Here is a 72,089-nt window from a genome sequence, read left to right as displayed (position 1 = left end):
TAGATTGGCCTTTGAAGACACATTGGATCAATTTGTTGAGTTCCAACATAAGAAATACCAGATGAGAATCTGGATGAAGAAATAGGAACTAACCATGTCGTTGAAACAGTCCCTGATTGGACTCCAGCTTGTTGTTGATAACTTGCCGGGACAGATGGTATACTGGTGAACATCATTGGAGTAGTAGCAGGAGGCTCTGCCACTGCTGTGCCGGATGGCACCGTCCAAGATGTCGACGGTTGTTCAGACATATCTAGTCTATCGAAAAGATTTCTTAGCGATTCTACAAGAACTTGCGATGAGGGGAGAGAAACTTCTAAGACCAACGAGGGAATAGTGACGTTATTCTGATTAAAATAAATTTTATGACGCCTTGACACAACTTGTTTTTTCAATTTTTAAGATTCGAGTAAAAACAAAAGATGACTCTAGTCTCCTTCGATTTTTAATGAGCCTGAAGTGGCAAGTGCTCAGATGGACCTTTTCTGTTAAAGAGTCTGAAAAGGAATGAAAGGGACTGCTCTAGAGATCTAGGTAGAGGGTGTACCAAACCAATCGCAAAACTGCAGAATACGTTTTACGGTATGGCAGTCAATCTTCCCGAATGTTGTGTTCGGTGCATTGGGATCAATAAGCCGTATGACACGGCTTCCTATGGATAAAGGATAAAGCCTATAATGGTCTCCCAAAATATACTCGATGGTACGTGGGAGCACAAGTCCGTATTGGCACTTGTCGTCTCAAAGTGGAGGACTAACCCAACCAACAGTGAAAATGATAGTTACCACGTTTTACGACGCTGGAACACGTCTTTATCCTAGACCTCTAGATGTTGCGTTAAGTTCCAAAGAGTTGTTAGATTCATTCAATTTATTTTAGAGTTGATCTTGTTTATGAAATTTTCCTTTTGGGGTTCACCGCGTGATGTATAGACGTAATTCCTAAAATTCAGTCTAAAGATGATAAACAAACTTTTATCTTCTTTTATGTCATGAAAATCCTAGCTACTAGGGAAAGAGAATCAAATTTCTTTCATCAAAGAGCAAATAGCACACATTTAATGCACTTTTTCATAAATCAAGCCAATCAGATTGTCTAAATGCAAATGCACATGCATGTATTTGTTTTTCGAATTTTTTAGTATATGGATGATAAAAAGAAAGCTTAATGTGCAAATTCGAATTACTTTTTAAAGCGATAGCAATTTAACAACTTCCTTTTCAAAGACAAGTGAGGGTAGAAAGACACTCAACGATTTTCGAAAGGAAAAATAGCTTTTCAACACTTTAAAAATTACACCAATTCGAATCAAAGGCAAAAGTAAATCATATAATCGACTACCTAACAAGGGCTTTGCTGTCTATGGCTGAAAACGACAGTTACGACACTTTTCAAACAAAAGACGACAGCTCGATTATGTTACTTTTTGCAAAAGAGAGACTGAAAATGATAAAAATACACTTAAAACATTAACAGTTCTTCGCACATTATAGGTTGGAATATCAGCAAGGAAAAGGGTTTCAAAACAGAGGGTTACTGATCTCAGGCTACAAAATCCAAGAATAGAACTGAAAGAAGTGAATCTAGAGACCAAAATTCAGTGGCAAAGGTTCAATCTGATCAACGCACCTGTAACACAGGGAATCTGCATTCCAGCGCAGGTTCACCTCTCGGGAAGTGCGCTTAAGAGAAGATTCATAGTTCAGAGGGTGCGCTGGTTCAGAGACAAGACTTTGAAAAGATGATCAGTAACTTGGCAATCAGGGGTAGATCTAAATGAGGCTACTAAGGCTACCACAAAGAACAAGTAGAGAGTTTGTAGATTGAATGTTCAAATCATAAACAACCTGGAGATTGACTGAAACAGCTTTGATCTACTTTGCATTCGTAAAACGAATGCAGTTCGAAGGCTAGCTGGCTGATCTTCAGGCTCCGTCTATGTGTTTATAAAGTAAACAATTACAAATGAACAAAAAAACTATTCGCTCCCCAGCAGAGTCGCCATTTTTTTATCGGGATTAGTGTCTATTTAGAACTGCTCTATCCCACTAAGGTATGGTAGCTGCCTTAGAAACAACAGAAGAAAGTCTACTTTGATTCCTTTTATAATAGATAGATAGAAGAAGAATAAGGAGGCCAACCTTTGTCTTTCGCTTGACTCCTTAATTGATTCATCCTCCTTCTCACAGCCTTTCGATGCTTGTCCTTTGTATGCTCAGTGTCAAGGGATACCTGCGGGATCACAACAACAAAAGACTATGCAAGAACACAGATCTACTAATATAAATAATCCAGGGTTAGTATAGATTAACCATACAAATGCATAAACATGAATTACACAAAGATATGGAAGGAAACAAGAATAGCTTTATTGATAATCAAAGTGAAGTCAAGAGAGTTACAACCAGCTGTTCCGACCCAGCATCATCCTCTTGACAAGAAAAGTTCTCTTTTCACCTCATACAAAAGCTTAGATCACCCAACATGCACTGATATCACCTCAAGAAACTAACAACGATTCCTTACAATATGCCCAATTCCAACCTCTGGATCTCTTGGATGAGGGATCCATATATAGACATTTTGACAGGGGTATGAGTTAGCTCTGTGTTTTTTATTAGTGTCCTCCCACTGATAGTCCTTGCTTCCACTTGGAGATTGAGCATCTCTTACTCATCATTGGTCGAATTTAGAGAGGCAAGTGTCATAGGAGAGAGTTATGGAAGATTCCATGCCTTTCCACCTCGCAAGATGACACTGCCATTTGTCTCTTTCCCAATAAGCGCACCCTACAGAAGGGCTTTCTAAACTTAAGCGCACCTCTCATGTGTACAAGGTGCGCTTAAGCGCACCCTGGCCATGGAGCAAGTGCACTGATCTTAAATTGACCCATTCTGAGCAGTTTTTCATGGAGAACTTCTGGGAGAAGCTGTAATCATTTTACCTTGTTCCTTTAGGGGTTGAAACAACACTTTTAGGGACTTAGGATCTCTTAGTTTATGGATATTTTCCGCTTGGGGTTGTAGGGCCCAAAAATATCTATAACAGACGTGGGGATGTTTGTTTTATTGGAGAAGAACAAATCAACAAGTATTGCTTCTACCTTTATAGCATCATAAACAACCTAGTATGTGAAGACTTCAACTTATTTGAATTTCAAAGGAGGATGGCTAACTCCTATTTCTTACAACATAACAAGAAAACGTGGAAACAAAGAGTTATGCTACTAGATCAGTAATCTTGAAAAACTAAGAGAGAAAAGAGCATCTTATTGAGGTAGAGGGTCAATATTTTTCTCCTAGAGCTTTGGCCAAGGATGTAGTTGAAATGACAGAATAAAGGAACGCAAGGAACTAGTTGGATTATGAAACTTTGCAATTCTTTATTTGCATGAGGACATGCAAAATATTTGGTGTTGGGGAATGTTGAGATTCCAAATTGTCATAATTCCATTAAGTGAACTATCCATTTTACATCATTCCATTCATCCATTGTTATCGTTTTTAACCATATTCCTCCATAAAGTGCACCAAATTTCCTCATACATGTTTACATGGTTTATTATTATTATTTCCATTATTTTTAATGAATTAAGAATAATTTTGCATGGTTTTACTAATGACAGTTTAGCAAGTTCAAGTTGTTGCAGTTTTGTCAAGTTTCTATAGCTACCTCCATGGTTGAGGTAGTAACACCACCCTAGAATGAAATTCGACACATGAACATTGTTTCTAGAAGCTCCAATATGGATTGGGATTGGACTTCTAGGAAAAGATCAAGGGAAAATCGCAGCAATTTCGACCAGTCAACTTCAAGCACTTTTTCTTAGCTAATGAAAGTGAATCTCAAAAAAAAAAAAAACATGATTTTTGTTCTGAACAGGCTGAATATGTTTATAATAATCAATTTTCCCAAATTTGTTACCATTTGGGAGATATTTTAGGTTCTTTGGATCCCTATTTTGTAGGTTGTGTGAGAAAACGATGCACACATGTGTCAATAAATTCCCAGTCAAGCAAACAGGGGTTGGAATGGAATATGCTTCATCAAATTTGTGTCAATTAGGTGTCCATTCAGTTCTAATCTTTAGACATATGAAACTCCATGAAGTTACATTATAACCCTTATATAAACGCTCCATTGAAACACAGAGGAGGAGGTTAGTTTTGATACGCAATAGTATTGATTTGAAATATCTGTTTATTTTACTCTATTAATGTAGATGACATCTTGAAATTCCAATGCGTGGTTGACTAATTTTTTAAAGCTTTGATACCGCCTGTTTGTGGAAGGCCCCTACAAAAAGTGAAGGTTTTTCATTTACATGTTTTTATTATTATTATCAATTGTTGTAGTTTTTATCATGTTTTCATTATCATTTGATGTAGTTTCAGTTCTCTTTTATTACAGTCATTTACATGATTTCTTTGATCATTAGATTTAGTCATTTACATGCTTCCTTAGATACTATCATTTATATCCCTTCCTTTCATCAATTGATACAGTCATCTAATTGCCTTCACATTATTTTCCGTTATCATTCTTAAGTAGACTGAATTCATAGTTGCATAGTAATGATTTTTATCATAGGATGCTTCGTAGCTTCATTTCAAATTAAGTGTGATTTTCCTTTCAGCACATGATTGATTTTGCTTTCAGTATATGGGTATGTTTCTTTATGAATTTTCATTCATAGAATGTTTCATTTTCAAGCATGAGTTTTTAGAATTCAATTTTATCTTTGGATTTATGTAAGAATGATAGATCAATAGATAGGTAATTTTGCTTTTAGAAATTTATATTTGTGCTACAGTAGATCAATTTAGTTCCTTTAATAAGATAGTGTGAATTTTCTTAATTTCATTTTGCAAGTGTGAGTTAATTTGGTTTTCATTAAGTGAGTGAGAGTTAATTTAGTTTTTATTTTTGCAAGTGTGAGTTTATTTTAGTTTCATTTGGCAAGAGTGATTTTATTTTTCAAGTGTGAATTCTTTATAGTTTCATTCTGCTAGTGTGATTTTCCTATGGTTCCATTTTTCAAGTAAGAAGTTTTCTTTAGTTTCATTTCACTATATAGGAATGATTTCATTTTGAAATAGTAAATATAAAACAAATCTTAGAAATAAATTTTCAATAACTCAATCATTCATATTAATATTCCAATTTAATTGGAAGGGGTTCTAGCATATACTATGCATTTGCACTTCACAAATTTACCAACTCTAGTCGATAACTTATGTAATCAATTTGAGACAATTAAATTTTCAAACAGGTGGATGGTAGGGATGACATGGATATGGGTATGAAGGATATTGATGAAAATATTGAGGATATTGTGGATGTATCCCATAAGGTCCTTTCTAACCTTGTTGCCAATATTGGTTTGGGAGTTGAGATGGAGAAGGTTGAGAAGGAAAGGGTGTGTTGCAATTACTTTGAGACAGATGTGCATAATCTTGAAATTTTGAATTAGGTTCTTACATCATAATAGGTTGACTAGGATGCCAACATCATCTTGGAGCTACATAACATATCTTCTTTGGTGATCAAATTGCTCCATCTTCCTCTTGGTAAACTTCATTCAACCTTGGTAATGATTGGAAATATATAACAACATGTGATTCTGCATGGAGAACACAAATATCAACAACTTTTTTTCCTCATATTTCATTCCTAACATTTTTACTTGTTCATTTAGATTGCTAGGAATTTCTGTTTTAAAGTCACCAAACAAATTTCCAAGTTTAAATTGACTTACAGATCTTGATGCGGATTTACTTACTCTTTCCCTTCCTCTTGATATGTGTTTGCATGTTTCACAAATGTCTTCAAATGATAATTGGTATACATTTCCCCTCATGATGAGATCAAATCATATTAATCCACTCATCCTTAATTGTTCTAAGTAGTAGGGTTTTTAGTGTGTCAGATTCTAGATGATGTAATTTTCCCCTCTTAACATTATACGTGAACCTATCTATTAGATCCTCAAGGCTCCCATCTTATTTTTGATTGATTCTAAATATTTCTTCTTTAATATCATGATCTTTATATTTTTCTAGAAATATATTTTGCATATCATTCCATGATCTTATTGAATTAGTCCCTAAACTCATGAACCATTTAAGAGACCTATCCATCAATGTTTCCAGAAACAATCTCAGCTTTTGACTATTTAGTAAGTAACCATAAGATCTACAAAGGATTTAAAATTTAGAGAGAAAGGTTTTCGAATCCTCTAACCTTAGACCATGAACATTTGGAAGAAAATATGGAGGGATGTTCTTCATTTGCACACTAATATCATTATCTTGAATGAGAAATCTAAGAGGATCTTCCTTGTTGTCATCATCTCCATCCATTTATCCTACCTTCTCTGTCACATCTTCTTCTTCTACTTGCAAACATTAATGGCGATGTGGCTCTTACTACAACACATGGTCAAATGGGGGTGGGGGGATTGGCGTTGGAGAATTTTTCTTTGAATAAGAAAGCTAATGAAATGCAATTTTATGTTATTGAAATGAAAGATTCCTAATGCAATTTTTTGTTCTTGCAGAAAGTAAAAAGAAATGAATTAACTAGGGAAGAAAAAAATGCATATTTTTACAAATCCCTGACAGTGGTGCCAAAACGTGATGAGCCTCAGTATTGCAGCAAGAATGTTGCAACTTCCAAGGGTACCAATTTTAATTATCAACCTGGGGTTCATACACAAATAAGAGGTATTGACACTTAATGTGAAACATACAATGTGTCCTTCTTTCCCTGTCATGAGGTAATGGAGTGAATGTAATGAAATAAAATCCTAAACTAATTGCATAAATAGAATTGTTACCTTGAAAATAAACTAATCCAAGGAAGAACAATAATTTGTAATTGAAATCCTAAGAGAATGAATTCAAATAAATAGGGCTAATATACTTTCTAAAAAATAATGTCCTAATTGGTGTTTTATTCTTCCTCAATCATGGATTTAGAGCCTAGGGGTTATGATTCAACCCTAAGAGACAAAAACCAAGCTTTTTGAGCAAATCTAGTCAAGTTTACATGTGCTAGAGGAGTGCTACAGGAAGTTACAATGTTTGCTACAGGAAGTTACAGGTTTGCTATAGGAAGATATAATTCACTGAATGACCAAGTAAATCAAATCCAAATGGGATGGGACAATTTTTTTTATTGAATATGATGTCTTAGGTCTCCATTCCGAGTGGAATGTTTCAAAAACGCCGTTGTTAACACGTGCTAAAAAATAATAGAAAATTACTAGTCTGAAATCTAGAAATTCGAGAACTAGCAAGCTAGTTAATATATCAAATGCCTAAGCTAATCAAGTGAAAATGCAACAATATAATTTTTTTTATTAAATTGAATTTTTTTATGACCTAATCCAAGTCGAATAAGATCAAACGAAGCTTATTATCATGTTCAAAAAAATAGTAGAAAATTACTACTATTTGCTACAAGGGACTTCGAGAAATTTAGAATTGTGAATAAGAAAACTAATCCAAGTATCTCAATTATGACTATGACCTTAAAAATATGTTCCAAGGATGAAATCATGCTTGTGATCCTACATAAAAACTCACTTCAACCATTTAACCCAATCCTACAACAAAAAATCATCAATACTAAATGAAGATAGGAAAAACAAGAAAAAGAGATGCATGTGAATAAGAAGTGAAAAGAAGAAAAGTAAATTATACAAAAATTATCTGAGGCTCATGGGATGGCCAAGCCCAATGAAACTCAAATTCCTATGAAGAAGACCAATATTTAGAAGCTGAACATGACACCAAATTTCATTATTTCCATCAATGCAATTACATCCCTATAAGAAATGAAACTGAAGCTGCAAAAATACAAGTTTTCTCCACAAGAAGACTAAGAAAAACCAACCCCTAGAGGAAAATCCGAATTGGTACTTATACAAAATGATGAGGAAGCATTCTCCTTGAAAGGAGGAATATTTCCGCTTCAAAATCCCTCAAATAGTGGATCTAGTTCCTAACACTAGCAATTTGCATTAAATGTGAGGGAACACATTCCTAGATTTTCTCAATCATTGGAGCTCCAGAATTTGTGCAATAATTTCATAATATATTGTGGATTTATTATCAAATATTGATCATCTTGTAGTAGGTAGAAAGTCCCTAAATTATCTCCTATAAATCTTCGCAATTTTCCCAATATTATCACAATATTCCACAAAAATAAATAGTATTAGGCACAAATATGAAATTATCTCTACACCTTCCTAATGAACATATTAAAGCTAAAAAATTATTATTAATTGTAGAAGGAGAGTTTTAATATAGCCTTCATGTGCCTAAGAAATGTTAGATGGGCCTTATTTTGTGTCTAAATTTGGAGGCCAATCACCCACAAGGGGGACAACAGTTTCAAATTCTTATTCTTATTAGATTCTCATGAAATGTTTAGTAGAGAGTGGACGATTATCCAATTCACCAATCAAGATTCAAATGTCAACAACTTTGAGTTTCTAGCAAACCAATGTAAAAAAATCCAAGAGATGATCCCAAAAGTCGAATATGGTCAAATTGTTAATTTGGTCAAAGTCAATATAAATGAACAGTAGTCAAGGATTCCCTAACTAGTCACAAGTCATTTGACAATCAATTGAGTCAAATTTAAAAATACTCGGCCTCCTTCTCTGGTAGAAAAGAATTCAAAACAGTCTCAAATAACTTGATGAAACCTGGTCATCAGAGAGAGAAAAAGTATGTGGTCAAACTTCAAATTACATAGGTCAATGTCAATGGTCAACAATAATCAAAATTGCCCTGAAACATCTGGCTCCTCCACAAAAAATGTATCCTCAAGAAATTGAAATTTTCCATGTCAAAAGAGGTAAAAAATCCAAGTCAAACTTCATCAAAATCTAAACAAACTCTCCCAGGAAAATGTCAATTTAAGAAATCAAAATTTTCTCTAAACCCTTCTCACCTATGAGGAGAATACCCTGCAATTTTAGATGTACAAACACCCAAAAATAAGAAGAAGATGTGTGATATAATGCTCCAAATGAGTTTGACTTGACTTGTATTTATATGTGATTTTGAAGACCCAATTTGTCCTTTAGTCCAACTTCTACTTTTGTGCACTTTTGTGTTTCTTCATTAAAAATGTATTTTCCTTGGCCAAATTAAATTCTTCCAAGGGAAAAGAGGGTCTTCTTTGGATAAGGAAGGTTTTCCAAAGGAGGGAATTTTCCCTTGAACTTCCAAATTGACACTCCCTACTAGCTAGGGAGAAATTTGCATCTACAACATAAGTCCCATCTCAAATGTATCATGATCATCAAGTCAAATTTCATTTGTACTCATTTATGATAATCTCTTCTCACCTCTACTCATCTCTATTAAACAATCTCGAATCTAAATAAAAAAGAATTTGACATCATAGGGTATCTAAAGATACCATCCTCTACCCAAGGAAAATATCTATATTTACTTACTGTAAGGGCAAGGACCATGCTCTATCCTACTGACCTATGACAATAATCGAGATCAAATTAAGGATCACATGTTATCCTATTGTCTATTGACCGTCCATCTAGACTCTCAAGAGTCATGTAGTAGATCATATGCATCCCAAGACATGAGTGAGATCAGATTACTAGGCTAGGTAAGTATCACACCGTATCTCAAGTCACCTCAAACCATTCATGATATGGTGAGGGATAATCCGAACAAGCCATGATTCTAGGTAGGATTCCAACTGGGGTGTACTCTTTCAAAGTGACAATAGGCGAGATCAACTTATGGGGGTAAATATCACACCATATCCTATTGTCTAGAGTTACCTCAACCCTAGGAGCCCTTACTGCTTCCTTCCTCACCCTGGGAGCTCAACACGGGGGAAGAGCTATGCTTAGTGTTCTCAATCAATCTAGACCCTTAACTAGGAGGGTCACATCCATCAGTCCAAGATGCTCCCTGAAGAGCAAGAACTTCCCTTTTGGAAAATCCTTTGTGAGTATATATGTTATCTGCTCATTAGTCGAAATGTGATGGAGCCTCACTGCTCCTCTCTAAACCAATTCTTGAATGTAATGATACCTGATCCTAATGTGCTTAGACTTATCATGAAAAGTGATATTCTCTACTAATTGGACCCCACTCTTGTTGTCGCAATATATCATAGTCGTATCTAGAACTTGGTCAAACAACTCTCTAAAGAGCTTCCCCATCCATACTGCCTCACAACTAGCCATGCTAGTAGCTATATATTATGCCTCAACCATGCTCAAGGCTACGAGATTTTGTTTCCTACTCATCCAAGGTATCATGACGGAACACAAACTAAGGAAACATCCTAATGTGCTCTTCCTATCAAGAACATTTCCAACCCAGTTAGCATCAATGTATCTATGAATTCATACATCTCTGACAATATATCTCAGACCAAGGTTAATCATCCCATGGAAATATCTTAGTACATTTTTGGTAGGAACCCAGTGTGTGTGAAGGGGCTCAGTCGTAAATTGACTTAGATTTTGCAGTGCATAACATATGCCTGAGTAGGTGTTCACAAGGAATATTAATGCCCAATCAAATGTCAGTACTCAAAAGGATTAGCCAAACTGGGTCCAACAAAATATCCACATAGATTCTTGAATTTCATTTCCATTAGGGTTGCTAAGGACTTGTATTTTACCATTTCAAATCTTTCCAATAGAGTGATGACATGTTTTACAGGGGAAAGGAAAATCTCACTAGGTCTTTGCGACACCTCTATTCTTAGGAAATAATTCTTCAAGCCAATATCCTTCATCTTACACTGAGATGCAAAATCCCATTAGAGGAAATTTCAGCATAAAACTGGCCTCCTAAGGAGAAATAATAAAATAATAGTTAAAATATTAAAATAAGAGTTATGATTTTTGGAGGGAAAAGAAGAAAACTACTTTTAAATTGTATTTTTTTATTATCTCCCTATATTTTTCCTCAAATTTTAAGTGTAGACACATGTTGGATGTGGAATTAAATTCTGCATCCAACGAGTGCCCATTATGCGTACTTTTGAGAAGACCCACATTGATAAAAAAATGTAGATACATTAAAAAATCATTTGGAACACAATTTTTAATGTATCTGCATTTTGTTTTATAAGTGTGGGTCTTCTCAAAAGTATGGATAGTGGGTACTCGTTGGATGCAAAACTTAATTTCACATCCAACGAGTATCTACACTTTAAATTTGAGTAAACCCATAAGGAGATAAGGCAAAAATACAATTAAAAAACGTGTTTTTTTATCTTTTCCCTCCAAAATGTTTACATGTACCTCTTTTTAAAAATAAAGGATTTTGATTGGTTTACATATTATGACATGGAAATTATGTGAAAAATTCATGGGAACTTTTAGGCTGAAATTTCCTCTAGTGCTCTTGAATTCAAGCATCAAAGGCTTACTACCTGTCAACAATATATCATTGGCATATAAAACCAAAATGAAAGGCATACAATGAACCACTTTCATGTAGGGGTTTGGGTCAACATTTCTTCTTGTGAATCCAAGCTTCACCACGTAATTTCCAATGCGGGTATACTAGGCTCTCGACGATTTATTCAAATCATAAAGTGTTATTTTTCAACTTGCAAACATGATTCTTCCTGTCATTCACTTCAAATCCTTGAGGTTGTTGAACATATGATTCTTCTTGTAGTCTGCCATGAAGAAACACAATATTCACATCCATCTGGTGAAGATTCCATCCGTGATTAGCAACAAGGGTAAAAATTGATCTAAAGGTGGTTAAGCGAGAAACAATTGCAAATATGTCATCATAATCTTCTCCCTCTTTTTGGGAGAAACCTCTAGCCATGAACCTCACTTTATACTTCTCAATTCTTCCATCAGCTCCATGCTTGATCTTGTATAACCACTTCGAAGTTACGATAGAATTTCATTTAGGTCTTGGAACAACATACCATACATCATTCTTCATAATTGATTCATACTCTTTGGCCATGGCATCCTTCTAAACCTACTCTTTAACTTCTTCTTCAAAAGTGGGATGATGGAGCACATAGCTACAATGTATCCTTGGTACCAACATGGATTCTTTCTTTCTTTAAAGGTTCAGTTCTTCGTAACATGTTTTTCAACATCATGTGACATATCACAAAGCCAAAATGGTCTCTTCTAGGTAGGGGGATCCCATGGAGGAGGATCTAATGTGTCCATAGGCTCCATGTGATCATCATCAACAACTTTGTCTAGCACGGGCATAGAAGGACCTTCTAGCAAGTCCATATCGTCATATTTCTTCTTAGGAGGAGGTAGAGGAAGGTACATTGTTTTCCCAATGGAAACTTCTTCATTGAAAGTTACATCCCTACTAAAATCAACCTTCCTTTGATCATATATATATATATATATATATATCTATATCTATCTATCTATCTATATATATATATATATATATATATATATATATATATATATATATATATATATATATATATATCTATATATATATATCTATATATATATATCTATATATATATATATATCTATATATATATATCTATATATATATATATATATATATATATATACATATATATATATATATATATATATATATATACATATATATATATATATATACATATATATATATATATATATATATATATATATATATATATATATATATACATATATATATATATATATATATATATATATATATATATATATATATATATATATTCCAAAGGCTTTAGAATTTTCACAATATCTAACAAATGTAACTTCCTTTCTGGTGGCTTCCAACTTGTTGCTATTATCATTTGGAAAATGAAAATATACAAGGAAACCAAATATCCTGAGATGTCCAATATCAAGCTTCACACCTGTGAACACTTCTTTTGGAGTCTTGTTATCCAAAGCTTGATTAGGAATCCTATTGTGAACATAGAATGTTGTATTTGTAGCTTCTCCCCAGAGGAACTTAGACAAATTTTGATCATGCAACATAGCTTGGGAAACATCCACGATGGACCTATTCTTTATTTTATCCACTCCATTCTTCTTAGGATTATAAGGTACAATATTTTCCTTCTTGATTCCAGCCTTCTTGCTAAATTCAACAAACTCATTTGACATATATTCTCCACCATTATGAGTTGAAGACCATCATATCCTTCCTTATTTGTTTTTTTATCAGTGACTTGATGTCCTTGAAAACATCAAAAGCCTCATCCTTATGATTAAAGTAAAATATCCATCTCTTCCTAGAGAAGTCATTAATAAATATTATCTTGTAGTGATGACCACCAGGAGAGTGCACTGGCATGGGTCCACATATGTTAGAATGAATCAGTGGAAGAATATCATTGGTATTGTTCTTGTTGAAGGGGAATGCCCCCTTGTATTCTTTCCACTGGTACATCCGAGACATATTCTATCATGGCTAGGTTAAACATCAAGCTTTCAAGAAACCAACTTTTTAAATTTTGGGAGGTATTCATAATATAGATGTTATTGGCATTATGATACATGTGTTATCCTTGATGGCAACTCACTCAGATGAAATATCACAGTACAACAGGTTAATATCAAAGAATTACAGATTAGACTACAAGAATGAATAAAGAGAGGTGTACAAAGTTTCGCCTTGATCAAGGTGCGTATACACATAGGTTCACTGAACACAAGTAGCGTATACGTACACATGCACTTTCACATAAGGAAAAGCACGTATATCTTGGAAAACTAAGTATTTGGTCCACGTTATTTTGATCCATGGTATTGGTCCAAGGTATCTGGTCCGAGGTATTGACCCTGGGTATTTGGTCCAAGGTATTGGTCCTAAGTGGTTTTGGTCCATGGTATTGAGAAAGGCCTAAAACTATAAAAGGAGGAGAAGATCATTAGGCCAGGTGTGCAAGTATCGAATATCTGATGAAGTGTGAGATCTAGTATGCAGGTTATTGGCTTATGGTGCTATGCTTGATCTGAACTAGGGATGAACCTTAGCAGTTGATGGAGGATAAGATCTAATGATGGATCAGGATCTTAAGGCTTGAAATGAATTATCTTTATATGGTTTGATCATGTTTATTCTAGATCTGAATACTGACACATGTGTTGTTCTGTAAATATTATGATCTGGGTATAACTCAAGTCTGGAATAACTGCAAAATTATGAATTAATATTTGTAGATGTATACGCTGGTTGGCTTTGAGAAAAGTGCATACAGGGACAGGTTCGACAAATGGAAGTAACGTATACCTTATAAAGTATGTTTTAGTTGTTTCTGTTTATTGTTACAGAGTTCTCGGTTCTGGTTACTGTATTCTGGTGATAATATTCTGAATGATCAGATTTATGGGTTGTCAAAATGTTGATTGATTCGATTGTGGTTGGTTTAGAAAGTGATTAATTGATGCAGATGTATTTGATGATTGAATTACAGTTATGATGTTGTTGATGGATACAGTCTGAAAATTTATGAAACGTGGTCCTTGGAGGAAGAAATAAGGTCGTAGCCTTCTGTAGGTCACAGCCTACATACTAGTAAACATACTGGCTAGTACAAGAGTTAGGGGGTTGTAGCTCCCTTCCAGTAGAAGCTAGAGAATGAGAGAAGGTTGTAACCTTCTGCAGGTAGAAGCCTGCGTACTGGTATAAGTCTGCACTAGTACAAAATTGTAAACATATTTTCTTATTAAGGAATTTAGACTTCTGTGATCCATAACATTGTTTAGAAAATCTTCGGCAAAATCACATAATCAATCTTTTGTCGACGCGTTTCGAACCAACTAGTGTGGTTCATCGTCAGGACAACTTGTCCTGACGATGAACCACACTAGTTGGTTCGAAACGCGTCGACAAAAGATTGATTATGTGATTTTGCCGAAGATTTTCTAAACAATATTTTCTTATTATTAAAAGAAGACAGAGACTAGAGCAGCAGGTGGTTTTCACCCACATTGGATTTCCACCTTATATCTTGGTGTTCATGTGCGTTGCTTATGTGTGATGCTTTATTCTGCTTTTACTCCATTGTTTAATAAATCTTTGATATACTGGTTAAAGTTCAATGCATGATAAATTGGGTAAATCAAAAGTTCTATACATATATGCTGGTTTCTTTAAGTACAGTCGCGTATACATGCTAGTTCACTTAGCTAAAGTAGCGTATACAAATATTTTTGGAAAATTAAATTATTGATCTGATAATATTGATTCACCCCCCCTCTTAGTATGATTTCCAACAATTGGTATCAGAGCAGTTCCTTCAGAAGAAGCTTGATCGCTTGAAGGGAGATCCATCATCATGAGTAATCAAGAAAGTGTGAGATCCATCAGACCACCAATCTTTGATGGGAGCAATTTTGTTTATTGGAAGATACGAACCGCAAACTATCTACAGTCACTTGGATCAAATGTTTGGGAAATCGTGGAAGGAGGATATACATTTCCAACAGCATTTCCTACACATACGGTAGGTAAAAAGCAATATGAAACCGATGCCAAGGCTATTAATACATTATTGGGAAGTCTGTCACAATCAGAGTTTGTCAAAGTTATGCAGCTCAAATCAGTGAAAGGAATATGGGACAAAATCGTTCTAAGCTACAAAGGAGACTCTGAAGTAAAACATGCTAAACTACAAACTCTCAGAATTCAATATGAAACTCTTAAGATGCACAATGATGAAAGTATAGCTAGTTACTTCTTACGTATAGATGAGATTGTTAATTGCACGAAGAACAAGGAAGTTACCTTAGTTGAGAAAGTTTTAAGATCCTTGTCTGCTAAATTTGAATCAAAAGTATCTGCGATAGAAGAAAAACAGGATCTACAGACTATTACTATGACACAACTTCACAGAACCTTAACTGCCTTTGAGATGAGAAAAGGAGGCCCATCAGATATGAGAGAAGCTGCATTTAAAGCTTTAGCAAAAGTAAAGGAAGAGCTCAATGAATCAGGACATATTTTAGAAGAAGAATATGAAGTAAACTTTGTCAAGAAGCTTCAATGGGGTTCCAAAAGATTTAGAGGTAAACTACCTTTAAAATGTTTTGCCTGTGGTAGAGTCGGTCATTATGCTACCAAATGTCCTTATAAAGATAAATATGATAAAGGGAAGGAATCTGCAAAATGGAATAGAAAACAAAGTGTAAGTAAAAAGAGTTACTATACTCATGAAGATAGCGATGGTTTATCAAATAGTGATGAAGATGAAAATAGTAATGACTATGGACTTCTAATGGTTTATGAAGATGATAATTTTTGGGATGATTTAGAATAAGATGACCTTCATGAAGAAATATCTAAACTCAAAATCTATTTAGAAGAAAATAATATGATTATAGATACCTTGACATACCAACTTGCTAAAAGAGAGAAACACAATGAAAAACTAGAATGTGAAATTGTGGGTCTAAGAAAGGATCTTGAGAAAACAAAATCTCTCAATCTTAGATTTGCTAAAGGATCAAAAACCTTAAATGAAATTATCAAAGTGCAAAGTTATCCTCTGATAAATACAGGTCTTGGATATACTGAAGAAGCATCCCAATCACAGAAGCCGTCAACCTCCACTAAAATCTATCTTGATGCAGCAAAGAATAGTGAACAGTATGACAATTGTCAGCAAAGGCATAAAGTAGATCACCAGGTAAATTAGGCTTAATTTGCTTCAAGGATGAATAGAGGCCACAACCAACCTCAAGTAAATCATACTCAATTTGCTTCAAAGATGAATATCAATAGAAACTACAATCACCAGGTCAATAGATTCAATAATCGCAGGAACTTCTTTAATGGTCAATATTTCTCATGTCATAATTTTGGACACAAAGCTACTCAATGTGTTGCTTACAAAACCACCATGTCTGGAGAAGCACGAAGTTAAATGAACGTGACAGGGATCAAGAAAAGTTCCTATAATAACTTTTCTCTTCTTGAAAATGAAATAGAATGCTCAATCTGTAACAATTTTGGCCATGAAGAATCTGAATGCAGGAGTAAATTTCGGCAAATATCTCAAAAGGAGCAAACTCCATTAAATCCCAAAATATGGAGAAGGAAAGAAGCTCAAATAGAAAGATGTGGTATAGCCTTGTATGCAAAAGGAAAAGAAAATTAGTGGTACATCAACAGTGGATGCTCAAAACACATGATAGGTGACAAAGAAAAAATTCACTCATATAATGCCTTAGAAAAAGTAAAAAATGTCTCATTTGGAAATGACACTCCTGCTGTCATAAAAGGTAAAGGCTCTGTTTTGTTGAAAGAAAAGGTTAAAGCTGGGAATGTTATGTATGTAGATGGTCTAAAGCATAACCTGTTGAGTGTTAGTCAAATGTGTGATTAAGGAAATGAAGTGGTGTTTCGATCAAATGGATGTGTTGTTAGTGAGCTTGATATAGGAGAAACTGTGATCAAAGGTACAAGAATTCCAAACAACTTGTACATACTCAAGGGAGGACAACAACAGTGCTATCTAAGAAAAAATGATGAAAACTGGCTATGGCACAAAAGATTGGGACAAATAAGAAAAGCATGCAGATTCCAAGTTGTTCGTGATCTTCCAGATATCAACATTCCTGAATATACAATATGCAAACCATGTCAATTCGGTAAACAAACCAGATCTCACTTCATTGAAAAAGAAGGCTCAACTAGTAAGCCTCTTGAAATTGTTCATACTGATTTATGTGGACCATTAAGGAAAAAGTCACCTTGTGGAGAAGAATACTTTATATTGTTCATTGATGATTTTTCCAAAATGTATTGGATAGGTCTTCTAAAGCATAAAGATGAAGCATTTGAAAAGTTCAAAGCCTTCAAAGCTTTGGTTGAAAATGAATCAAATCGAAAAATCAAATGCCTCAGATCCGATTGAGGAGGGGAATTTACCTCAAATGAATTCTTTGACTTTTGTGAACAACATGGAATAAAAAGGCAGTTCTTCACCGCAAGGACTCTTCAGCAAAATGGAGTGGTAGAAAGAATAAACAAAACTGTCCAACAAATGGCTCGAGCTATGCTAGATGAATCTGGAACTCCTACAACCTTCTGGGGTGAAGCTGCATTCACCACCTTAATTATTCTCAACCAAGCAAATGTTCGGGTAAACAACACTCAAACTCCACATGAAATTTGGTATGGTAAGACTCCTACGGTAAAATACTTTAAATTTTTTGGAAGCAAATTCTACATCAAAAGGACTAATGAAAAACTTGGTAAGTTTGAGCCCAGAGCAGATGAAGGTATTCTTCTTGGTTACTCTTCCCAAAGTAAAGGATATAAATGTTATAATAAAAGACTTGGGAAAATTGTTGAAAGTATTGATGTTATAGTAGATGAAGCATGCAAAAATCCAAAACAGATAAAAACCAAAGATTATGAAATGAAGAAGATGGGGATTATTTTATTCTTTTCCCATTTCAAATCACAATGATTCTGAAGAAGAAACCAATGAAGCACCAAAAGAAGAGATAACGGTAGAAGAAAAGACTCCGTCCAGGTATGTTCAGAAAAATCATCCAGAAACTCAAATTTTAGGGGGAAAAGAGGCAGGTGTATAGACAAGAAGAACTATTACAAAAACCTCAAGGGATCTAGCATTACTAGCCTCTACTGAACCTCAAAATTTAAATGAAGCATGCAAAGATGAATGTTGGGTCAAGGCCATGAATGAAGAACTTGAGAAAATTGAAAAGAATAATACATGGGAATTAGTTCCTATACCTCATGATAAGAATATCATAGGATCTAAATGGATATTCAAAAACAAGCTAAATGAAAATGGAGAAGTTATTAGAAACAAGGCCAAACTTGTTTGTAAAGGATATGATCAGCAAGAAGGTATAGATTTTGAAGAAACTTTTTCACCTGTTGCTAGACTTGAAGCCATAAGGATGTTTCTTGCTCTTTCTAGTTTTCAGAAATTCAAAGTATACCAAATGGATGTAAACTCTACCTTCCTTAATGGAGACTTAGAAGAAGAAGTCTATATTGAAAACCCAGAAGGATTCATTCTTGGAAATGATGCAAAACTTGTATGCAGACTCGGAAAGGCTTTCTATGGTCTACAACAGGCTCCAAGGGCCTCGTATTACAGTCTTGACAAATATCACCACAAACAAGGTTTTTCAAAGGGGTCAGTAGATAGCAATCTATATACAAATATTGACACTGATAAATTGCTAATAATTGTTGTTTATGTTGATGATATCATTTTTGGTAGCAATGAAGAATCCATAAGTCAGAATTTTGCTTCAGTAATGTAGCAAGAATTTGAAATGTCCTTACTTGGTGAGCTTACCTATTTTCTTGGTCTACAAGTTCAACAAAATAAAGATGGTATTTTTCTTTCACAAACCAAATATCTCAAACAAATCTTGAAAAAGTACAACATGGAAGATTCTAAACTAGTATGTACCCCAATGCTAACAAGATGCAGTCTCAGCTCAAATGATGAATCAACAACAGTACATCAACCAACTTATAGATCCATGATTGGCAATCTGCTTTATCTAACAGGTACCCGACCTGGCATCATGCATGCAGTAGGAATAGTTGGAAGATTCCAAGAAAATCCAAAGGAATCACACCTTCAAGCAGTCAAAAGGATTTTTAAATATATTCAAGTAACACAAAACTTTGGTTTATGGTATCCTAGAGATACAGATCTTACTCTTCATGCATATATAAATGAAAATTGGGTAGGAAGTGTTGATGACAGAAAAAGCACTAGTGGTGGTGCATTCTATATGGGTTCCAGGTTAGTGTCTTGGTTCAACAAGAAACAAAGTTCAATTGCATTATCTACAGCTGAAGCAAAATATGTGGCTGCTGCATCTTGTTGCACACAACTACTTTGGATGATGCAAACCTTGCAAGACATTCAGATCACATGTATTCCACCCATCTCCATTCTATGTGATAATACAAGTGCCATCAGTATTTCAAAGAATCCAGTCATGCACTCCAAGACCAAGCACATAGCCATCAAATATCATTTTCTACGTGAACAAGTTCTTGAACAAAAGGCCAAATTGGAATATGTTCCCTGCGAAGAATAGGTTACTGATATATTCACTAAACCACTGCCCAGAGAGACATTTGAATATCTCAGACAAAAGTTGGGAGTAGTTGTTGCATCATCCTGCTGTTAAGTCCTATTTTTCAGAGAAAGGTTGTTATACACAAGTTTCATGAAACATAGTCGCATACATACATGGGTTTGAGGAAAAGCAGTGGGCCAGAATCAGGAAAAAGGGGTCTGGTATTGTTCTGTCAATTATATGCTTTGTTTGATGATGATTACAATCTACTGATAAAACGTGGAAATATGTTGGTCCTCTTAAACTTAATGTATATCTGATTGATGATGATGCCTTGATATTTCTTACTGATATATGCAATAATCATATCTGACAGTGAACATCTGGCACAATTTTAGGGGGAGAATATGCTTTAATAGTGCATTATTGGCATTATATTAGAATATCTTGGTACAGATCTGCATAATTGTTTTGATTCAGGTGACTCTTTTGATGATGATATACATGTTGTTGATCCTGATGTTGCTGATGGTACAGATCATATAGTTACTGATGACTATCATGGTCTTGTTTAGATCGGTTGTCCTTATTATAAATGTCATGTATATCATTTAATGTAAAGGTCATGAAAAGACCTAATTTGTAACCCCACTATGCATGGGATGGATGATGTAATATTTCTTATTTTTGTCATGTATAAACAATTGGTATATCCCCACTTGGTTGGGTGGATGAGTCAAATTTGGTATATCCCCACTTGGTTGGGAGATGGATGTATGAGTCATTGGTGATAGGAAGGTCATCCTCACATAGTTGATTTATAGAGTCATGTTATTCTTTTAGAAAATCTTCTTGCAGACTTTGCTAGTGCTCAGGGGGAGCATGGACTCAATCATGGGAGCTCAATCAATACATTTTAGCATATCAGAGAATTCAACATGTACTCAGGGGGAGCATGACCCTTTGCCCTTGATGTCAAAGGGGGAGAGTGACTTGGTGTTGTTGTTGCCATCAAGTCCAAAGGGGGAGATTGTTGGCATTATGATACAGGTGTTGTCCTTGATGGCAACTCACTCAGATGAAAGATCATAGTACAACAGGTTAACAACAAATAATTTTAGATCATACTACAAGAATGAAGAAAGAGAGGTATACGCAGGTTCACCTTGACCAAGGCACATATACATGCAGGTTCACTAAACACAGGTAGTGTATACATACACATGCACTTTCACAGAAGAAAAAACACGTATATCTTGGAAAACTAAGTATTTGGTCCATGGTATTTTGATCCATGGTATTGGTCCAAGGTATCTGATCCGACGTATTGACCCTAGGTATTTGGTCCAAGGTATTGGTCCTAAGTGGTTTTGGTCCATGGTATTGAGAAGGGCCTAAAACTATAAAAGGAGGAGAAGATCATTAGGCTAGATGTGCAAGTATCGAATATTTGATGAAGTGTGAGATCTAGTATGCAGGTTACTGGCTTATGGTATTGTGCTTGATCTGAACTAGGGATGAACCTTAGCGGTTGATGGAGGATAATATCTAATGATGGATTAGGATCTTAAGGCTTGAAATGAATTATATTTATATGGTTTGATCATGTTTATTCTAGATCTGAATACTGATGAATGTGTTGTTGTAGTGACAAACCTAGGGTGCTAGATTAGGCTATATTTATTATCGACCAGGGTAAGTAAACTTTGAGGCATGCATCTAAAATCTATAGACATAAAGGATTCCTAACTAAGCATTCATTGTGGTAGGTTACAGTAATTCTTTACGGAAGGTTAAGACATGTTCCCTATCACCTTGACACTCAGGTTACTCAACTCATCTAACTGTCCTAAAGACACTGTGTATTGCTAGATCAAGATTTTAATCCCCTTACAAGGATGCTTGTGCATAAAAGCTCTGGCTAGTGAACACTCAGCATTTAACACTCAACATTCATGAAAGATCAAAAGCATACTGAAATCAAAAGCACACTAAAATTCAAATGCATGGAAAACAGGGTCTATGAGGATGCTTTAAAAATATAACGAAGGATCAGATCTCTTACGAGATACAGTTCAATGACCTTAATGATAAATCATTTAAGCTATCACCATAAACATCATTCATAATGATTGCTAATTAAATCAACCAAAATGATAAGCATAACTATAATGACTTTGCATGCTATTCAATATTCAAAAGCTGCTAATGAAATGAAAATGATAGTATACCCGTCCATGCAGGGCCCGTCCGCATTTCAATGGTACACTGGAATACGCTCAAGAAACTAAGGTATTAACGCATGAACAATGTTATAACAAAGTTGTGACTATAATCGAGTTCTGGTATTAAGTTCTAAAGATTATACAAAAGCGCTGTTCTCCCAGCGCTATACAGAGATCACAAAAAGTATGTAACTGTATCTACATCCGTGTTTTTAAAAACAACTAATACACAGTTTACATTTGGATTGAATGTACATTCACTATGCAGTTGTTGCCGCTTTTACTATGGAATGATTTTTGGGTCATTTCCATTCTAAACCGATTTCCAAAAAGAAACAAAACGAAACTGGTTTGGGGAAACTTATGGCTGTTGCTGCGTTTGTCACCAAAAGGCTGGGGCTTTGACCAGCGTTGACCGCATAACAAGGAGTGTTGGATTCGCTGTAGGATCGATGTTTCTCCATGCTTGTACATTCTAGTTTTCGTTCCTATCCCTTGCTTTAGCTTACCTGTCATGCCACGTGTCAGATGATGAACCATTTACAGGATGTTGTAACTTCCTGTAACCTTTTTATTAAAAACTCCTAATTTCTAACATAAAACTCATAAATTAACTTTAATGCAAACTAACAACTATAATACTGTTAACTAATCAATTTCAAGGAATATAAGGGATCTATGGAGGAAAAATGGTAGACAAATGATGTGTTTCAAGAGGAAAAAGAAGGTCATGGAATGGTACCAACATCTCCCCCAAGCTTAATGAATTAGCATGTCCTCATGCTAATCCTGACGTGCTGCCTTTAAACTCTATCTCTGCCTACACCTCTGCTGCTTTCAACAATGCATCCATGTTCTTTTTAGCTTGGGCATCTTTCTGATTGTGGAGCTCATGCTTTAGACTTTTGTACTTCTCCTTGAGGGCTTTCTTTTGGTTATACCATTTGGTTGCCCACTTGCAAATATCAGTTTGTTTAGCCTCAAGTTCCTTGATTTTCTCCCTCAGCTTTTCATTTTTCTATTGAGTCTCTTTACTCTGTGCTCTTAGCATTTAATTCTCTTTCTTGATGACGTTTTCCAGCATGTTGACCTCCATCATTTCTTCCTTTAACTTTTCAATTTGCTTTTCTAGCTTCCTTTGTTTCTTAATGGCGGGTGGTGACTCTTTTTCTTGCCTATTGTTGCTCTCAACCTCCATCTCAGCTTTTGGTCCAAGTTGTGAGTGAGCACTACTCTCAATATCCATCGGTGCAGGTGCATTCAATTCTGGTTGGTCTTCTTGTGGCTGGGTCATTTGTGCTCTCCTAGATCTTCTTGTATAGGTAGTAAAAATTTTATCTTGCTCTGCTTTCTGGGCATCTTCTTTTCTCATTTTCCTTGTCCTCACACTACTAATGGGTGGAGGTACATTGCTTGCTTTGTGCACAGGAATCTCTTCATCAATATCATGCATAAATCCTGAGTGCTCTTGCTGTTCTTGCTCGTCCTCTTCATCTTTGATTTGGTTGGCATCCAAGAATTCCTTCCACGTTCTTCCTCTTCTCTGTAATTCATTCTTAATAAGAATTTTAATTAGCCCGAAATGATATAAGCTCTTGTCCTTGTTACCTTTTTTCTTTTGGATGGTTTTCAACATTTTGGTTAGGCTCTGCAAGAGAAAATATGGTAAGCTAATAGTGCACTGCCCTTTCAAATGTTAAAATAGTTTGATGTGGTACAAATAAACGATGTTGTAGCGGCCCTCACAAGTGAAAAATTTTTGGATGACATACACCATTTCATCCCATGGATGCATCATCCAGCTCCTAGGGACACCTTTCTTCCAGTTAACAGATGAAACCCTCGATCTTGACATGAATTGGGTCCATGACTTTTCTTTGAATTGTTTTTTCTTGAAGTATTTCTCCCCTTCTGGGCTGATCCCTAAGGACTGTGCTATGGTGTCTTCTGAGACCTTGAATGAAAAAATAACTATCAAGGCTTTCTCCCCATTGAATGTAAAGGCAAATTGTTTAGTGACTTCCTCATTGCTTCCATTAAACTTCTCCAAGAAGGGTAGCCATTGTTTTTCTGTTAGAATTGCAATGCAGTCATCGTGGTACTAGGAACTGTCAAATGTGCTTGGCTTTACCCTATTAGTCATTTTAACAGAGAAATTTTGCTCTAACCCTCTTCATTTATGCTTATGAATTCAACAAAGGTATGTCGGTTTGTTACCTTTGTCTTCCGCTCCACACTACTGAACTGGTGGTGCCCTCTGTTCTTTGAAACTAACGCCTTTAGTGACTTAAGTGATGCCCAGATGATTGTCTTGTAATTATGGCGGAGGTCGAAACTTGTAAACCCAAATGACTTGTTACACTAAAAAATGTCACCATGACTATTTGCAGTTAGTATGGCTCCATATACTGTCATAATATCCTCCTTGGCAAGTCTCATGCCTCTGCTCTGCATGTCAAACTCAAAAAATGAGAGAAAAGTCATTTCAAAGTCATTTATCTCTGGTATGCAGTTTCTCTTAGCCTTACCTGCAGATACGCAGCCTAAGTTCACAATACCTGCGTACTTGTACGCTCTGTATGTAAAGGGGTCGGTGCGTACCCCTGTAAAAGGCAAAAGGCGCGAGTTTCATCTTAAAAAAGTTACTTGTGGTCATTTCTAGAGCATTCTAGAAGCTTGTTTGACGTGTATGAAGCGCCTCCAGATGGTTCATGTATCCCTATAGAAGAGGAACTTATCCCATCAAGAGGGGAGCTAACCCACCCAAAGAGGGGCTTATCCCATTGATGGTGGACCTGATTAACTTCTTCTACAGCACTATAAATACATGCATTGGGCCAGAGGGAGATGAGGTTGAAAGTTGAACATTCCTAAGGGTAGATGCTACTGGAATTAGGACTTCCTTGTGAGAGCTTGTGAGGAGAGATTACCATCTTTGCTTGTTTCCATTGGGAAGTGGGTGTGCTGCTCAGAGTAAAGGAGGACTCTTGTGGACCCTGGGAGGAGCTTGCACAACACCAAGGCTCAGGTTGTAATGGTTCCTTTTGTTCATGTAACGGTTCATGTATCCCTATAGAAGAGGAACTTATCCCATCAAGAGGGGAGATAACCCACCCAAAGAGGGGCTTATCCCATTGATGGTGGACCTGATTAACTTCTTCTACAGCACTATAAATACATGCATTGGGCTAGAGGGAGGGGAGGTTCAAAGCTGAACATTCCTAAGGGTAGATGCTGCTGGAATTAGGACTTCCTTGTGAGAGCTTGTGAGGAGAGATTACCATTTGGAGGCGCTTCATACACATCAAACAAGATTCTAGAATGCTCTAGAAATGACCACAAGTAACTTTTTTAAGATGAAACTCGCGCCTTTTGCCTTTTACAGGGGTACGCACCCACCCCTTTACATACAGAGAGTACAAGTATGCAGGTATTGTGAACTTGGGCTGCGTATCCGCAGGTAAGGCTAAGAGAAACTGCGTACCAGAGATAAATGACTTTTAAATGAATTTTCTCTCATTTTTTGAGTTTGACATGCAGAGCAGAGGCATGAGACTTGCCAAGGAGGATAGTATGACAGTAGATGGAGCCATACTAACTGCAAATAGTCATGGTGACATTTTTTAGTGTAACAGATTGCCCCCTAAAGTGCAAAGCCTGTAGTAGATTAGGGTTTCATATGATCTAGGAAGGGTGAAGTACTTTATCATTTCAAGGAGCATCTTGCGGAGAGCCTGGTCAGAACCTGCAAATATTCAACACAAAATACATATGTAAGATGATATCATTGCTGAGGTAGGCATTCCCATACTCAGATTGAAAACTTTAACTAACAATCTAACTACTGCTCTGATACAAGAATGATTTTGCAGTACATCACAATCATAGACTTTTGTAGACACAGTATGGATGCAGCCATCTGTTTAAGATAAGTCTACTATATAATGAATACAAAACTCCTCGCAGCCTGGATGGTGGAAACTAGATCCAGGGTCTTCATGTCTTCCTCTCGAATTGGTACGATTCTATCCATGCGAATAAATGAGTTGATGTCGAGCATGGTAGAAACCACTTGATTACCAGTCGATGATGTAAACTGTTAACAAGTGTGAGAGAAACCACCAGTGATGTCAATGGTTCAAAGTACCCAGTACAATCCATGAAATGTGAATGAATGAGTTGATGTCGAACATGTCACGAAATCCCTTGATCGAAAGTCAATGATGTAAACTGTCGTCAAAGACGAGAAACCTGCCATTGATGCATGCAGACTTCAAGCTACTGACGATTTCTAAGTCATCTTTCTAGATAATGTGCTGATGTCGATAGAAAGCGACCCGTTGCAGGTAAGCCCACAACACGAAATCATTGTTCAAGTTGAAGAAATGTTGCTGTAAGGACTGACTCAGGGATGGTCAAAATGGATGACAAGTATTTTTCATATGAATGGTTTATTTGCAGAGACCTCTTGAACACATAACGACACGACAGATGGCTTGGTGACGATTGACCCAAAGTTAATACCCAGAAACGGTTGAAAACTTTCAAAGTGGTTTGATCAACTTTAAGGCAAAGGATTTCCCAACCCAGGTGAATGAAAAGTGTCGTGTTCAAGAGCGGTGGTAAGGTTCTTCTATAATAGAGGATAACAAATAGGTTCATTCTTCTCTCTTTCCCCCACCATTTCTGGCAAGTACCTCTTTATTTTTTACAAGCTTGAGGAGGATAACATATGCTTGATTATAAGCTCATCCTTCGGATGAGTCCAACTTAGTTTAGATTCGGACCCTAAGAAGGAGTGGTCCGTTCCTGTTTGTAATCGAATAGGTCCTTTACTGTGAAATTTTAACGAGTCCAGTATAGGAGAAACTCGGCGTTTTTCAATTTTAGAGAGTCTGAAAAAACTAAAGAAGACTCCAAGGTGAACTTTTTCGTAAGTTTGTGTCTCTCAAGCCCGAAAAAGTATAAAATCATACCTGAGAGAACCGCTTGATCTTGCGACCAAGGAGTACTTTCATGTTTAGTGTCGTTGACCTGAAAAGTAAAAAGCGATCAAAGACACGTCGTTTTATTTCCAATATCTAGTTTGAAACGACAAAAACCCGGCAATCTTTTCACGTTTTTACGGTCGGAAAAGGGCTATAAGAAGATCGTCTTTTAATTCCATTTTAACGAGTGTAAAAGAAATGCTCGGCAATCTCTTCATGTTTTAGGAGTCAGAAAAGGGCTTAAAAGATGACTCTGACGCGAAAAATGATAAATTACCCTAAAGTCCCTTTGTCCTTCACAAAAACAACACATTACTCATACCTGTTTAAGATGGGCAAAAATACATTGAAAAATATCCTTTCATGGTGAAAAATAAACAAACTTAGCATTAATTTATCCAAAAAACCTATAAAAAGACTTCTTACCATGTCATTTTTACCATTTTACTGTTGAGGCTGAGGAAAGGGCTTTTGGCAAGAAACTTCCCGTGGACATTGCGGAGAATCCGACCGTCAGAATCGAACGCCGTTTCACCAGGTATTCTACAACATCCCTCTCTTAATTTTCATCCATTTAGAATTCATTTTTAAGCTTTTATTTGATTTTTTGGAGGACTTGGGGTTTCAAGATGCGTTCTTCGGGGTACGCAGGTCATGCACTGCCGACCTGCGTACCCCGATATTTTCTCAATGGGGAAAATACCAGGTGTACGCACCCGGCCTTAAGGGCAGCTGCGTACAGACGCTCTGTTCCTAAAGTCCGGGATGCGTACCCCGCAAAACGTGTTTTAAAACCCTCATACCTCTAAAATAGACCAAAATTTTTATATTTCATGGACTCTAACAGATGTTTTATGATGTGCAGGGAGCACACCATGCTTGATTGGCGTGAAAGAGAGCACGAGGACGTTGATTTAGCCGCAATAAATCATCAACCCTCCATTGATGCTTTGAAGGCATGCGGACTATACAAATACTGGGCCATAGCTGGCATGAGGGCACAGGTGCCATTCTTAGAGTGGCTGGTTGAAAGGTGGAACGTCCAGGAACAACGCTTTTACATCGGAGAGCACGAGCTTGAGATAGAGCCCTCCGACATATACTTTCTCACTGGTTTGCCCAACAGGGGCGAGCAACTGACTCTCTCCGGGACTAGGCCGGGTGGCCAATCCCTTGCTAGCCTCCAGCTAGAGTGGTGCAACAATCAAAACCATGAGAAAGGGATAGAAATCAAGTATATATCCCTACCTGAACTTATGGTAATTGCCTTTACAGTTACCAGACTCTGCAGCGTAGCCGCCTTGCACATTGCCACCGGGTCCCAAATGCGGATAGCGATAGATTGCTACCGAGGCACCATTTTCAACTGGTGCGAAGCTGTGTTGGCCAACATGAAGGCCCAACTGACTAGGGTAAAGAACGGGCAACTAAAGACCTTTGGGTATGGGCCTTTGGTTGTGAGCTTTGCCTTAGAGAGATTTCCTATGTTGATCCCTCAGCAGCTTACTGTTCCAGTTGGGGCTCCTCGGGAGCCTAAGTTGACGAGATGGGTTGCAGTAATGGCCCGGCATCCTGATGAGGGCGCGACAGTTGTTCGATTTCCTGATGGTTACTTTCACTGGTTGGAAAACCAGGTCTTTGCTATTCAGGATTTTCCTTATGCCGGAATGGATTTTCGGAATGATCCGGACATGGTTCTTCCACAGGGAGAACAATGGGATGACAGAGGTACTTCATTTTTCACAAGTTTTTAAATTATCTATTTTTTTTGTTTTTTATATATATCGTCTCAAACTAACAGTAAAAATGTTCAAAATGCAGATGTAGGCCCACGGCATCCAGCCAATCTCCGGGCTTTTGAGAGGAGACATCCAGCTGTACCGGCACCGGCCCCTCAGGACGCGGCCGCAGAGACACTAGCTGAGTTGGAGCAGGATCTAGAGCGTCTGACGGCGGGTATACCGGAGACGACCATAGATGATATTCCTATCAGACTGCAGTGCTATGTAGTCGCGGTCCCAAGACCTTTTAGGAGATTTTTGTGTAGAGTGGCCCATGCAGTGGTGTCTTACAGGGAGCATCACCAGTGATTTGGATGGTCACTTTTGTAGACACATGTGACATTTTGACTTTTTGTACTTATCACTTTTACCAATCATAAGGTGTTTTAAACCTATGATCGAAGACGATGTATATTTTTTGACACACTTCTATCTATATATATCATTATTACCGGCTTATTTTGTTAAACATGTGTGATGAAATGTTTATAAATTTATAATTATTGCAAATATCTATTTAATACTCGAGACGCAATTGCATCTGCTAATGTGTTTAAAGACCTTGGAATATGCTGATATTCAATGTAATCAAATTCACGTTCCAAGAGATGCACCCTCAAAAACAATCTTAATAACACTGGATTTCTAATGGCATAGACTCTATTAAGCTGTAATACAACGAGTTCAGAATCTAACCTCAATATCAAACTCCGAATCCCAAATGAAATAGATTCAGATAATAATTCAATCACTGCACTGTATTCTGCAATGTTGTTTGTTGTTTGATCGAGGCTCACCCCATGCATAGAAACTAACTCGTCAGAGGGCGAATAGATAACCCAAGCTGCGGAAGAGACATTCCGTGTACTACAACAAGCACCATCAGCAAATCCAATGTACGTTTGGAGAAGCGTCGACATCTGCAATATCAAGAGTAAAACCAAGATAAGCTAGAATAACGACGAAAAACACACTCTCTAAACTAAGCACACTGTCTAAACTAAGCACACAGAATAAACTAAGCACACAGTCTAAACTAAGCACACATACTAGCTAGAAAGCGAAACCTATCCTAACTAAAATCTCCATACCCATCATTTAAGCATAATACCTCTTTAGGTAAAGTCCATTTTTGGGTTTACCCAAAGAGTCCCCGTTAAAGTCTACCAGCTCATAGGCCCCTTTTGCTAGCTTTCGCTTAACAATGTAGGGCCCATGCCACATAGGAACGAATTTTCCAGCGCCTAGCTTATCATTAGCTTGATCATATAACAACACTAGGTCTCCTTCCGAAAAATTTCGAGGGGTCACATTTCGGTCATACTGAGCTTTCATTCGTTTTGCGTGAGTCTCGATTGCTAAAGCAACTTCACGTCGAGTCTCATCTAATTTGGCTAAGTATAACAGACGCTTCTCCTCTTCGGAAGTAGCTGGGAGAAACTCGATGGCCATTTGCAGTGACGGGATTTCGCATTCAATGGGCAGCATAGCTTCCAAACCATAAACTAGTTGGAAAGGAGTGAACCCTGTTGATGTTTTCACTGAGGTTCGGTATGCCCAAAGCGCTGAAAATAACATGTTGTGCCAATTCGACCGATGAATACCGATGATTCGTCGGATCATGATAATTAGAACTTTGTTGATAGACTCAACCAGACCGTTTACTTGGGGATAATAAGGAGTAGAGCTATCATGACGTAAACCAAGATGGCCTATAAGTTCTGTCATCATAATGTTTCGAAAATGGCGCCCATGGTCAGTGATTATCGCTTGTGGGACACCAAACCTAGCTATAATGTGATTGAATACGAAAATTGCTGCTGTTTTGCCGTCTACGTCGAATGTAGGCATCGCCTCGGCCCATTTAGTAAAATAATCAACCACAAGGATGATATACGCATGCCCCCCGGCCGAGTGAGGGTTACAAGTAATAAAGTCAATACCCCATTTGGCGAAAGGACCAACTACAATTATAAGGTGGAGAGGAGCTGGTGGTGCGCGCATCTTGGGATCAAACACTTGACAGTTGTGGCATTTTCGGACCGCAATGATACAATCTTTAAACATGGACGACCAGAAATAGCCAGCACGCAACACCTTCTGAGCTGTGGCATACCCAGACATATGACCGCCACACGCCCCAGAGTGACAGTCATTCAAAACCCTTTCTGCCTCTTCGTGAGTTAAGCAACGTCGGAAAACCAAGTCCGCCCCACGGCGATAAAGAGTATCTCCAATTATTTTGTATTGTTGGGACTGGAATCGAATTTTCCGACGTTCCGACTTTGAAGCTTCGGGCTGAAAGGATTGGGTTTGGAGATAGACAATTATATCCCCATACCACGGATCTAAAGTGCTGATAAGAAATAAAGATTTGTCCGCAATGGGCTCCTCTGCCACAGTCTCTGTATCAGCACGCGGGAAATCACACATTAACTCGGCAAAAACTAAGGATTTCTTAGACTTGGACTTCTCGAACACCAAATCGAACTCCTGCAGAATAACGATCCATTTGGAGTACTTGCCCCCTAGCAATTGTTTAGTCAAAATATAGATCATAGGGTTGCAATCCGAAATCACAGTAGTTTTGCGGAGAAGAATGTAGTGACGAAAACGCTAGACAGCTTGAACGACTGCCAGTGCCAACTTTTCCACATGTGAGTACTTTAACTCAGTTGGATTTAAGGTCCGACTAAGATAATATATCACATGTTCCGTTCCGAATTCATCTTCCTGAACTAAAACCATTCCAATGGTGGAGTGGGAGGCGGCGAGGTACAAAAAGTAATCCTGGTTGTAGTTGGGAGGATGCAGCAACGGTGCATGGGTCAACGCGTGCTTAAGTGCATCAAAAGATTTCTGAGCTATCTCATCCCAAGAGAATTGAGCATTTTGTTTCAACAACCGGGTGAAACCCTTTGTAACCTCGGCGTAGTTAGGAATGAATCGACGTAAAAAGTTTGCTTTCCCCTGCAAACTTTGGAGTTGGCGCAAACTCGAAGGAGGAGGCAGTTTGATGATAGCCTCTACCTTCGAGGGATCGACGCGGATACCGGCTTTTGAAACGACAAATCCTAGCAATCGTCCCACTTCTATGCAGAAGACACACTTGTGTGGGTTCAACCGAATTCGATAATGCCGACACCTCATAAAAATAGCTCGTAGATGGGCAAGGTGATCAGCTCGACGTAAAGAATGAGCAGACAAATCATCGAGATAAGGTTGCACAATGTGTTTGATGTCGTGAAACGCGTAAGACATTGCCCGTTGGAAAGTGGCTCCAACATTCTTTAGTCCAAAAGGTAATTTGCAGTAAGCAAATGTCCCCCAAGGACAAATGAAAGCCGTTTTTGGTTGATCGGTAGGTAGAATATTGATTTGGTTCTAACCAGAAAAACCGTCCATAAAGGAAAATATTTCACTGTCGGCACAATCATCAATTATTTGATCGATATAGGGCGTGAGATAGTTGTCTTTTGGACAAGCACGATTTATGTCCCTATAGTCGATACATATTCTTATTGTTCCTTGTTTCTTGTTAACCAGAACAATATTCGATACCCAATCCGTTAACGGGATCGGATAAATGAAACCTGCTTTCAACAGCTTCTCAACTTCTGCTTTAATCGCAGCTGCTTTCCTAGGGTGTATCTGACGCAGACGTTGCCGAACGGGTTTGGCGTCTGGGTAAGTCTTGATTTCATGAACAACAATGGAGGGATCAATTCCTGGCATTTCCTCATAGGACCAGGCAAACACGTCGCGAAACTCTTGAAATAGGGCCTTGTATGTTTGAATTTCGTCATCTGTACACGAGGCACCTATATGAATGTTCTCAATAGTTCCGGATTTGACTGAAATGTCAATGACAATAGTTTGAGAAATGTTTCCCAAATTCAACTCTAAATTAGGATGTTTCATTGGATTCTGAGCGTCCTTGACATATTCAGCACTAAAAATAGATGAAAAATCCTTTTCGAAGTCATCATCCTCAGGTAAAAATGAAGATCTGTGATGGAGATCTTCCCATGGTAGATCGTCTACACTTAGGATTTCGCGAAGCTGTTCGTCAGATGACACAACTTCAGGAAACGCTATCTGTTCTAAGGTTGATGTGAAAAGTGACTCTTCACCGACCACATTCATTTGGTCAATTTGGGTTGAACGCGGGTCGGAAAAAGACTGCACAGCTTCATAAGCGATTTCATATGGACTCAAAGGCATAGCATCTCTGAATGAGTCTATCTCAGATTCAGATGGGACAATCCAAGGATCATCGTAAATAATAGTGTCTGAAGTAATCATATGAATGGAAGCGAATGAAGGGTCTGCGTTGATTGGAGGAAAAGGAAAAGTTCCCAGTAAACCGGAATCTTTATCTAAACCTACACCAACATCCCTATATGGGATAGTTGTTTTACCGACATGCTGGATACTCTCTGAAGAGGCTGGGTCGGACGAAAAGTAAGCCAGCTGGTCTATGGTCACGATCTTGCCATTATGTGGAAACTTTATAACTCTGAAGACCGATGACACGACTGCTGTCATAACATAAGTCCAACTGCGACCCAAAAGAAGGTTGTAGTCTAGAGGGGCATCAACCACTTCCACATCTAGACTAACGGTTTTTCCTTCAACCCCTATAGGCAAATCCTGTAGAATGCCAAACGGATGGAACCCACGGCCATCAAAGGCCTTAAGAATCATCGGGGAGTGGTTCAATGCAGGAGAACCAAGCGATCTCCAACATTGAATCGACATAATACACGTAGAAGCTCCTTCATCAATTACAGTCCGATGAATAGGCATGTTTTTGACTATCACTGGAATCTGGAAAGCCATTTGATGAGGGAGATGTGGTGTACTATTTTCTAGATCAAAGATTATTTGGTTCGGATCCTGAACATCAACAGCTCCTATAGTCGACAAAAGTAACTTGCGCTGTGCTGGACATGATTGTAGCACTTCCAAAGCCGACATTGCTAAGGGTGAAACAGCTAAGTCCTCAACAATGTTATAATTCTGAGCTGCTCTCGCATGTGGATTGAAAGCAGACTTTCGAAGTATACCCTTGGCAGGCGGTTTGATTACTAAGTCCAGGTTAGGTTTCTCGATCTGTAGTGGATCGGAACCGGGAGTTGAGGTTGATGGATTTGATTGAGAAGATTCCGCTTCTTTGCCATCAACAGGACTCTTACTACCATAATCTTGCGATCGAGTCGCAATCTGTACATGAGACATCATCAATATGGGTTCTTCACTGGCACCCGAGGAAGAACCTATCATCTTACTCTTCATCTTAAAAAAGTTACTTGTGGTCATTTCTAGAGCATTCTAGAAGCTTGTTTGACGTGTATGAAGCGCCTCCAGATGGTTCATGTATCCCTATAGAAGAGGAACTTATCCCATCAAGAGGGTAGCTAACCCACCCAAAGAGGGGCTTATCCCATTGATGGTGGACCTGATTAACTTCTTCTACAGCACTATAAATACATGCATTGGGCCAGAGGGAGGGGAGGTTAAAAAGCTGAACGTTCCTAAGGGTAGATGCTGCTGGAGTTAGGACTTCCTTGTGAGAACTTGTGAGGAGAGATTACCATCTTTGCTTGTTTCCATTGGGAGGTGGGTGTGCTGATCAGAGTAAAGGAGGACTCTTGTGGACCCTGGGAGGAGCTTGCACAACACCAAGGCTCAGGTTGTAATGGTTCCTTTTGTTACCTTTAATACAAATTAGTCCATTCTTCTCAACAATTTGTTATCTATGAGTTGTTTCATATACTCCTTGGTCTATATGTTAAATATGTTTTATTTTATGTGATATTCAGGTGCTATTTAATTGTGTGACTGTTGGTGAATGCAGGTTTCGAAGAGAAGGAGGAGCTCATCCGGATCAACGAAGCTGGACTACTACAACAGCGTTGGGTTAAAGGTAAGAGCTAAACACTTGATTTCTCATATTGTAATGCATATTTAGAGAAGGATTGCTCTCGTTTGTCTTGTTTGTCACTAGAAAGTCTTAGGCTTCTAGGGAGGTTGGTTGTGTCTGCACCGTCGACTCTTTCCGTGTGACAAAATGGCGACTCCGCTGGGGAAACCATGAATGTGTTTGAGTTCTTTTTGATTTCATATTTTGATCTGAGAAAAACTGCTTGTTTTCTGGTTTTTGGCCGTTGAACTGTGTGTTTGGGTAGGTTAGCTTAGGGTTGATTTAGTTTTTCTTTTTCTTAACTTTACTAGAAGTACGCAGGCTCTGAGTTCAGCACAGTGCGTACTTGTACGCACTGTTACAATGTGCACAGAGCGTCCCCGCACCTGTCTTAACAGGTTGCCTGCGTACCCTGTGTAAAATTGAGAAAATTTCCATTTTTTTCTTTTTTGCTCTTTAGATTTTGTTTTAAATTGATTTTTCCTGCCCAGATCCATTAGTTTACTGTCAGAGATCTTCACCTGAACTTGTTTCGTTAGTGTCGAGGGTTTTTGGTGGAATTCATAGAGTTTTTGCCTTAGGGTTTGAGTTTTAACTGGTCCTGTAGTGACTTTGGCGTTAGAGGTTGTCAAACTTTAGATCTCTCTGGTTTTGTTCAATCCTCTTAGGAGTCGGGCCTGTCATAGAATTCACCTTCGTGAGAGACCTACCTTTGTGTCTTCTCTTTGCAAATCTCGGAAACGTTTGTTGATTAAAGCTTTGAATTTCATTTTTGTGAAAAAGAACAAAAAGATTTCGATTTTGTTTTTTGATTAGTTTATGATTCTGCATGGACTGATCCTTAGTTTCATTTTGACTAAGTAAAACATCCAGGAATTATCCTTGTAGGCTTTTGTCCTCATTAGTTTTACTTTTAGGTAAATTTCCCTTTAATTTGCTTTTGAGTGAATTTGATTTGATTGTTTTAGATTTGTTAATTTTGATTTTTGATAAATAGTTTTTACATGCTTGATTAATATAGGAAAAATACAAAAATTCTTTTGGAAAAAGTTTGCTTTGGTAGCATTTGTAGTCTTTTGAAGAGAAAGGAAATTTCGTGAGGTAACTAGTGGTCATGAGTTGTGTGTTTTGAAAGATAAAGAGAATTGTTTCTTTGATTGTCTTTGTTAAGAAAGTTGTTTTCTATAAAATTTGCATTCTCTCAACTCTCTTAGCTAGGAGATTCATTGAAAAAGGAAAGTAGTGTAAATCATCTTAGGTGCATCTTTGTAGTGGTTGCGAGTCGAGTCTACACACCACCAGTTTCATCTCCACTACCTTTTGTCTTAAGGAAGCCATAAAATTAACACTTAAAGTAAAATCAACGTAGTAACTTTTATTTACTAGGGCTCTGAAACACCAATTTAGATCAGGCTAGTGTCTTGGAGTAGGAGAGTAATAAACTCTCCAAGACAACAAAACCAAACAAGTAGCTTATCTTGTGATAGATTAAATCCAGCTGTTTCATTTATACTCTGGGAAAGCTCCTCTTAAAGGAGAAGCACGAGCTCGTGTCCGAACCAGTGAGGGGATCAAACCTCCCTCGTTGGGAACGACACCAGACACGCACGTATTACAAACGGTAAACCTCAGATTAACCATTGTCGAGGAGCCAGGGGTCACTTGTCGGTAAACCTTGGATTATTGTAAAGGAGCCGGCGAGGGGATTGAGCTTGATACTCTGCCCTTGCATGCTGTTGGAGTTTAAACTGTTCCCCCAGGTGTATTTGTTGCTGTTGGTAACCTTAGTGACCATAATCTTTAGGATTCTACCGAGGTGACGGTGGAGGGAAGATCCCACTGTACCTGGAGCAGACGTCGGCTAGACTCACTTGGATATTCCGGGGGGTTCACTTCACTCGAGACGGTTAAAGTGGAGGAACTTGTGCCGGTCTATTCATTAAGCAGGTTGCCGGGGTAACTGTTCCACCCGCCACTTCTGTACTGAATCTGGCGATGTTGGGTTTCATCTCCAACTAGTGTTTTTGGTCCGGAAGGCTACTGTTTGTGCTTGGTTTGACGCCCTAGATTCTTTAGGCGTGTGCTTCAAATTTGTTTGGTTCTTTAGAGACTTTAGGTAGTTTGTTTTTAGATTTTACTTTGTTTGCGTGTGTGGTAATTAAAAGTTTTTAATTGTGGCGGAATTACCGAGACAGTCCCGTAGACTTCGGGGCCAGTCTCCTGAGATTGTTTCTGTGGCCGAATTGTTGAGGCGATCCCGTAGACTTCGTGGTGAACCTCCTCGAGACGACCCGAGTGTCTTAGAAGGTTTGAAAGTCCTTGTAACTCCTCCTAGTGGTAGTAGAGTAGGTTCACCTGAAGAAGGAGAGTCTTCGTTGGTAGTCCATCAAGATTACCAAAGTCTAGAAACAGGCTATAATCCTGAAGCTATTGAAGTTTCTGAGCTTGCTGGTAGTTTTTCATCTGCTAGTGATATAGGCGATGAACCTGAAATATCTGAACCTGTTACTCCAACTTCTAGTGTTCCTGATTCACCTAGGGTAGAAAGAGTCATAACCGAAAATCTTCCTTCTGGTTTGATTGCTATTGAAGAACTTGCTCCAGAAGAAGAAGTAGGCCCTTTTCTTGAAGATCAACCTACACTTGATCTAAGAGAGCGTGAATCTATCTTTTACAGTCCTCCTAGGAGTACTACTTGGTATCTTTCGTTAACCAATTATTTAGACAACTCAGGTATAGGTTTTTCTCCACCTCGTACTCCTTTTCCACCTGGAGGTATTTATACTCTTGTAAATATGTCTGGTCAGTCGTCCATGTTCACTCAATCACCTGAATCATTTTTGTATGGCGGTACTTCTGTTCCTACTGGGTATCAGTCACTTGCTGGTACTTTTGCAGGAGCATCTCCTCAACCCATTGAACATGGTTTATTCGCTGGAAACAATGGTAATAAGCCGTTGGGTGTAGGAGACATCTATATGATGTCAGGTTCAACTCCTAGTTCTCAACCTCAAGGTGGGCAGTTACCGCCTGGGGGGCAACCTCAAGTAACGCCTGGGGGGAAACCTCAAGGTACACAAATTGCATCTGGGGGGCAACCTCAAGGACAGTATATGCCTGTGGTACAATACTTTCCTCAAGGTCAACCCCAGCCTCAATATGTACCCCAAGGTCAACCCCGGTATCAGTACTTACCTCAAGGGTATCAACCCCAAGGTCAGTACCCGAGTCAAGGTCAACCCCAGTACGGTCAAGGTCAACCTCAGTATCAGTACGCGCCTCAAGGGTATCAACCCCAAGTTCAGTACTCTACTCAAGGTTATCTTCCACCTCAAGGTCAAACTTATGTTCAAAATATGGGAAATGTACCTGTCAATTATCAATCCTACCCTCAACCTGGTTACGGATCTCAGTATCCTCAACCTGTTACGGGTCAATACCCTGAAATGATAGTGTGGGATCCATCACAAGGTCAATAGGTGATGCAGCCAAGTATACAGTTGTTACCTCAAACTGGACAACCTGTAGTTTCTGGTCCACCCCAGCAACCACAACCTGTCCAGTCCACTATTCAAACATCTGTAACTTCGGTAGTTACTCAGTCACCAATTGCACCTAGTACTCCATCTCAAACGACTGCTGTAACTACTGCACCATCTGTTCAGTCTACCGCACTTACTTCTGGAGTATCGACAACTCCTGTTTCTACTGTCTTTGCAACCACCCCTCAGACATCTTTACCGTTGTCTGGATCTACGGTTCAAACTACGGTCCAGATGCCTGTAGGGCAAACTGGTTTAAGTATTGTTGTAACAAGTCAACCTCAATTTACGTATCAACAGTACCAGGGACAGTACCAATATGGTCCTGCTGTCCAACAACCGGTTTACCAGTATCAACCGTATCTTGGGTACACCTATCAACAACCTCAACAACCCCAGTACGGTCCGGTTAATCCTGGTTTTCCAGGAGGATATAATATCCCGAATGCGATTCCTATTCCAAGTTATCCAGGATATCCTCCTCCTGGAAATGGTATTGTGACCCAGAGTTTCAGAGATCCTAACCGGCAATTGCCGTTTATCGCAACTTTGGATTTACCTGACTTGACGCGCCTAACGAACGATCCAATCAATTATCTTCCGTTCTGGCCGCCAATGCCAAATAAGTTGCCCAGTGATATACCTAAGTTCGAAGGTAAGTCTGGAGAGGATCCGTCAAATCATGTGATGACTTACCACCTCTGGTGTGCTTCAAATTCTATCTCGGATGATTCAATCCGTTTACGTCTTTTCCAGCGTACGCTCATTGGTCTCGCAGCCAAGTGGTACATTGAGTTGCCACGGTCCTCTTTTTACAATTTCAGCCAGTTAGCTACTTCGTTCCTTACTCATTTTCAGTTGCCGGTCAGATACGATAACGGTACTGAGTTATTAACTTCGCTAAAACAATCGACGTCTACCTATATTTCTGATCATATCCATGAATGGAGACGTCAAAGACGTTTAGTGAAAGTTTTTATCCCGGACCAAATCTTAGCTGAATGGTTTGTCAAATCATTATTACCGGAGATTACTAAAGACGTAGCTAAGGCCGGAGTAGTTACTGAGGAGCAAGTCATTGCTCAAGCCCAGTACCTTGACTTAGTTTACACTCAGTCAGGTACGTTGCACGAGAAGATCCCAGATCTTCCAAAGTCAAATCAAATCGCTGCTGCTCCTTCGGGGTCTCATGCTACTGATGGCATGATTGGTACGGTGAATACTAAGAGTAAGAAGAAATCCTCAAAGAATTCTTCTCCAATAATAACCTTACCAGACTCCCCGACAGGAGAGTCTTCTCCTGAAATTACCGCCGACATTCACGCTGTAGAGTCCTCTACGGCTAAATAAAAAAACGGTGGTAAGAAGAAAGGTAAGAAGAAAGAAAAAGCAGACAAGGCTCCAAAGGAGAAAAAAGAGAAGTCGGAATCTAATGACGAGAAGCGCAAACCTCGTTATCCTTGTTTAATTTGTGAAGAAGATCATTTCACAAGAGATTGCCCTCATCGGGCCGAGGTTCTGAAAATCGTTAAAGGTTCCCCAACTACTGCTGTTTTGAAAGATCCATTCCCAAAGCAGGAGAGTAAGATGATAGGTTCTTCCTCGGGTGCCAGTGAAGAACCCATATTGATGATGTCTCATGTACGGATTGCGACTCGATCGCAAGATTATGGTAGTAAGAGTCCTGTTGATGGCAAAGAAGCAGAATCTTCTCATTCTAATCCATCAACCTCAGCTCCCGGTTCTGATCCACTACAGATCAAGAAACCTAACCCGGACTTAGTAATCAAACCGCAGGCCAAGGGTATACTTCGAAAGTCTGCTTTCAATTCACATGCGAGAGCAGCTCAGAATTATAACATTGTTGAGGACTTAGCTGTTTCACCCTCAGCAACGTCGGCTTTGGAAGTGCTGCAATCATGTCCAGCACAGTGCAAGTTACTTTTATCGGCTATAGGAGCTGTTGATGTTCAGGATCCGAACCTGATAATCTTTGATCTAGAAAATAGTACACCACGTCTCCCTCATCAAATGGCTTTCCAGATTCCAGTGATAGTAAAAAACAGGCCTATTCATCGGACTGTAATTGATGAAGGAGCTTCTACGTGTATTATGTCGATTCAATGTTGGAGATCGCTTGGTTCTCCTACATTGAACCAATCCCCGACGATTCTTAAGGCCTTTGATGGCCGTGGGTTCCATCCGTTTGGCATTCTACAGGATTTGCCTATAGGGGTTGAAGGAAAAACTGTTAGTCTAGATGTGGAAGTGGTTGATGCCCCTCTAGACTACAACCTTCTTTTGGGTCGCAGTTGGACTTACGCTATGACAGCAGTCGTGTCATCGATCTTCAGAGTTATAAAGTTTCCACATAATGGCAAGATCGTGACCATAGACCAGCTGGCTTACTTTTCGTCCGACCCAGCCTCTTCAGAGAGTATCCAGCATGTCGGTAAAACGACTATCCCTTATAGGGATGTTGGTGTAGGATTAGTTAAAGATTCTAGTTTACTGGGAACTTTTCCTTTTCCTCCAATCAACGCAGACCCTTCATTCGCTTCCATTCATATGATTACTTCAGACACTATTATTTACGATGATCCTTAGATTGTCCCATCTGAATCTGAGATAGACTCATTCGGAGATGCTATGCCTTTGAGTCCATATGAAATCTCTTATGAAGATGTGCAGTCTTTTTCCGACCCGCATTCAACCCAAATTGACCAAATGAATGTGGTCGGTGAAGAGTCTCTTTTCACATCAACCTTAGAACGGATAGCGTTTCCTGAAGTTGTGTCATCTGACGAACAGCTTCGCGAAATCCTAAGTGTAGACGATCTACCATGGGAAGATCTCCATCACAGATCTTCCTTTTTACCTGAGGATGATGACTTCGAAAAGGATTTTTCATCTATTTTTAGTGCTGAATATGTCAAGGATGCTCAAAATCCAATGAAACATCCTGATTCAGAGTTGAATTTGGGAAACATTTCTCAAACTATTGCCATTGACATTTCAGTCAAATCCGGAACTATTGAGAACATTCATATAGGTGCCTCGTGTATAGATGACGAAATGCAAACATACAAGGCCCTATTTCAAGAGTTCCGCGACGTGTTTGCCTGGTCCTATGAGGAAATGCCAGGAATCGATCCCTCCATTGTTGTTCATGAAATCAAGACTTACCCAGACGCTAAACCCGTTTGGAAACATCTGCATCAGATACACCCTAGGAAAGCGGCTGTGATTAAAGCAGAAGTTGAGAAGCTGTTGAAAGCAGGTTTCATTTATCCGATCCTGTTAACGGATTGGGTATCGAATATTGTTCCGGTTAACAAGAAACAAGGAACAATAAGAATATGTATCGACTATAGGGACATAAATCGTGCTTGTCCAAAAGACAACTATCCCACGCCCTATATCGATCAAATAATTGATGATTGTGCCGGCAGTGAAATATTTTCCTTTATGGACGGTTTTTCCGGTTACAACCAAATCAATATTCTACCTGTCGATCAACCAAAAATGGATTTCATTTGTCCTTGGGGGACATTTGCTTACTGCAAATTACCTTTTGGACTAAAGAATGTCGGAGCCACTTTCCAATAGGCAATGTCTTACGCGTTTCACAACATCAAACACATTGTGCAACCGTATCTCGATGATTCGCCTGCTCATTCTTTACGTCGAGCTGATCACCTTGTCCACCTACGAGCTATCTTTATGAGGTATCGGCATTATCGAATTTGGTTGAACCCACACAAGTGTGTCTTCTGCATAGAAGTGGGACGATTGCTAGGATTTGTCGTTTCAAAAGCCGGTATCCGCGTCGATCCCTCGAAGGTAGAGGCTATCATCAAATTGCCTCCTCCTTCGAGTTTGCGCGAACTCCAAAGTTTGCTGGGGAAAGCAAACTTTTTACGTCGATTCATTCCTAACTACGCCGAGGTTACAAAGGGTTTCACCCGGTTGTTGAAACAAAATGCTCAATTCTCTTGGGATGAGATAGCTCAGAAATCTTTTGATGCACTTAAGCACGCGTTGACCCATGCACCATTGCTGCATCCTCCCAACTACAACCAGGATTACTTTTTGTACCTTGCCGCCTCCCACTCCACCATTGGAATGGTTTTAGTTCAGGAAGATGAATTCGAAACGGAACATGTGATATATTATCTTAGTCGGACCTTAAATCCAACCGAGTTAAAGTACTCACATGTGGAAAAGTTGGCACTGGCAGCCATTCAAGCTGTCTAGCGTTTTCGTCACTACATTCTTCTCCGCAAAACTACTGTGATTTCGGATTGCAACCCTATGATCTATATTTTGACTAAACAATTGCTAGGGGGCAAGTACTCCAAATGGATCGTTATTCTGCAGGAGTTCGATTTGGAGTTCGAGAAGTCCAAGTCTAATAAATCCTTAGTCTTTGCCGAATTAATGTGTGATTTCCCGCATGCTGATACAGAGACTGTGGCAGAGGAGCCCATTGCGGACGAATCTTTATTTCTTATCAGCACTTTAGACCCGTGGTATGGGGATATAATTGTCTATCTCCAAACCCAATCCTTTCGGCCCGAAGCTTCAAAGTCGGAACGTCGGAAAATTCGATTCCAGTCCCAACAATACAAAATAATTGGAGATACTCTTTATCGCCATGGGGTGGACTTGGTTTTCCGAAGTTGCTTAACTCACGAAGAGGCAGAAAGGGTTTTGAATGACTGTCACTCTAGGGCGTGTGGCGGTCATATGTCTGGGTATGCCACAGCTCAGAAGGTGTTGCGTGCTGGCTATTTCTGGCCGTCCATGTTTAAAGATTGTATCATTGCGGTCCGAAAATGCCACAACTGTCAAGTGTTTGATCGCAAGATGCGTGCACCACCAGCTCCTCTCCACCCTATAATTGTCGTTGGTCCTTTCGCCAAATGGGGTATCGACTTTATTACTTGTAACCCTCACTCGGCCAGGGGGCATGCGTATATCATCCTCGCGGTTGATTATTTTACTAAATGGGCCAAGGCGATGCCTACATTCGACGCAGACGGCAAAACAGCAGCAATTTTCATATTCAATCACATTATAGCTAGGTTTGGTGTCCCACAAGCGATAATCACTGACCATGAGCGCCATTTTTGAAACATTATGATGACAGAACTTACAGGCCAGCTTGGTTTACGTCATGATAGCTCTACGCCTTATTATCCCCAAGCAAACGGTCTGGTTGAGTCTATCAACAAAGTTCTAATTATCATGATCCGACGAATCATCGGTATTCATCGGTCGAATTGGCACAACATGTTATTTTCAACGCTTTGGGCATACCGAACCTCAGTGAAAACATCAACAGGGTTCACTCCTTTCCAACTAGTTTATGGTTTGGAAGCTGTGCTGCCCATTGAATGCGAAATCCCGTCACTGCAAATGGCCATCGAGTTTCTCCCAGCTACTTCCGAAGAGGAGAAGCGTCTGTTATACTTAGCCAAATTAGATGAGACTCGACGTGAAGCTACTTTAGCAATCGAGACTCACGCAAAACGAATGAAAGCTCAGTATGACCGAAATGTGACCCCTCGAAATTTTTCGGAAGGAGACCTAGTGTTGTTATATGATCAAGCTAATGATAAGCTAGGCGCTGGAAAATTCGTTCCTATGTGGCATGGGCCCTACATTGTTAAGCAAAAGCTAGCAAAAGGGGCCTATGAGCTGGTAGACTTTGACGGGGACTCTTTGGGTAAACCCAGAAATGGACTTTACCTAAAGAGGTATTATGCTTAAATGATGGGTATGGAGATTTTAGTTAGGATAGGTTTCGCTTTCTAGCTAGTATGTGTGCTTAGTTTAGACTGTGTGCTTAGTTTATTCTGTGTGCTTAGTTTAGACAGTGTGCTTAGTTTAGAGAGTGTGTTTTTCGTTGATATTCTGGCTTATCTTGGTTTTACTCTTGATATTGCAGATGTCGACGCCTCTCCAAACGTACATTGGATTTGCTGATGGTGCTTGTCGTAGTACACGGAATGTCTCTTCCGCAGCTTGGGTTATCTATTCGCCCTCTGACGAGTTAGTTTCTATGCATGGGGTGAGCCTCGGTCAAACAACAAACAACATTGCAGAATACAGTGCAGTGATTGAATTATTATCTGAATCTATTTCATTTGGGATTCGGAGTTTGATAGTGAGGTTAGATTCTGAACTCGTTGTATTACAACTTAATAGAGTCTATGCCATTAGAAATCCAGTGTTATTAAGATTGTTTTTGAGGGTGCGTCTCTTGGAACGTGAATTTGATTACATTGAATATCAACATATTCCAAGGTCTTTAAACACATTAGCAGATGCAATTGCGTCTCGAGTATTAAATAGATATTTGCAATAATTGTAAATTTATAAACATTTCATCACACGTGTTTAACAAAATAAGCCGGTAATAATGATATATATAGATAGAAGTGTGTCAAAAAATATACATCGTCTTCGATCATAGGTTTAAAACACCTTATGATCAGCAAAATGATAGGTACAAAAAGTCAAAATGTCACATGTGTCTACAAAGTGACCATCCAAATCACTGGTGATGCTCCTTGTAAGACACCACTGCACGGGCCACTCTACATAAAAGCCTCCTAAAAGGTCCCGGGACTGCAACCACATAGTGTTGAAGTCTGATAGGAATGTCATCTATAGTGGTCTCTGGTATACCCGCCGTCAGACGCTCTAGATCCTGCTCCAACTCAGCTAGTGTCTCTGCGGCCGCGTCCTGAGGGGCCGGTGCCGGTGTAACTGGACGTCTCCTCTCAAAAGCTCGGAGATTGGCTGGACGCCGTGGGCCTACATCTGCATTTTGAACATTTTTACTGTCAGTTTGAGACGATATATATAAAAAAAAAAAAAAAAAAAAAAAATATAATTTAAAAACTTGTGAAAAATGAAGTACCTCTGTCATCCCATTGTTCTCCCTGTGGAAGAACCATGTTCGGATCATTCCGAAAATCCATTCTGGCATAAGGAAAATCCTGAATAGCAAAGACCTGGTTTTCCAACCAGTGAAAATAACCATCAGGAAATCGGACAAATGTCGCGCCCTCATCGGGATGCCGGGCCATTACTGCAACCCATCTCATCAACTTAGGCTCCCGAGGAGCCCCAACTGGAACAGTAAGCTGCTGAGGGATCAGCATAGGAACTCTCTCTAGGGCAAAGCTCACAACCAAAGGCCCATACCCAAAGGTCTTTAGTTGCCCGTTCTTTACCCTAGTCAGTCGGGCCTTCATGTTGGCCAACACAGCTTCGCACCAGTTGAAAATGGTGCCTCGGTAGCAATCTATCGCTATCCGCATTTGGGACCCGGTGGCAATGTGCAAGGCGGCTGCGCCGCAGAGTCTGGTAACTGTAAAGGTAATTACCATAAGTTCAGGCAGGGATATATACTTGATTTCTATCCCTTTCTCATGGTTCTGATTGTTGCACCACTCTAGCCGGAGGCTAGCAAGGGATTGGCCACCCGGCCTAGTCCCGGAGAGAGTCAGTTGCTCGCCCCTGTTGGGCAAACCAGTGAGAAAGTATATGTCGGAGGGCTCTATCTCGAGCTGGTGCTCTCCGATGTAAAAGCATTGTTCCTGGACGTTCCACCTTTCAACCAGCCACTCTAAGAATGGCACCTGTGCCCTCATGCCAGCTATGGCCCAGTATTTGTATAGTCTGCATGCCTTCAAAGCATCAATGGAGGGTTGATGATTTATTGCGGCTAAATCAACGTCCTCGTGCTCTCTTTCACGCCAATCAAGCATGGTGTGCTCCCTGCACATCATAAAACATCTGTTAGAGTCCATGAAATTTAAAAATTTTGGTCTATTTTGGAGGTATGAGGGTTTTAAAACACGTTTTGCGGGGTACGCACCCCGACCTTTAGGAACAGAGCACCTGTACGCAGCTGCCCTTAAGGCCGGGTGCGTACACCTGGTATTTTCCCCATTGAGAAAATATCGGGGTACGCAGGTCAGCAGTGCATGACCTGCGTACCCCGAAGAATGCATCTTGAAACCCCAAGTCCTCCAAAAAATCAAATAAAATCTTAAAAATGAATTCTAAACTGATGGAAATTAAGAGAGGGATGTTGTAGAATACCTGGTGAAACGGCGTTCGATTCTGACGGTCGGATTCTCCGCAATGTCCACGGGAAGTTTCTTGCCAAAAGCCCTTTTCTCAACCTCAACAGTAAAATGGTAAAAATGACATGGTAAGAAGTCTTTTTATAGGTTTTTTGGATGAATGAATGTTAAGTTTGTTTATTTTTCACCATGAAAGGATATTTTTCAATGTATTTTTGCCCATCTTAAACATGTATGAGTAATGTGTTGTTTTTGTGCAGGACAAAGGGACTTTAGGGTAAATTATCATTTTTCACGTCAGAGTCATCTTTTAAGCCCTTTTTTGACTCCTAAAAATATGAAAAGATTGCCGAGCGTTTCTTTTACACTCGTTAAAATGGAATTAAAAGATGGTCTTCTTATAGCCCTTTTTCGGCCGAAAAAACGTGAAAAGATTGTCGTGTTTTTGTCGTTTCAAACTCGATATTGGAAATAAAACGACATGTCTTTGATCGCTTTTTACTTTTCAGGTCAACGACACTAAACATGAAAGTACTCCTTGGTCGCAAGATCAAGCGGTTCTCTCAGGTATGATTTTATACTTTTTCGGGCTTGAGAGACAGAAACTTACGAAAAAGTTCACTTTGGAGTCTTCTTTAGTTTTTTCAGACTCTCTAAAATTGAAAAACTCCGAGTTTCTCCTATACTGGACTCGTTAAAATTTCACAATAACGGACCTGTTCGATTACAAACAGGAACGGAGCACTCCTTCTTAGGGTCCGAATCTAAACTAAGTTGGACTCGTCCGAAGGATGAGCTTATAATCAAGCATATGTTATCCTCCTCAAGCTTGTAAAAAATAAAGAGGTACTTGCCAGAAATGGTGGGGGAAAAGAGAGAAGAATGAACCTATTTGTTATCCTTTATTACAGAAGAACCTTATCACCGCTCTTGAACACGACACTTTTCATGCACCTGGGTTGGGAAATCCTTTGCCTTAAATTTGATCAAACCACTTTGAAAGTTTTCAACCGTTTCTGGGTATTAACTTTGGGTCAATCGTCACCAAGCCATCTGTCGTGTCGTTATGTGTTCAAGAGGTCTCTGCAAATAAACCATTCATATGCAAAATACTTGTCATCCATTTTGACCATCCCTGAGTCAGTCCTTACAGCAACATTTCTTCAACTTGAACAATGATTTCGTGTTGTGGGCTTGCCTGCAACGGGTCGCTTTCTATCGACATCAGCACATTATCTAGAAAGATGACTTAGAAATCGTCAGTACCTTGAAGTCTGCATGCATCAATGGCAGGTTTCTCGCCTTTGACGACAGTTTACATCATTGACTTTCGATCAAGGGATTCCGTGACATGTTCGACATCAACTCATTCATTCACATTTCATGGATTGTACTGGGTACTTTGAGAACCATTGACATTACTGGTGGTCTCTCTCACACTTGTTAACGGTTTACATCATTGACGTTAATCAAGTGGTTTCTACCATGCTCGACATAAACTCATTTATTCGCATGGATAGAATCGTACCAATTCGAGAAGTAGAAATGAAGACCCTGGATCTAGTTTCCACCATCCAGGCTGCGAGGAGTTTTGTATTCATTATATAGTAGACTTATCTTAAACAGATGGCTGTGTCCATACTGTGTCTACAAAATTCTATGATTGTGATGTACTGCAAAATCATTCTTGTATCAGAGCAGTAGTTAGATTGTTAGTTAAAGTTTTCAATCTGAGTATGGGAATGCCTACCTCAGCGATGATATCATATTACATATGTATTTTGTGTTGAATATTTTCAGGTTCTGACCAGGCTCTCCGCAAGATACTCCTTGAAATGATAAAAGTACTTCACCCTTCCTAGATCATATGAAACCCTAATCTACTACAGGCTTTGCACTTTAGGGGGCAATCTGTTACACTAAAAAATGTCACCATGACTATTTGCAGTTAGTATGGCTCCATCCACTGTCATACTATCCTCCTTGGCAAGTCTCATGCCTCTGCTCTGCATGTCAAACTCAAAAAATGAGAGAAAAGTCATTTCAAAGTCATTTATCTCTGGTACACAGTTTCTCTTAGCCTTACCTGCGGATACGCAGCCCAAGTTCACAATACCTGCGTACTTGTACGCTCTGTATGTAAAGGGGTGGGTGCGTACCCCTGTAAAAGGCAAAAGGCGCGAGTTTCATCTTAAAAAGGTTACTTTTGGTCATTTCTAGAGCATTCTAGAAGCTTGTTTGACGTGTATGAAGCGCCTCCAGATGGTTCATGTATCCCTATAGAAGAGGAACTTATCCCATCAAGAGGGTAGCTAACCCACCCAAAGAGGGGCTTATCCCATTGATGGTGGACCTGATTAACTTCTTCTACAACACTATAAATACATGCATTGGGCCAGAGGGAGGGGAGGTTAAAAAGCTGAACTTTCCTAAGGGTAGATGTTGCTAGAATTAGGACTTCCTTGTGAGAACTTGTGAGGAGATATTACCATCTTTGCTTGTTTCCATTGGGAGGTGGGTGTGCTGATCAGAGTAAAGGAGGACTCTTGTGGATCCTGGGAGGAGCTTGCACAACACCAAGGCTCAGGTTGTAATGGTTCCTTTTGTTACCTTTAATACAAATTAGTCCATTCTTCTCAACAATTTGTTATTTATGAGTTGTTTCATATACTCCTTGGTCTATATGTTAAATATGTTTTATTTTATGTGATATTCAGGTGCTATTTAATTGTGTGACTGTTGGTGAATGCAGGTTTCGAAGAGAAGGAGGAGCTCATCCGGATCAACGAAGTTGGACTACTAGAACAGCGTTGGGTTAAAGGTAAGAGCTAAACACTTGATTTCTCATATTGTAGTGCATATTTAGAGAAGGATTGCTCTCGTTTGTCTTGTTTGCCACTAGAAAGTCTTAGGCTTCTAGGGAGGTCGGTTGTGTCCGCACCGTCGACTCTTTCCGTGTGACATGACTGTGTTTTCCTTTCGTAGCACTTGCTACTCTCAGTCTTTGCTGTTGAAATCACAGAAGTCAAATTGCTAATATAGAACAACTGAGAATGAAATGATTTTTTTTTTTTTAATAACCGACCCGACTCAATTCATAGCATATTCATATTTTATGACAGAGGAGTAGCTGTACTGGGTCGTATGGACACCATCATGAGAATGCTGGAAGTATATATGGAGTACTGGAGAATGATATCAGATAGTCGTTTGCATCATTCGACTTCGTCGGGTGGTTATGTTATAATTCGGCCGATTCAAACATAATGAACAAAACCGTATAGCATTTGGCTTTCAAACAATTCACCACATGTCCCTCGTTCATTGGTACCTGGCCGAATAGAGATGTTGGACCGGCAGTAGGGTTTGATTGGCCGATAAAGAGTTAATAACAAAGGCTGGAAGGGTGATATAAGAGGGGATTGAGAAATTGTATGGAGAGTATGGGGATTTTAAAAATCGTATAAATATGGGATAGGCTAGAGTGTTGGGAGATGATAGGGATTAAGAATATGATAAGGGGTGATAGGTACGTAGGTGTTTTTGAAATTGATTGTAGTAGTCATAGTCATCACATTTAACATTAAAAATTAATCTAAGAATTTAAATGTTAAAAGTAAATAATACATTACACTTTTATTGGTTGATCAAGCGTCGAATTGGCATGCTAGGTAGGACTAGTCTTTCTTGACTAATCTTTGTTGTTCATGACAGGTTCCTCTGAGATAAATTTGAATGCAACAGGTCCCTTTGAGATAAATTTGAATGCAACAGGTCCCTCTGAGATCTGGAAAATGTTTATGCATCTTCTTTGAAATCTAGAAAAGAACTATATGTGCAGGTTCCTTGATCTTTGGTGTTTGATGAAGCCTCGGTGACAAGAAACCTTTGAATCTCTGTTGAAACTTGATGAAGCTTTGCTGAAGTAACTTGAGATAATAGTCTCTTAACAGTTCCCTTTATGTATGCTGAACAGGTCCCTCTACTATTGGTGCTGGTAACATGGTCTTCTGAACAGAACAGGTCCCACGGCTTAGTGCTTTTAAACAGGTCCTCTGATTAGAACAAAGACAAAAACAACTTCTTTATTGAAATCTGGAGTGCTGAAACAAACTCTTTGGAAATTTACAGTGAGGAGATGAGATAAGAAATCTTTGAGAATTTACAATGAGGAGATGAGATAAGAAAAACAAAATGCTGATGCTTCTCCCCCACTAAAGCGTTGACTTGTCCTCAAGTCATTATTCAATTGATGAATCAAACAGGAAACGAAAAGAAAAGGAATTCTTACCAGCCAACGAATTGGCTTTCAAGTAAGAATTCTGGGTTAGAGTGTGCCAGAGTCTGGTTTTCACATCTAAACCATTATTATTATTTTTTTAAAATTTTTTATTTTTTATTTTTTATTTTTTATTTTTTATTTTTTATTTTTTATTTTTTATTTTTTATTTTTATTTTTATTTATATAAATTTCTTTTGAATTTCTAAATTGAAATGAAATGAACTAAGGCAGAGATACTACAGCTGAAGGCTGCAATATCTCAACCTCTCTCTGTTGAGATACAGTTTGAAGAAAATTTTGCTTGCTGATGGGCTTATTGTAAAGTTTCAAGCGATGACCATTGATAGTAAAGGAGTGGCCTTCTCCATCAATAGTGATGAGCTCGACTGATCCATTGTCATAGACTTGAATGATTTCATATGGGCCCATCCAATGTGTATTAAACTTGGCTTTATGATCTCTGAATTTAGAATCAAAGAGTAAAGCCCAGTCTCCTTCCCTGAACTGCTTCTTGATATGTGCATCATTCCATTGCTTCCATTGTTTTTGCATGAGGATTGTTGTTTCCTCTGCTTGCTGCCTCATTTCATCTAGCTCGTTCAATTGCTGAATTCTTTCTTGTTGTGCTTCATTAAGATCAATTTCCAAATCTGCAACCATCTTAAAAGTATGTATTTGAAACTCAATAGGAAGCATTACCTCTTTGCCATACACCAACTGATATGGTGTAAATCCTGTAGTATTCTTCCACGTGATTCTATAAGCCCAGAGTGCATATTTGAGCTTCTCTTCCCAATTCTTTCTGCTCATTGCCACGGTCTTAGTGATGATTCCTTCCAAAGTTTTATTTGTGGATTCCACCCGGCCATTGGCCTGTGGATGGTAAGGTGTACTTCTTCTGTGCTTGATTTGATATTTTTCTGTGATGTCCTTAACTAACTTTGAAGTAAACTGAGTACCTTGATCAGTCACTATCTCCCTTGGTACTCCATACCTTACAAAAATCTCTTCAAAAAGGAAGTTTACCACTGTTTGTTCAGTTGCTCTAACTAGTTCTTTTGCTTCAGCCCATTTTATTACATAATTAGTACATACTAAGATGTACTTCTTACCATTGGAGGTTGGATTAATGGGTCCTATGAAATCTAGAGCCCATTTTTCAAATGGCTCTAGGTGCACTTGGGGCTGAAGTGGCATCTCATCTGTAGCTGTTGGCCTGCCCATTCTTTGGCAGCTATCACAACTCTTCACGTACTTCTTGGAATCCTTAAAAATGGATGGCCAATAGTATCCAAGACTAAGAATCTTGAATGTTGTTCGCTTAGCTGCAAAATGCCCACCACACGGTTCATCATGGCAAGATTTTAAAATATCAATTATCTCATCAATTCTTACACATCGTCTAATAATCATATCATAACCAGTGTAAAATAAATTACCATTAATCCATGAGTATCAAGCACTTTGTTTGACTAGCCTCTTCTTTTCCTTTGGAGTAAAGTATGGAGGTGTTCTTCCTGTAGACAAATAATTGGCCAAGTCATCATAACAAGGATTCACTATTGAAATTGCAAATAGATTTTCATCTGGAAAAGAATCTTCAACCAGAACAAGCTCACCTTGATTTTGCAGTCTAGAAAGAAAATCTGCCACCTGATTCTCCTTACCTAATCTATCTAACACTGTGATGTTAAATTCCTGTAACAATAATAGCCATCTGGTAACTCTGCCACTAGTTACTGGTTTGTTCATTAAATGCCTAATGGCAGAATGGTTAGTATGTACAAAAACTTCATAACCAATTATATAATGTCAGAATTCATTCACAGCATATCTGATTGCAAGCATCTCTTTTTCTATGACTGTGTAGTTTAACTCTGTAGGTGTTAAATATTTTCTAATGAAATAGATGGCATAATGACAAGATTCCTCTTTTTGGCCTAATGAGGCACCTACTGCAGTATCAGATGCATCTGTAACGATGTGAAATGGTAGGTTCTAGTTGGGTCCTTTTAAGACTGGTGTAGTTGACAACTTCTTTTTGAGTGTTTCAAATGCTTGCTGGCAATTCTCATTCTAGTTGAAAAGTACATCTTTGGCTAGAAGCTTAAATAAAGGTGAAGCTATTTTACTAAAATGTTCAATAAACCTTCTGTAATAGCTTGCATACCCAAGGAAACTTCTTACCTCTCTTTAATTCTTCGGAATTGGCAAATTGACAATGATCTAGATTTTCGATGGATCAACTTTAATACCTTGAAAAGAAATATAGTGGCCTAATACTATCCCCTCGTTTAACATCATAAAGCACTTTTCATTGCTCAGGGACAGATTAGCTTCAATACATCTCTTCAAAACTTTTTCAAGATTTATTAATGCATGCTCAAATGAATCACCATACACTGAAAAATCATCCATGTAAACTTCAACGCAATCATGAACTAAATCAACAAAAATAGCTAATACAACTCTCTGAAATGTAGCTGGAGCATTGCAAAGTCCAAATGGCAAAACATTATAAGCATAAGTTCCCCAGGGACAAGTAAAAGTGGTTTTGTCCTGGTCCTCTAAGGCTATCCTGATCTGGTTGTAGCCACTGAAACCATCAAGAAAAGAGAATGATGATTTCCCAGCTAATGTGTCTAGCACTTGGTCAATAAATGGTAGTGGGAAATAATCTTTGAGCGTTGCTTTGTTCAATTGTCTGTAATTGACACAAATCCACCACTTACCATTTTTCTTGGGCACTACTACCAATGGGGATACCCACTGACTGTCAGAGATAGGATAGATAAAATTAACTTTCAACATTTTTTGTAATTCCTCTCTAACAATATCCTGGAGCATGGGGTTCATTCGTCTCTATGGTTGCCTCACTGGTTTGATAGTACTATTGGTATAAATATGGTGAGTGCATGTTTCAGGGTGAATCCCATGCATATCGGTGTAGTCCCAAGAAAATTATTTCTGGTATTTTCTCAATAATTGAATCAATTTCTCTTGCTGAGATGAGTCTAGGTGAGTGCCAATATTCAGAGTTTTTCCTGGACTAATCTCTATGGTCCGACTTTGTGTGTTTGTGATGGATTGAATGAGAAAAATATTGTGGAATGTTGTTTGCAAAGATTGAATGGTGCATGTTTCCTGAAAATTTTGGGCTAAAAGTTCATCTGTAGCATGATATTGGTCATTTCTCAAATTTTCGGAAATATCAGGTTGAGAAAGGAACAATTCTACCAAATCATCATTATTATGTTCTTGAAAATCATAGATTTGGTTGATGCTAAAAATATATTGTACTTCTTCTTTATCATTGTATTTATCGTCAAGCCATAAATTGTGTGCTACTGCTGGTGATTGTGCTGATGGGTAAAGAGTGAGTTGTTTTCTTTCAATTCCTCGGGAAATGATCATACTACCCGATCGACATCCTATGAATGCATCAACAGTTGCTAACCATGGTCTACCAAGCATGATAGGGTGCCCTCCTAAATTGGATTTGGGTTGAAGAACTAAAAAGTCCACTGGATACTCCCAAGAGTCCAGTGAAACGATTATGTCCTCCGAAATCCCTTCAGGAATCACTTTAGACCTATCAGCGAGTTCTAGAACAATTGTTGTGTGTTGCAAATTTGTGAGCTGGAGTGTTTTCATAGTTTCAAGAGTCATGGCATTTATTGCGGCCCCAAGATCTATTAAGGTGTTTGGAATATGTATGTTGTTAATGATTGTAGTGACTCTGGGAATACCAGGATCAACATACTTTTCCATTAAGATGGTGTTTGTCATAAGGCCAGCTAAATGTCCAATAACATGAATGGTTTGTGGATCAATCCTTTTCCTAGTGGGCTTCTTAAGGCACAGTTCTTTGATTGCTTTAGTATATATGGGAATGTCTTTTATGGCTTGTAGTAGTGGAATTTTTATATAGACATTTTTGAGCTCATCTAAAACATCAAATTGTGGTATAGACATTGGAAGTTTTGTTTGGACCAATCGGTCTGGAAAAGGTGGTGGATGCAATGGTTGCATTTGTTTATTTTTGGTGTCATCGTTTTGTTTTCTTTGATTCGCAGTTTCATTTTCATTTTCTTCATTTTTTTCTTGTTTATCAGCTGTTGGAGATTCTTTGTGAAGTACCTTACCAGACCTCAAATTGATATTTTGCAAGGGTAATGTGGGATATGAGGTTCCCTCATCTACATTGTAGGCTAGCCTCTCTGCTCTGTTATTTGGATTTGGTACAAGTTGAGTAGGGATTTGAGTAGGTCTGGGAGGTTGTGAGTTAGATGGAAGTTGTAATTGTGGTGGATTTATTGGTGGAGGAGCATGCAATGCTTGTTGAGTGGGTTGAGGTTGATGTGGGTAAACAACTTGATGCTGAGGATATTGCTGATATGATTGAGGATATGGCGAGTATGGCTGATGATATTGTTGATATGGCTACGAATATGGTTGGTATGATTGAGGATATGAATGATATTGTTGAGAGTATTTTTGAGATTGTATCCATTGTTGTTGTGGGTAATTTTGGTGCTGCCATGGCATGGGTACATTCCATGAATTCTGAGCATATATCTGATCATGTACCGGAAATTGAAAATTTTGGTTTGGGAACATACCTTGAGATGTTGTTCTTGGCTACCATGGTCTCTTTGCGCCCATGTAATACACATTTTCCATATCTACATTAGCTGCCACATTACAATTCTGCAAAACCTTGACTTTAGGGCAATGAAATATATCATGATTTTCAGTACAAAAGGCACAAACTTGAATGTTTTCTAATGGGCAGTCTTTTAAGGCATGTTTCCTCCGGCATTTTGGGCAAAAAATAGCCATCATCTGATCTTCCTCTTCTTTTCTCTTCTTAGCTTTTAGAGTGTCAATTTGGGTTCCTAAGGTACTTAACAGATCTGTTTTTAATTCTTCTAATAGGTTCCCTATTTCAGCCCTTGTGACACTTGCTGAAGCAAATTTTGTGGCTTTGGATGATATGGTTATTTTTCCAATTTTAGCTTTTCTCCTTGAATACTTTTCACATAACTCAGCAATTTCTTCAAAAGGTAAAGTAGAAATATCACCTTTGCCCATCAAGTTTAGGTCATCTAAGTATTCCTCTCGAATGCCTTTCAAGAATATTGTTCGAATCAAATCAAGAGGCATGGTTGGGTGTTTGGATTTTTGTAAATTGTAAACAAACTGTTCTAAGTATTCCTCTAAATTTTCATCCTCTTGTTGGTTCATCCTAAAGATATCATCTTTGGAATCTTTTGATCTACAATAAGGTTGGTATTTCTTTAGGAATATTCTTCTCATGCCATCCCAATCAGCTGTCGCATGTTCACCAAGCCCCATGAACCATCTTAATGCTGATGCTTTGATGTTGCTGGGAAGAGTCTAAGCCTATGGGCATCATCTGTGTAACCATATGTTCGACATACTATGTCAAACTCGAACAAGAATGAATTTGGGTCTTTTGAAGCCATGCCATAAAAATTTGGTAGCACAGATGGAGGTATGTTTTTCATTTTTATTTCATCATCTTCTTGTGGTTCTTGAATAGGAAATTTAAAGGTTGACTCTTCCTCATCTCTTCGACCTTGATTTGGTACTCATCCATCTCCTTCTTCAACCATTTTGATAGGTTCCTCTGTTTCTTGTTCAGTGTTACTTGTTTCAAAGAGAAGATTAAAGAAAGATTGTTGAGTCACTGTGCTACTTTCTCCTTGTATAGAGGATCCAGGGAAGTGTTTCTTCTATGATTTGTATGCTAATAGAGTTTGCCTCTCTATGAGTGTAAGTCTTTGCCTTGATTTTTGTTTATCCTCTAATTTTTGTATGGTGACTTGCTCAACTGTTGTTGTGTGTTCAACGTTTCCTAAAGGGTTTGCTCCTGATGGTAGGTTAGTTTTTGGATGGGGGGTTTTTATGAATCTACCTTGATTATCTCTATATCTAGGCATAAGTAAACATGACTTCTAAATCTATGTTTTTGCTTGTTTTTGTTTATTTAATTTTTTTTTTTCGAAATCCTCTAACTACGCCTCCCCGGCAACGACGCCAAAATGTAGTGACAAACCTAGGGTGCTAGATTAGGCTATATTTATTATCGACCAGGTTAAGTAAACTTCAAGGCATGCGTCTAAAATCTATAGACATAAAGGATTCCTAACTAAGTGTTCATTGTGGTAGGTTACAGTACTTCTTTACGAAAGGTTAAGACATGTTCCCTATCACCTTGACACTTAGGTTACTCAACTCATCTAACTGTCCTAAAGACACTGTGTATTGCTAGATCAAGATTTTAATCCCCTTACAAGGATTCTTGTGCATAAAAGCTCTGGCTAGTGAACACTCAACATTTAACACTCAACATTCATGAAAGATCAAAAGCATATTGAAATCAAAAGCACACTAAAATTCAAATGCATGGAAAACAAGGTCTATGAGGATGCTTTAAAAATATAACGAAGGATCAGATCTCTTACGAGATACAGTGCAATGATCTTAACGATAAATCCTTTAAGCTATCACCATAAACATCATTCATAAGGATTGCTAATTAAATCAACGAAATCATAAGCATAACTCTAATGACTGTGCATGTTATTCAATATTCAAAAGCTGCTAATGAAATGAAAATGACAGTATACCCATCCATGCAGGGCCCGTCCGCATTTCAATGGTACACTAGAATACGCTCAAGCAACTAAGGTATTAACGCATGAAAAATGTTACAACAAAGCTGTGACTGTATCGAGTTCTGGTATTAAGTTATGAAGATTATACAAAAGCTCTATTCTCCCAGCGATATACAGAGATCACAAAAAGTATGTAACTGTATCTACATCCGTGTTTTTAAAAGCAACTAATACACGGTTTACATTTGGATTGAATGTACATTCACTATGCAGCTGTTGCCTCTTTTACTATGGAATGATTTTTGGGTCATTTCCATTCTAAACCGATTTCCAAAAAGAAACAAAATGAAACTGGTTTGGGGAAACTTATGGCTGTTGCTTCGTTTGTCACCAAAAGGCTGGGGCTTTGACCAGCGTTGACCACATAACAAGGAGTGTTGGATTCGCTGTAGGATCGATGTTTCTCCATGCTTGTACATTCTAGTTTTCGTTCCTATCCCTTGCTTTAGCTTACCTGTCATGCCATGTGTTAGATGATGAACCATTTACAGGATGTTGTAACTTCCTGTAAGCTTTTTATTAAAAATTCCTAATTTATAACATAAAACTCATAAATTAACTTTAATGCAAACTAACAACTATAATACTGTTAACTAATCAATTTCAAGGAATATAAGGGATCTATGGAGGAAAAAGGGTAGAAAAATGATGTGTTTCAAGAGGAAAAAGAAGGTCATGGAATGGTACCAACAGTTGTTCTATAAATATTATGATCTAGGTATAATTGAAGTTTGGAATAGCTGCAGAATTACGAATTAATATTTGCAGATGTATACGCTGGTTGGCTTTGAGAAAAGTGCATATACATGGAGGGTCAACACATGGAAGTAGTGTATACCTTATAAAGTATGTTTCAGTTGTTTCTGTTTGTTGTTGCAGAGTTTTAGGTTCTGGTTAATGTATTCTGAATGATCAGATTGATTGGTTGTCAAAGTGATCGATTGATTCGGTTATGGTTGGTTCAAAAAGTGATTAGTTTATGCATATGTATTTGATGATTAAATTATAGTTATGATGTTGTTGATGGATCCAGTCTAAAAATTTATGAAACGTGGTCCTTGGAGGAAGAAAGAAGGTCGTAGCCTTCTGTAGGTCACAGCCTACGTACTAGTAAACATATTGGCTAGTACAAGAGTTAGGGGGTTGTAGCTCCCTTCCAGTAGAAGCTGGAGAATGAGAGAAAGTTGTAACCTTCTGTAGGTAGAAGCCTGCGTACTGGTATAAGTCTGCACCAGTACAAAATTGTAAACATATTTTATTATTATTAAAAGAAGACAGGGACAACAACAATAGGTGGTTTTCACCCACATTGGGTTTCCACCTTATATCTTGGTGTTCATGTGTGTTGCTTATGTGTGATGCTTTATTCTGCTTTTACTGCACTATCTAATAAATCTTTGATATACTAGTTAAAGTTCAATGCATGATAAATTGGGTAAATCAAAAGTTCTTTGCATATATGCTGGTTGCTTTAAGTACAGTCGTGTATACATGCTAGTTCACTTAGCTGAAGTAGCGTATACAAATTTGTTTGGAAAATTAAATTATTTATCTAATAATACTGATTCACCACCCCCTCTCAGTATTATTTCCAACAAATGTGCCAACCTTCGATCCCATATTTCACGTTGATGATTTATGTCATGCACCATTTCTAGAAAGATTATTCCATTGACTCTATAGAGTCCTTCCATTCTAGATGCGAAGGTAAAAGAATCCCTCATGTGAGATTCCATAGGCCAGGTGAGAAATTTTCCTCTTATGAAGGTTGCTCCCATCACTTTGATTTCCAAGGCAAATATAGACACCAAGTTCTTCTTTAGTTCCACAACATACATAACATCATGAAGAAGAATTGATTCACCATAATCGAGATGATGAAATTTGTTAGAACAAAAACTCTTCATAGGATGAGTGTTGTTGTCTCCAAGGATTATTTTCAATTTTTTCACCCTCCCAACCAAGTTTGAGAGGACTTATCGATATCCAAAGAAATGTCTAGAATCCCTACTATCTACCAACCAACTATCATACAAATTTGTAGGGGAAGAGCTAGAAAGACATTATAGGATTTTTTAGATCTAAATTGGGCCTCAAAACAAAAATGTACAACCAAAATCAACTTTATAAAAACAAATAGGATTCAAGATGATGATCTCAACCATGGGGGATGATTCACCAATTTTGGAGTAAAAAAAAAGCTTCTTTTCAACTTGTATTTTAAACTTATCTCCTACATTTTTACGTAAATTTTGAGTGGAGGCACTTGTAGAATGTGGAATTTAATTCCTCATCCAAGGTGTACCCATGTTGCATACTTTCGATGGACCCGGCTACACAAAAAAAATATAAATAAATGAAAAATGCGATTGCAGGGTCCATCAAAAGTATGTAACTTGGATACTTCTTGGATGAGGAATTAAATTACGCATCCAGCAAGTGCTCCCACTATAAATTTGAATAAAATTATACAGACATAAGTTGAAAATAATAGTTGAAAAAGTAATTTTTTTTTCCATCTAAAATTTGATGTTGCAAGCTAATATTATTTTATTATTTTCACTACAATTTTATAATATTCCTTAAGAGGCCCATTTTATACCTAAAAAATTCTCTAATGGCATGAATAATAATATATGAAAATGGGCCACCATCTCCATTATTTTCATACATGGAGTTCTTTGATGTCCTTTTAGGATGATGACCTTCTTCACAATCATCCAGAGCATCTTTTCTTCTATAATCCCTTCTTCTTCTATCATGTCCTCTTATTTTATCATATCCTATTCTTATATTATTTAACTTTCTATTATTGAATCCTCTATAGTTGTTGTAGTTGGAATTGGAATGATTTTTATTTTTCGAACATTCCCAGGCATAGGGACCATGCTTGTGACAATCGAAGCATTAAATTCTCCTTCCTCCTCTATTGAATTCCTTTGATTCAGGGGGAGGGTTTCTTGAACCATATGGTCTTCCTCTTATTTTCCTCTACTTATCTTGAGCAACAAATGCAGGGGGCTCTCCTTCATCATGCTTTTGAATCCTCCTTTTGTTGATCATCCTAGTCTCCTCTTGAGTTCATTTAACAACAAGCTCATCAAATTTTGGGAGTACATTATTGTTGCTTATAGTAGTAATGAAGGTTTACAAAATAGGAGGAAGACCCTAAAGAGTCACCATCACCAGATCTCTCTTAGATATAGGCTCTCTTATGTTCTAAAATTTATCCGTTAGGTGAGATACCCTCATGACAAATGATGGCACACATTCTCCCTTGTTCTTCTTCCTGTCCTTGAGTTGAGTTTTCAAGGAGAGGATATGATTCAAGTTGTTGACCTCATATATCCCAACCAAATTATCATATATATCCTTAGACTTCTTCAATCTTCAAGGATAAACAAGTAAATGATATTGCAAACCATCAATGAAATTTTTCGTAGCTTTCAGCTCACCTTTCTTATACTTCGATTTGGTAGCAGAAGAAGCATTTTTTGGAGGTATAGGAAATTTTCCTTCCACATATTACAGGACATCATTTTCATCCAATATCACTTCCAACCTGATCTTCTAAGCAACAAAGTTTGATGAGTCTCCTAGCTTTTCAAAATCCCTAAAGTAAGATGTAGACATTTTAATAAAAAATAGGCTCCTTTAGCTTCTTCCGAAGATAATTCCTCTTGTCTCTTGATTCCTTGGGATTTTCTTCACATTGGATCTCATACCATGTTAATTTTCCACTATTCTATGTTGTCATAATAACTTTATTACAATTATTTTCTTTAGTTACCAATCCCTTTCAAACAATATAATCTTCCAATGATCAATAACAATTGTAGATAGAACAATAAATGTAATGTTTAGCAGAAGACAATCAATAACAATAACAAGAGACACCAAATTTTCCCAATGACCAGGGAAAAACCTGACAAGGGGGAAAACCCTTTCAAATTTCCTTCTTATTAGATTATAATGAAATCTTCAGCAGAGAGAGTACACTGATCCAATGAACTAATCAGGAGTCAAATGTCAACATATTTGACTTCCTAACAAACCATTATCCAAAAACCCAAGAAATGAGCCCAAAACTCAAATATGACTAAAATGTCAAATATGTTCAAAGTCAATAGTACTCAACAATAGTAAAATATTCCCTAAATAGTCCCAAGTTAAGATCTGAACAAATTTCCAATTACCTCTGTTAAAGTTCAAAATACTTGGCCTCATTTGTTGGTCAAAATGAAGTCAAAACAATCCCAAATAACTTGGTCAAACTTGGTCAAAGTCAATGGTCAAAATAATCAAAAGTGCCTAGAAAAATTGGGCTCCTCCACAGAAAAATTCAGCCTTGAGAAATCAATTTTTTCCAAGTCAAGGGAGGTCAAAAATCGAAGTCAAACTTGGTCAATGACTAAACAAACTCTCCCAGCAGAAAGTCAATGAAGAAAATTGAAATTTCCTCTAAACCCTTCACACATGTGAGAAGAATACCTTGAAATTTTAGATGTATGAACCTACTAAGAGAATAAGAATATGTGCGATATGATGGTGCAAATTAGGTTGACTTGGCTTGTACTTATATGTGATTTTGAGACCCAATTTTTCCTTTAGTCCAACTTGTACTTTTGTGAACTTTTCTGTTTTCTCATGAAAATATATTTTTCCTTAACGAAATTAAATCCTTCCAAGGGAAAATAGGACATTATCTAGATGAGGAATGCTTTCAAAAGGAAATAATTTGTCCCTGAGCTGCTAAATTAACAATTTTTGGTGTAGAAAAGATTCTAAGTTTTGAAGATCTATGGACCTCATGTACTCAAGAGTAATATAAAATTATATCTAAAGAAAATATTAAAGCATATGATGAAGAGGACTCTCAAGCATTTTTGACATTGTTCAATAAGGCTGGATGAAGAGAGAAGTTTGGCTTCTGTTGATGGTGTTGGATCTGCCAACATTTAGGGGATCTCCCCGATATGAGGTCCCAATTAGAACTCACACAGTTTGGTGTAGGAGTCCCATCCAGTATAATGGCATGGTTTCCAAATACCTAGATATTTTCCTCAGTTCTAGCTATCAACATATGAGAGTGTTGCAATGATGTCTTTGAAAAGAAAGATGAGTGTGCTAGTGAGTTTGCAGCATAATTGTGTCTAGGTTCTCTTACTGGCAAAAGGGGGAAGAAAAGTGAGCGGTAATAGTACCACCCAGAAAGAGACATACGTGAACCAGGAAGGCTAGTCGAACATCTGGCAGAATAGTCCACAATGGATGTGGGAGTCGTTAAAACCAAGAAACAGGGAAAGATCTGCCTACCATCCAGAGAATAGTCCACAGTGGCTATGACAGTCATTATAACTGATGGGTAGGGGAAGGTTTTTCTAGTATCTTGTGGAATAGTCTACAAGGATGAGATAATAGTGACAACCATTTTAGCACATTCCCAACAAGATAAGAAATAAAATAACTGAAATAGTTCAACTATCTTAGTACATGTGAAAACAAACGTGAAATATAAATGCTCACATAATATTATTACAAAAACCCATAAGTCATGCGTGGAAATATGCTTGCCTGAAAAGGCTCCTGTATTAAGAAAAAGTTCCAAGACACAGATTTACATCATACATCACTAGCCCTAGTAGTGGGACATTGGAGCCACTCCTTACTCAAAGAACTGACGGAAACTCTCTATGATTTGCGAGAGGAGACAAGGTGAAAATTCCTTTGATAATACAACGAGGAGAGTATATATAACCAAGGGGTGATGCTTGACCCTTGTGACTCTTTAACTAACCTCATGAATGTTCAACTTCCAATGAATTTTCAACTGACATGACTCTTCATATTCATGTGTGTCCATTAGACTTCCACTTTTCATTGCATTCGATTTACAATAGACATGGCTCATAATAGTGATGTGGCCTCTAACAACTCATGACATGACTTGACATGACGTTGTTGACATGGGCTAGTTTGATGAGGTGGCAATGTCAAACTGATGTTATTTCTAAGTGATAAATGTGTTCTTGGATGTGCTTTCTCTTCTCCTTCGCATTGCTTGATTATGTGGGGTCTTCAATGATATTTGGTCCTGAGAGGTGGTTTCATGCATGTGTTCCATTTGCTAGTTCTTGATAAGCTTATTTGTACGTCTAGTTGTAAGTGAGTCTTCCAGCATGTTCTACCCTTCTTCTCCTTCTTCATCATCTCGCCATGATCTAACAGTGTACCTTTTCATGAAATTCACTCATGATGGGATGACATCTATCAAAAAATTTCCTACTCTAAGATGATCCATTTTTATCCATGGACTGAGATTGGGACATGTAAGAGGTAGTTGAGATAGTCACTAGCTAATGTATTATGGGACCATGGGAGGTAGGTCTACCTAGTTTTCTAAGTCAAGGAAAGATTGGACAACAGAGGGACCTACAGCACTGCTCTATACAATTCTTGAGATTAGTGTGCCCCAGCTAAGGGAGGACATTGGGGGACACTTCTGTGTAGTTCTTGTTATAGACATTTTTGTGCCTCGCAGCATGGAGCATGAAATGTCATTAATTACAGGGATCCTCAGTCCCTAAACATGTTGTTCTTACCCCTAGAAGAACAAGGTCAGCAAACCACAACACTTCCCATCAGTTCTCCACATGAAAACACTCAGAAACAGGCTATTTTTGGATCATGTCAGCTGCTCCACTGAGCATCTGCGCTGGAATGCAACTGCTCCTCCTTGTACCTGCGCTGAAAGTCAAATCTAATGAAGGCTACCTGCGCTGGGCGAGATTGGCCAAGTGGCACAGTCATTCTGCAAGGTGTCAATTGCCCAGGAAGCTTCCAAACTGACACTTGGTTCAAGAGATTCGCCCTGTGATGAGTAAGAGGTACTTGATCTCCATGTGTAAGCAAGGATCTCCAAGTGGACTCAAGAACTGAAGTTTAACTGAAGAGGGAGAGGACACAAGGCAGCTTTATGTCAGTCTCAAGCTGACTCATCCTCGCTTCTTCTATCCTATATATAGAGCTCTTCTATGAGGTCTAAGGAGGCAGGAATTTTGTGCAAAGCAAGGAAGTGCTGTTGGTTTACAGTTAGAGCTATTGGGTGATTGCTTTTATAGAGGAGAAGAGGAGATTTCTTGCTGCTGGGGAGGTGCTGCTGGATTGGAGCCATTGATGGTTGTAACCTTCTCAGAACCCTTTTACTTCTATCAATAAAGCTTTGAATGTTCTCCTATATACTTGTATTGCATTCATGTATTGTATTTACTTGTATATCTGATTCACTCTAATCCATGCATCAGTTATGAGTACATGTTTCTTGTAGTTTCCCTCTTTTGTTTGTGCAGGATCTGTGTGTAGCTGGGCCGGCAAAGGGAGCAAGGAGCTGGGAACAAGAGACAAAGAGAGAGGACAGGATCGACAAAAGCGAAAGACACCGGTTGGTCAATCTTTTCTTCCTTCTCTGTACTTTCATAAAGGAAAATAATCAAAGCTTTACTTTCAGTTGTTGCTAAGGACTGTCACCCTTAGAGTAGGGATAGGGTCATCCGAGTCGGATACTTTTCCCCACAACAAACTGGCGACTTCGCTGGGGAGCCTAGTATCTTGTTGGTGTTTGTAGTATCTTTGCTATTCATTTCCTGAACCAAAGAGTACCAAATCGAAAAGCTTTTGACTATATCAAAAGCGAAGTAGAGGGGCTGCTACTCTTGCTCTTTTACTGAGCAGATTCATGATTTGAAGAGCTGATCTACAAAAGACTCTTGTACTCTTTGTGATAGCTTTTCATCCTCTTGATCATCCCTTAGATTGTACTTGACCTATAGCTTTTTATTTCAGCAAAAACAGTGCATTTTTGAGCTTTTTATGACCCGGAAATCCTTGTAAACGCAACTCTCGTGTCTCAGTGCAGGCTGTCCATAGGCAGTCTGCATTTTAGCGCAGGTACTCCCTTCGGGAACTGCGTTGAGAGTCAATTTGGCAGACCAGAGCCTGCGCTGATCCAGTTAGGCTATGTCTTCCTGAGGTTTCCCACTGTGTCTTAGCCCTGTTTTCACTGTTATTTTGCTGCTGATTGCTTGTCATTGTACTTGCTGTAAACCAACTTTCCTTGACATTATTCCGCCTTAGTTGTGTGATGAAACTGTGATTGTTCTTTCAGTATTTCTTACTTCAGTTACAGTTTCCCATTGTGAAAAGCAAACCAGTATAGCTGTGGCCTCTTAGATCCTGAACTGTAAAAGTGTCTTTGTGATCTTAAGAGCTAGTTTTATTACTGTTCATGGCTGTTTGAGTTGTTTGTTTTTCATTTTATGGTTTGAATCTATATATTTCCAGTGTCTAAACAAGTCGATCTTAAGGTGTCTTTTGATTTTGGACAAGCTTGTTTACTTCTGCTAGAAATTAGATTCAAAGTTATACAACAGTTTCCTTTCTGTCTTACATCAACATTAAGGATAACGAAAAGAAATACATGCGTTGTGCATTTTGCATTTGACTGTGTGTTTGACGATTTAGGAAAATTTGCATTTTAGTGTGTGTTCTATGATCTGTGCGAAAAGTTGTGTCTTTCTTTTCCCTCAGTAGATTAAGGTTTTCAAAGTTGAAAGATTGAAAAGTTTTGCTTCTCATCTTAGACTGCATTTAGGAAGTTGTATATATACATCTCGTGGTGATCCTTAAAGGCAAACTGCTAAGCAAGATCAACATTAAAATAAACCCAATTTACATAACAACGCTTTGTAACATAACGCAAACATCTAGAGGTCTAGGTAGAGACGTGTTCCGGCGTCGTTAAACATAGTGACTGTCGATCTCTACGAAGGTCGGTGATTCCTCCTGAGAGTCGGTGGCACTAATACGGACTTGTGCTCCCGTGTACCGTCGCGTATATTGGGAGACCCCTATAGGAATTTATCCTTTATCCTTAGGAAGCCGTGTCGACTGCCCTACTGATCGCGATGCAGTGAACACAGCATTCACGAAGATCGACCACCCGTACCGTAAAACGTATTCTGTGGTTTCGCGAAAGGTTTGGCACACCCTCTGCCTAGATCTCCAGAGCAGTTTCTTTTGGCCTTTTTCAAACTCTATAACTGAAAAAGTCCAACCGAGCATTTGTCACTTCGGGCTCGTTAATACATCGAAGGCGACTAGAGTCATCTTTAGCTTTTTCTCGACTCTTAAAACATGAAAAAGCAAGTTTGTGTCTAAAAGCATCGTTAATAAAATTTATTTTAAGCGGAACATAATCACCTGTTATTCCCACGTTGATCTTTCAGTTGAAAAGTATGGAGCCCACCAACCAAGGAAGCAACCTTGGCGGAAGTCCAAATCCCTTCTCCTCTTGGGGAGATGTTGGTGCGCCTCATATGGCAACATTGTCACTTCCAGGATTAACAATCGGCCTCCCTGTATGGCTCTTTTCAACTAATGTAGTCCAGATTGCCACTAATCCTGAGCAGTCAAATCAATAGTCAGAACAATCTAGAACTACCCACCAGCCTTCCACTTCTTACGATACTTCCTCTGATCCTTCATCTTCGTGAGGTAGAGCTGGCAAAAGTCAGCCTCCCAAGGAGAAGAAGGAAAAGAAGAAGAAAGAAAAGAAGCAGAAGGAGCCTATGGCGAAGGCGACTGGGGGCAAGCAGGAGAAAGCTGACAAAAACCCATGCACTGCACCGACCGGGCCTAAATCGCCATGTGTCATTTGCAAAGGGACCCACTTCCATCGTGATTGTCCTTGTATTCCCCGGATACTAAGGGACTGGTCCCCAAGGTTGCACAATCCGGTAGCATCAACCTCTGATAGTCATGTTGATTGCAGTCCGTCAACTAGCGAGAGTGAAGGACGAAGAGGGAGACCAAGATCACCCTGTGCATTGTGTGAAGGCAAGCATGCCATCCACAAATGTCCATTCTTAGATGAGGCAAAGAGAGTTTTGGAAGATCGTCCGGTTTCACCGTTACGACTTCCTCCTGGATACCAAAAACTCGCGCCTAATCCCTTGATAGTTGTTAATCCAGCTGACCCGCCCAAGTGGTCAGCTGAAGTGTCGGTCATTGAGAATGAACCTACTGAATCCAGACCAGACGAAACTCTAAAGGTCAAAACGGCAGTTGACCCGGTTCTTCCTTCATAGGTTTCATCGTCCAATGACTCCGTTATTGAAGACCCATCTTCAAATGACACCGTCGCCGAAGAGTCATCTTCATGCGACACCCTCACTGAAGAGAATAAGGATGACACCATCCAGGTTCTTTTCATTAGCATCGACTCTGATGAGCGTCAGGGCAATGCGCCCATTCCTTTATCGCAGGAAGGAACATCATCAGGGTCATACCCAGCCGTATATTCGGTCCCACCACCAAGCAACCTGGTTGTATCCTTTGATTGGAATCAACTAAGCAGACCCCGGTTACCAGCCAGTATACCATTCAGAATCATTGTCCAGATCTATAGAATGATTATGGCTGGTACTATCATTGATGAAGGGGCGTCTGTGAGTATCCTTTCCTCTATTGCTTGGAAAGCACTGGGTTCCCCAGCGCTTTTACCTGAGTTAAGAAATCTCTCAGGTTTTGATAAAGGAACTAGTCGACCATTAGGAATCCTCCCCAATGTACCTGTTACATTGAAAGGGAAGACCGTTAATATGAACGTGTTGGTCGTTCAAGGACCCTTGGATTATAACCTACTCCTTGTACGCGACTATATTTATTGCATGGGAGCGATAGTCTCCTCACTCTTTAGAGTAATGTGTTTTCCACACGAAGGAAGGATGGTCAAGCTCGTAGACCAACTTTCATTTCTGGGATCTCGCATCGCAAATAGTCAAATACCAATCCTAAATGGTCTATTCACTCAAGATACGCCTCCACCCCCAGTCCTGCTTCCCGATGAGTGTGAGTGATTCGGAAAGAAAGACTAGGACCCAGGGGGCATGCACCCTGGTCTGCTTCGGGCAGAAGAAACCCTGGGTATAAGGAAGAATTTCCGCAGAAGAATATGACTAGTCCGTACCCCATCCGTGGATGGAAGAGGGGTTGTTCTGGAATAGTATTCTTTTGTTAAAGTTATGTGTTTGGCAAAAGAGTCATTCACCTTTGTCTAAATAGGTGGGCACTGCCCAAGTAGGAATTCCCTTTATTGTAACAAGTAGTAACCATCTTTGGGGAAAAGCAAGCCTCACCCATTAAAACAAATGTTTTGAAGGATAAGTAGGGGCAGCCTCCAAAGAAGGAGATTATATTGTTGTGACAGAGGGTAACCTGCTTTGGACAACCCAATGATAGACACCGCCGAAGAAAGAGATTGATTTGCGGCAGCAAATAGAACCCTCTTCGGATAATAAGAAAGAGGCAGACCTCGTTGAAAAGGGGCAGCCCCGAAATTCTATCCTATACCTGGGGGCATGCAAACTTTTGGAATGTAAGCAAGGGACGACTATTTATTTTTTAAATTTTTAGGTCCTCCCTTTAAACCTGTAGGTCTAACCCTTTAAACTCGTAGGATTAGCCATTTCTGACCTTGCATGAAGAAAGCCTGTGGGGCAAAGGTAAAAACTTGCCAAAATTGGAGCATAGCTTAGTGAGATAAAGCTCCTTAAAAAATAGTTATCTCACAGGAGGCGTTCTTATTATGACTGGTCTATCGAGCAGTTTTAGCACATAGTTCATGCTCGTTAAAAAATAAACGCAAGATCCGAGCAGTTTTAGCACATAGTTCATGCTCGTTAAAAAATAAACACAAGTTATGAGCAGGCTTTCCTTTAGAGTTCAAGCTCATTCAGAAAAAATGAACTGGTAAATAACCTTTTGAGATCGTAAATTCATCAGCCATAAAAGCCTTGGTCGTGTTTGTGCACCGTCACCTCCACTGTTCATTTGGCCGATCATTCACCTCCATTTGTGTGTTTACCTCTTTTGAGAAACAGCTGCGAAGAGTGATTTCACCTAGCCATCCTTGTGACACTGCCGTGATTGGAAAATTCCAACCTGTACCTGGAATCTGCTGCTATCCCTGTTTATCACTCGTTCCTCAAAAGACAAGTCTTCTTTGAGCTCTTTTCACTGACTCGTAAAATATGAAAAGTTTGCCGAGTTTTGGCCTTCTAGCTCGTTAAACGACCGGAAGAGCTATCCCTCTTCTAGATTTTAATCTTTTTGGACCTGAGGGATTATTGCACAAAAATATCGAGCGCTTGTTTTGTTCGGCTCGTTAAAGTAATCGAAAATTCATCCCTTCTGTATTGTTTTATACTTTTTCGGACTTAAGGGATTAGCTGACGAAAAAGGAATCATGGAGTTAACTTTCTGTACCTTTTCAGACTCTCTAAAAATGAAAAGGACCGAGTTATCCTTGTCGTTAGACTCGTTAAATTCATTAAATAGCGACAAACTTGTCTTTAGACGAGAACGAGTTTCCCTATCGCTAGGCTCGTTAAATCATAGCGATGGGCTTGCCCGAAGGGCAGGTTATAGAACAAGCATATGTTATCCTCCTCAAGCTTGACAAAAATAAAGAGGTACTGGTCAGAAATGACTGGGGAAAAATTGGGAGAACATCAAAGTTGAATGGTAGCAAGTCACTCTTGAACATGACACTTTTCCTCCGTACCACATTGGGTTGGGTTGTTTCATTCACCGGTCTCATCACCATGGTCCTCGCCAAACCATCCACATTTGGGGTAATGCTACCGATCCATCGCATCAGTGTCGTTATATGTTCAAGAGAGGTCATTCTGAAAGTGTCAACCGTGTCCCATCCACTGCCATACATTATCCTTCATCCATTCATGATCGCCACCCTGAATCATATGTCACAGTTTGTTTTCACCTCCACTAAAATCATTAGCTCCGTTCCATGTCATTGATGTGGGATTCATTGAGGCCCTCCTTTGACGGATCGCTTCTTGTCGACTTCAGCTCATTATCCAAGAAGTTGATCTAGGAACAACCCCATCAGTACTTTGAAGCTTGCATGCCTCAATGGCAAGTTTCTCACTTCCGGCGACAGGTATACATCAATGACCTTCGACCAGAAGATTTTGCGTGGCGTTCGACGCCAAGTCCTTTATTCACGCCACGTGAATTGTACTGCAGTACCTTGAGGGTCATTATCATTATCAGTGATTCCTCTCGTGCTTGTTAACGGTTTTCATTATTGGCCGGTAATCAAGTGATGTCTTTCCATGTTCGACTTCAGCGCAACTCTCACATGGATCGACTTGTACTTAGAGTGAAGATCGAATGAGTTTGAAGACCCCGGATCTAGTTTCATCGATCCGGGCTGCGATATATATTCAGGAAATATAAAAGCATTTGTCATGTACATCATTGCAGCAGATGATCATCCTATTCAAAGGATGATAATTTCAGCAGAAAATTATCAGTCTACCATCAGACGATCGTCTGTTATATGTACCAAAATGTATTTATAAAGCTGAGCATGGGAATGCCCGCCTCAGCTAGATCATGAAAACAGAATGAAAAATAATGTATTGTATTGTATTGTATTACAGGGCACCTCCTCAGCACTGGAATGAACTTCGGACCCTCTAGATAAAGCATTTCACCCGATAAACGGCCTCATACTTTAGGGGGCAACTGTTATAGACATTTTTGTGCCTCGCAGCATGGAGCATGAAATGTCATTAATTACAGGGATCCTCAGTCCCTAAACATGTTGTTCTTACCCCTAGAAGAACAAGGTCAGCAAACCACAGCACTTCCCATCAGTTCTCCACATGAAAACACTCAGAAACAGGCTATTTTTGGATCATGTCAGCTGCTCCACTGAGCATCTGCGCTGGAATGCAACTGCTCCTCCTTGTACCTGCGCTGAAAGTCAAATCTAATGAAGGCTACCTGCGCTGGGCGAGATTGGCCAAGTGGCACAGTCATTCTGCAAGGTGTCAATTGCCCAGGAAGCTTCCAAACTGACACTTGGTTCAAGAGATTCGCCCTGTGATGAGTAAGAGGTACTTGATCTCCATGTGTAAGCAAGGATCTCCAAGTGGACTCAAGAACTGAAGTTTAACTGAAGAGGGAGAGGACACAAGGCAGCTTTATGTCAGTCTCAAGCTGACTCATCCTCGCTTCTTCTATCCTATATATAGAGCTCTTCTATGAGGTCTAAGGAGGCAGGAATTTTGTGCAAAGCAAGGAAGTGCCGTTGGTTTACAGTTAGAGCTATTGGGTGATTGCTTTTATAGAGGAGAAGAGGAGATTTCTTGCTGCTGGGGAGGTGCTGCTGGATTGGAGCCATTGATGGTTGTAACCTTCTCAGAACCCTTTTACTTCTATCAATAAAGCTTTGAATGTTCTCCTATATACTTGTATTGCATTCATGTATTGTATTTACTTGTATATCTGATTCACTCTAATCCATGCATCAGTTATGAGTACATGTTTCTTGTAGTTTCCCTCTTTTGTTTGTGCAGGATCTGTGTGTAGCTGGGCCGGCAAAG

The sequence above is a fragment of the Pinus tabuliformis genome, chromosome 1_1, assembly GCF_031772625.1.
Source record: "Pinus tabuliformis cultivar Carrire ecotype Pingquan chromosome 1_1, CPIR1, whole genome shotgun sequence".
Lineage (NCBI taxonomy): Eukaryota > Viridiplantae > Streptophyta > Pinopsida > Pinales > Pinaceae > Pinus > Pinus tabuliformis.
The sequence above is the reverse complement of the archived record's forward strand: the minus strand, read 5'-3'. Positions refer to the sequence as shown.